This window comes from Stegodyphus dumicola, chromosome 2, assembly GCF_044657685.1.
Source record: "Stegodyphus dumicola isolate Sdum_Otavi_A_Nest chromosome 2, ASM4465768v1".
NCBI classification, from domain to species: domain Eukaryota; kingdom Metazoa; phylum Arthropoda; class Arachnida; order Araneae; family Eresidae; genus Stegodyphus; species Stegodyphus dumicola.
The window spans coordinates 148683368-148744315 of NC_140769.1; the positions used below are offsets into that span (position 1 = coordinate 148683368).

Consider the following 60948-nt stretch of genomic DNA (forward strand, 5'->3'; position numbering starts at 1 on the left):
AAAATTCTGTTGAAGTCATTGATAAACTTAAAAATATTTCTCCACTTCGTTCCATTATGGTTTCATTTGATGTCAAATCACTGTTTACTAATGTTCCGGTCGAAGGAGCACTAAATTGTCTTGAAACTAGGCTTCGGGAATTTCACTTCACACATACTGAAATTAATGAGTTGGTTTCGCTTACTAAAGTTTCTCTAAGTCAAAGCCACTTTGTTTTCCAAAATGCATATTTTCGTCAAGTTGAAGGATTGGCTATGGGTAATACTCTCAGCCCGGTACTTGCTGACATTTATATGCACTCTTTTGAGATGAAATTATTTGATAAACTATCTTTTCGTCTTTCGATTCGGTATGTTGACGACACTTTCGCACTTTTTGATGGTTATAAAAAGGATTTATCCGAGATTCTATCTATTATGAATTCAATTGAACAAGCTATCCAATTCACTCTTGAAATTGAATCCAACAATTCCCTCCCCTTCCTTGATATTCTTATAATCCGCAATGAAACAGATTTTAGCACCACTTTGTATCGTAAACCCTTTGCAGTTTGTTTAACACCCCATACCAAGTCATGCCACCCTGTTAAGCAAAAAATAGCTTCTTTTTACTATTATGTATTCCGCGCGCTTAAAGTTTGTTCCTCGGAATCTTTGCTTACCAATGAACTTAATTATTTGACAGCAGTTGCGATTGACCGTGGATTTTCTCTCGTGATCATTGATAAAGCCGTTTAAAATAAAAATTTCAGATTCCCATCAAAGAAGACATTCCACTGTTAGAAATAATATTAATGACCTTGTCGTGCTTCCATTTTATCCTTCTATTAGCTATAAAATAGCACGGATTCTACAGAAATTCAATTTTCAAGTCGGTTTCTCCCCTATTAATAAAATTCACCCTTCGATTCTAAAAGATTGCGTTTCTGTCTTGAATTCTTGGGGAATTTATAGTATATCGTGTCAGTGTGGTTTAAGATATATTGGCCAAACAAAAAGAGTGTTCAAGTTTCGTATCAAGGAACACGAAATTAATAAGTCTTCAATAGCGTATCATAGTTGGACATTTAACCATAATTTTGACTTGGGGTCTGCAAAAATTATACAAAAGGCTTCTTCCATAGGTGATTTGGATTTTCTTGAGGCTTTTCATATTCACAAAGATTTAGCAGGTTTAGTTAATGATTTGAAGTCCAATCCAGTCCTTCCTAATGCCTTTAAAATTCTACTATCTTAATTCAATTATTTTTGCCGATAGATGGCGTTACCTCCTCGCGTTTGGTACTACCAGAGGGTATAAAAATCAGTTCAGTGGTTGCTTTCCATTATTGGAAGTTCAGATTTTGAGCGTGAAGGTGCATTTTTCCTTGTCCTTTATGCTTGATCAGATAGCCTGGCTCAGTAAAAGTTGGCGGCCAGTGCAACTCTGATTAAAAATCCAGTTATAACCACGTGCAGTGCTGATAAGGACCACGTGTTTCTGAGACTCCTTCCCCTTTATTTTCTTCTTTCCAGGTATTTCTTTCTCCTGATGAGGAGAGACCTTTAGCTGCCCTCGAAATCGATTGAGTGTTACAATATACTTACGCTAAATACAAGATTGTTTTTACGATTTTGATTGTCACATTAGCGTGTTTCTCTTCTAGTCTAATAACTACTTAATTTGATAGTAATTAACTATTTAATTTTAAAGTTATTAATGAGTTTAATAGTCATTTTATTTATTTATTTACTCTTTGCTTACGGTCTTCCATAGGGCTCTGGCACTTCTAATCTTACAACTTAAGCCCTGATTTAAAATGTTTTTCTAGAGAATGAAGTGCTGCTACTAAGTCGTGTTGGATATGTCGGAAGGTAATTTTCTATTCTACATTAACTCAACTAATCTTTATGTCCTGTTATAGATATATTGGCAGAAACAATAAAAACCTGACATTCAAAAAGAAAAATAATGTTGAATGTAGTATATTAGATGCTTAACTGCGGTTTGGCAACTCATTAATAATCTTACACATATTAAATACAAATTATTTTGATAATTACCTGTATTTTCAATAGTATAAAATTAGGCAAGAAAGCAGTTTTAGTTTAGCACCGATTTTAAATACAACTCTCTTAATTTCGAAGGTGATCCTGCACACACAGGTCCTTTGTAATAGAAGGCTCACCAACGGCCGAGTCGCTGAACACTGGTAGTTCGGTTCAGCGTTCGAATCCCGCGAATAGGCTGGCTGCATGGGCGTTTCCGTGGTTTTCCCCATGTGTAACATGTATACGAGCCAGTTTCCCTTAGAAAGTCCTTCATGAAGGCATCCCTTACCTTAGACAGATAGTCCTATTGTGCTTTGCGATAATCAAATAAACGTAAACCCAACCTGTTACAAATGTATTTTTATGTTACTAAAATAGTAAAACTTAAAACTAAATTGGATGGCACAAACAGCCCTTAGAGAGCTATGGCCGGCAGTGGATTGATATCTGCTTTCTAGACGGTGTAGCGATTTGAGAACAGTCAGATTTTTATTTTGGGTAGCGTAAATAAAATATTTATTTAACTGAAGGATATTTGCTAAATTACACAAGTTGAATTTTAAGGTAAGTTCAACTGCTTATCATAACAAAGTAGTTTGCTTAGCAAAATAGTCCGTTTACATAGGAAACGATAATCACTTGAGTTCAAACAAAGTCCAAACAAAGGTAGCGGAGAAAAAGTCCGGCTACGCTTCTTTGAGAGTTTCTTTTTCTGCTCTTGACAGAGCTTAGTAGCGACTCGGGACGAGCCGTAAAATACAAGAGAAAGGCTCTCTCTTCTCTACGCAACGATTGCGTATTCTTCAGACTAATCTCTCTAATTATTTTCATCACTGTTTTTATGTCCAGGTTTTCTGGGCGTGTCTTGTGCGTCTGCTGCAGTGATTCGCTAAACGTCTTTTTCGGAGCATCTCTCCATTGGGATTCCGAGGATGGACGGCAAGAGTGACGGTCGCTCGTGTGACGAGCTCCCGCCAACTCAACTTAATTCGGGGAATTTTAATCTCGATAACGATATTAGTGATATGAATATGTGTGATATTAGGGATCAGGCTCCCCCTGTGCAATCTGCGTCACCAGATGACGAACGAATGCAACTCATCATCCAATTCTACGACCTCAAGAATCAGTTCGAGGCAATCCAGCGCCAGAAGAACTTCATGAAAAGAAGGCCTTCGCCCCTGGACTCAGCTGGATTTGAGCAACTGGACCAAGCGGGTAAGACCCTTTTTCATAAGATCAACGACATTGCCAATATCTTAGATGTCCCAATTTTCCACCTTCCTTCGACCAGAGAAGAATTTCTTAATATTCTGGAGAGCGAGCGCTTAGCCAAGATGGCTGCCGCTCAATTCACAGAAGATCCTAGAAAGCAAGAGGCATCTATTCCCATGCACGAGGTGCGGAGGAAACCGGTCCAGTCGACGTCATCGCGGAAGCGAAAGACGCAGACAATCGACTCTGACGGGTTTATCACCCCCGCGGCTCGAAAGCAAGGGAAGGCGCCTATTGTGGATCTCACAATAGATGATTTGGCACAAAACACTAAAGAAACAAATGCTACTATTCCAAATTCTAAATTGCTAACCAGTTCAAAAAATGCTACTCCTAAAAAGGAGAGGAGTACTAATAAGTACGAAAAAATCAAAAATTCTTTAATCAGCGATCAAACCAATGACGCAGAAATGGCTACTGAAAGTACTACTGAGGGAGTTAATTCCGAGCAGGCACGGAACGTATCCCCCCCCATCGCAGTCTGAGATTCCGGCAGTACATCTCAAAAGCAGCAAGAACTGGAAGACACAAGTGTCTTTCATGAGAGAAATTGCCCCTAATTTACGGAGCATCCTGACTGGACCCTATCTAAAAATTTTTGTTCAAACAGAGCTGGAGTTCAGGGAGGTCACCCGCTGGATGAAGCAAGCCGGCATCCAGTTCAAAACTTTTGATCTCAAGCAGGACCGGCCAGTCAAAATTGTCATCAGAGGCCTCCCTGTTGAAACAGACGTCGGGGACATCAAAGAGGAAGTTGAGGCGATGGGATTTAAAGTGCATCGCATCGTTCGGCTTACTCAGCCTGGCTCCAGACACCCAATGCCACTTGTTTATTTACAAGTCATCCCACACCCCTTCCTCGATCATCTGTTTGCCGTCATTGACATGTGGGGCACAGAGATCAGCATTGAGCGTTACCGCGACCGCAAGCGCCCTACTCAGTGCTTTCGGTGCCAGGGCTTTTTCCATTCTTCGGAACTCTGCACCCTTCCAATCCGTTGTGTCAGATGCTCTGGACCCCATTGGGCACGTGAGTGTACCAAAGGATTAGATGTACCTGCCACTTGCTGCAACTGCGGTCGAGACCATCCTGCTTCTTATAAATCTTGTCCCCGCTACCCAGGTAACAAACGGGCTCGTGGTAAAAATTCCGCGCCTAAGACTAGGGCAGCTGATCAGACAGCACCCCGCAGGGTTCTTCTAAGCCCCCAGCAACTGCTGAGACAAGACGTCCCATGCCTGCTCCCCCAAGCAACGTCAGTTCACCATCTTATGCACAGATGGTGAAGAACACCACCGAGCACGGATTCAAATCCACGAATCCAAGACTGCCGGTTGCAGAAGCCCCAGCAGTGTCAGCCAGAGCAGAGTGTAGCAATGATTCCGACGATGTCTTTTCATCTACACTAAAATGCTTAATTGAAATCTCCCGCGACCCAGCGGTAGACAAGCATATTCTGCTCCTTGCCTTCAAAAAAGCAATGCCTAAACTCAGGCAAGCAGATGCTTTAATGAGGGCATTTTATATTTATGAAAGCTATGTTGAGCTTTCAACCTAATTTGGCTTTTTTAGACCCATGTCTTCTGTTTTTCAGTGATGAACCTCTAATAACGGCCTAAAATTCAATTTTATTAATAACAGTTCAAACACCACCAGAGAACTGACCATTTGCACGTGGAATGCCAATGGATTAACATCTAAAATTCACGAAGTTCGTGATTTTGTAGTAGAGCACGATATTGACGTGTTTTTAGTCCAAGAGACTCACCTTACCCCAGGGAATACTCCCAAAATTGGGAATTATGACATTTATTGTACTGACAGGGTGTCACAGGGCAGAAATCCCTGTGGTGGCACTTGTATCTATGTGAAGCGTTCGTTAAAGCACCACATGATACCGTCCCCTGATTTAAATTTTTTGGAAGCGACAATCATCAAAATTTTCCTTCAAAATTCCTCCCCGCTGACAATAGTCTCAGCTTATCTACCTCCACTGTCTAGAGCACGTGGAAGGCCAGCATTTCCTGTCAGTGATTTTGATAAACTTTTGAATATTTCAAATCACCTAATAATTGCTGGTGATCTAAATTCACGCCATACCGCATGGTTTTGTTCTAATAGGAACAGGTATGGTATTAGTCTAAATTCATGGTGCCAGAGTAACCATGTACAGATCATAGCTCCTACCCTCCCGACTTTTTACCCTGTTAGAGGGTCCCCTGCAGTTCTTGATCTGGCTGCCTTTTATAATATATTTTTTCGGCATGAGATAAAAGTGATTCAGGAATTGAACTCTGATTACTACCCCGTTTTGATAACCCTAGATATTCAAAATCGATACTCAAAGTTAGAGGAGCAAGTCTCAACAAATTGGGACGACTTTAGATTTATTTTGGAAAAAACTTCACTCCCTCCCATCAAAATTTCCAGCAATTCGGACTTTGACAGGCATATCAAAAGACTGGAGTCTTTACTGAAAGAAGCGAGAGCTGCGGCTTCAAAACCACGCAAACACCCAGGTGCTAGGCTCCCACCTGAGACTAAATTCAAAATTAAGCAGCGAAATTACTTGCGAAGAATTTGGCAAAGGTCACGAGATCCCAATATCCGTGCCCAATTTCGCAAGATACAGAACGAGATAAGGACCGAAACCCGCTTATTAAAACAAGCGGAGTGGAAAACATACATTGAGTCCCTAACGACTGAAGACAAATCGATTTGGCGCGCAGCCGCCCAATTACGCAAACATAAAACATACATTCCGCCCCTTCAAACGGCCGATGGCGCACAGATGGCCTACACTGAATCAGAAAAGGCGAATGTCATAGCTGACAGCCTTGCAACTCAATTCACACCAAACCACGACTCCTACTGTAACCGCCCGGTTACACAGGGGCGCATACAAGCACGGGTTAAAGATTTTTTAACACAACCTATCACAAATGAACTCAGGACAACGGACCCTACTGAAGTCATGGTTTTCATAGATAAATTGAAACCTGACAAGGCACCTGGCATAGATTCTATTTCGAATCGCATGATCAAAAACTTCCTCCCTATGTTTATCGTATGGATCACGGTACTCATAAATTTAATGCTCAGGAGAAGCTATTTCCCCGACTGCTGGAAAATTGCAGCAGTCGTACCCATTCCAAAACCGGGACAAAATTTAAACCTGCCCGTCAATTACAGACCCATAAGTCTGTTATCTTCTCTCTCTAAGATCTATGAATTTGTCTTACTTAATCGCCTGAATGAATTCTGTCGGGATCAAAATTTACTAATCCCGGAACAATTCGGCTTCCGACCTAAACACTCCACGGTACACCAGTTACTCCGTGTAGTGGAATTCATTCATGAAGACTTTCGTAAGCGAGAGAAAACTGGAATTGTCTATCTGGACGTTGCCAAAGCCTTTGACAGGACTTGGCATGACGGGATTATTTACAAGTTCATGCGGCTTGGTTTTTCGGCCCATCTCATTAAAATTATTAACTCGTACTTGACCGGACGCAGTTTCCGCGTGCGAGTTAACCACGAATTCTCCTCTCCCTGCCCAATCTATGCTGGGGTGGCTCAAGGTAGCCTCCTCGCCCCTGCAATCTTTAACCTTTATGTAAATGATATTCCTAAGGCCCCAAATATCGATCTTGCGTTATACGCAGACGATACAGCCATCATTTCACAACACTCCAACACCCTCCAGGTAATCTCACAATTGCAGAGTTACCTTTCGACCTTAGAACTCTGGCTCGGTCTGTATAAAATCAAAATTAATGTCGCAAAATGTGCTGCCACTATGTTCATCCGAAGAAACATCCCAAGTTTACCTAATTTAATGCTCTTCGGTGAACCCATTCCCTGGGTCTCTTCTTACGAATATCTAGGTGTTTTACTAGACTCAAAATTAACTTGGCAGCCTCACATCCGCAAAATCATAGCGGGTGCGACAGCTGTCAAAACCGCCCTACGCCCCCTTTTAGCTAGTCATAGCGACCTGTCAACTGATAACAAAATCTTGCTCTACAAATCAATGATTAGGCCGGTTCTTACGTATGCGTATCCCGTATGGGGCCCATGTGCACTGACTAACAGAAAACATGTACAAATTTTTCAATCTAAAATGCTTCGGCAAATTCTAAAAGCTCCGTGGTTTGTACGGAACGAAGAGATTCATAACGACCTCAAAATTATGCCCATTAATCGCTATATACAGCGACTTTCGGAAAAAATTTTCAAAAATATTCAACGTGTTGCAAATCCTGTGCTTCATATGCTACCCGTATACGATCCTGCTGTTGCTTCTTCCCGGAAAAGACCCAGAGCGGTTCTTAACAGGGAATATTCAGCTCTGCCATTTAAACGGACTAGATATGAGCACACTGATAGTCACGTGAATAACTACCTCTCGTTCCTTAACCCCCCCCCGCCTCTAAAGTTTTTTAATGCACACGGCATTGACTCGAGGAACCTGCTTTAACGTTTCTTTAATAAGAAACATCACAGTCAAATAGGACTGATTTAAAATACTTTAACCTATCAAATGAAATAAAACTGAAAAAGATTGTTAAATTATAGCTTCTCTCTTCCTTTAAAAAAGGAACCTTCTTAGGCGCTTAACAGTGTCCTTTTTGGCCTTTAAAAACCGCATTGAATAGCGGTCAAAAATGAAACTTCTCCCTCCCAGCTGATCACTGGCAGAACTACTTTTTCGACCTGTAAACAGGTTCCCCCCTCCCTCCCACCTCGAAGAACGCGCATCGGAATTCCCCTGCGTATTCTTCATCTGACGTATGCAAAGAAAATGATTATCAAGGTTCAAGGAAACATCACCTTTTATTTTTCTAGTCAAAATTTTTATGGCTGCCCCTATCTAAATTATTCTGGCCCTTTTTCGGCGCAAAATTAAGACCTTCTGAGTTTTTGCGTTTTTTTGACTTAGTGTGAAGGCACTTACTCCAAGTCATTCGGCTTATCAAAATTTTACCCTATTTGACAATCCCCTCTTTCGGATGATTTAATTTCCTTTGAAAATGTGGAGGTAAAGGCGTAATTGCCTATGAACTCCGTAAATTGCACTTCCTTGATCCTTGATCTCTCCATTGGTTAACAGGCGCTGGTTTGTTCTCAGATACTGTCTTGACAGCCTGAGAAACTGAAATTTTCCGTGGGAAAATTCAGAACGTCTTTTTGGGAGGTCTATCTAAATTATTTCGAGAAACAGGCAGTTGGCGACAGTCTGTCGCATACACACAATGGACATTCCACAACCCGTGAGAACTTGTATAAAAGTTTTCTCCTTTCGTAAAAACAATATGCTTTCCGCACTTTGTTGGGGGTCACGTTCGACCTCAAGAATTCGTAAGTGTCATCAGGGTGGTCATCTGGCGCCCATTTTAAGTCTGCTTTTCCCAGACTTCGTGGGAGTCCGTGGGAAATAGCTGACGACGTTACAGCTATAGCTTCCTTCCCCCTTCGGAAGAACTTTTCTCGAGTTGAAACGAAGAGGAAAGTTTTCCTCATCATTTCACTAATTTAAAAATGACACGAAATAAACTGCTATCTCGATAACACTTTCAAACACACCTTTACAGGAACACAGCTACAATGATTAATAACAGTACTAGTAATGTCACTATTAAAAAGTTCACATATAAGTCAATAAGGCATTAACTTTAGAGGCGAGAATTAATAGGATATTTAAAATCAGAATCACACACACACATATATATACATATACACATCACAAATATTCTTAACAAAGGGACAAAATAATTGATGATATATTCTTATATTAAACTTTTACTGTATACAAAATACTTATTCAGATAAGAAACTGGCATGATCATCTCTTTACACTCTATGTTTCGCCCGATTCGAAACGACTCAGGCCATCGGCATTTTTATTCAATTTGCCTGGGCGGTAAACTACCTCAAAGTTATAAGGTTGCAACATTCGTTGTAGCACTTGGCCTAAGTGCTTTAAATGCTCACTCCAGTCATTTGAAAATATGGCGATGTCATCTAGATAGGGAATTGCGTATGTTTCGCATCCCTGAAGTATTTGTGCCATTAATTTGCTGAAGAAATACGGAGCGTTTTTAAGCCCGAAGGGCATTCTTAGTGGACGGTAAGTGCCAAAGGAGCTCACAAACGCGGCAAGACGCTGGGCCTTGGGGCTGAGCGGAATCTGCCAATAACCCTTTGCTAAATCTAATATAGTAATATATTTAGGCGAAGCTACCGTCTCGACCCTTTCTTCAATATTCGGTAACGGGAAAAATTCGGTCCTAATTACTTGATTAAGACGTCTGTAATCAATACAAGGCCGGGGGTCTTTGTTCGGAGCCTCCACCAAAATCATAGGAGAGGTGTAATCCGATTCGCCGATTTCGATTATTTTCATATCCAGCATTCTCCGGATTTCTGACTTTAAAATATCATTTCTCCTAGCTGATGTGCGGTATGGCTTCGATCTCACGGGCTGATTATTGATTAATTCAATGTCGTGAACTACTAAATCGGTTATCCCAGGTTCGTTAGAGAACACTGACATGTATATATTTAGCAAAGTCTGCAACTGAGCTATCTGTTCAGAACTCAACCTTTCTTCTAGTTTACTCTCCCGAGTTATATCTTCAAAGTCGTACACATTTGGAACAGCAGTGAAGTATGGAATATCAACTTCCGGTTCTAAACCTTTATCATCAACCTCTTATGCTTCAGCATATTAACAAGATATATCTGAAACCGCTCTTTTTTTTCCGTTAATTTCACTACGTAATTAGTCTCTGAGAGTTGACTCTCAATAATACCAGGGCCGAACCATTGAACTGATAATCGATTTGCTTTCGAGGGGGCAACGACTAACACACAGTCCCCTTCTTTAAATTGTCTCTTAACTGCTTTCTTATCATACCAGAGTTTACGTTTTCCCTGCAACTCTCCTAACCTTTCAAAAGCTAGATCTTGGCACCTTTTCAGTCTATTTATTAACGAGAGAACATAATCCGTAACAGTGACATTCTCCTCTTGGGGCTCAACCCAGTGTTCATACAATAGTGTTTCTGTGTCTTAGGTTCTTACCATGGACTAATTCGGCGGGACTAAATCCCATACTTTCGTGTGTAACCGTACGCAATGCTAGCAGAACAGATGGGAGATGTTTCTCCCACTCCGATCCGGCCTCTAAACACAGCACTCGCAAGAGTCTCTTGATTGTGCGGTGAAGTCTCTCTACGGGGTTCGACTGCGAGTGATAAACAGAGTTGTGAGTCACTTTGATACCAAATTTTGTGAAAAACTCGGTTGTTAGGTTGCTCGTGAAGGAAGTTCCCTGATCACATTGGACCTCTTTGGGATACCCCATTCTGCTAAAAATTTTCATCAATGCATCCGTTACCGTCACGGAACTGATATCTGCAACGGGGACTGCATCAGGATATTTGGAGGACATACAGATGGCAGTTATGATATATTTATTTCCGTTCGGGGTGACTGGTAGGGGTCCGCAAGCATCGATATTGATTTTAGAAAAAATCTCAGTTATAATGTGCACTAATTTCATAGGTGCCTTTTTGTTTTCTCCGGGTTTTCCCACCTTTTGACACGGGTCACACGTGCGAACATGCTCTTCTATCTCTTTAAAGCAACCTGGCCAATAAAAATACCTTAAAAGTTTATCTTTCGTTTTCGTAACCCCTAAATGTGCTGCAGCCGTTCCTTCATGGCACAAAACCTTTACCTTTTCCCGCAGCTTTTCAGGAATGATTAGCTGTTTTCTTTTATTGCCATGGTGATCTTCGGAAATTCGAAAAAACAAACCGTCTTCTCGGACAAACTCCCGTTTTCCAGCGGCCCTTTGTTCTTGTACTTGCCTTCGGAGATCGCTTAAGGTATTGCACTCATCTTGAGCCTTGATAAAATCTTCCTTTGTCACTCCTAATAGAGTATTCATCGGCTCGTCATTCGACCGGGGGGTAAGTGGTTTTCTCCTTCTGCGCATCCCGCGCTGACCCTTCTAACGGAGGAAATTTCACCTTCCTCCTCGTCATTCATTCGCCCCGCGGGGCGCTCAACTTCTTTGTTCTCTGGACCTTGGCTAGGGGAATTTTCTTTCTTTCTGCAAGCTTTCGTTTGAGTCATAACAGCATTGATTTTATGGGGCTGCATTTTATTCTGTTCTATCAATCTGGCTGTTCGATTTCCCAGCAGATAATATTCTTGATTCAGGTCGGAGCTAATCACTGCGGCTTTAGTAATGACTTTCCCAAAGTCCTTTCCCTCTAATTCAATTCGAGCCAAGGGTCAACACAAGGAATGTAAATCTAGCGGCTGCTTAACCCACACTGTCTCTCCTAGAAGCATCTGATGTGTTACTTGGTCCCATCCGATCAGATCGATAGTGGAGCCAGTATCTCGGAGTACAGGCATTTCTCGATAATTTACTCTTGCTATACTCATATAGGGAGCTAGCCATGTATCTGGAGATCCTGAAGTGCCTAGTTTGTTTACAGCTTCAGCGGCCTCTTGTCTTTTTAACCGAGGACATTTAGGTCGGAGATGACTATCTGAATTACATTCATAACATCTAGGTATTCTCCGTTTTTCGAAAACACTTGACTTCCATTTCTCCGCAGTTTTTTCTTTCGAAACATTATCATGGCGACGTACTCGATCTGAAAATTCTCCTTTTTTCCTTTCTTTAATATTTGAATCCTCTTCGGTATTTTTAGTAAAACCTGTTGGTTTTTTTATGGACTTTCGTACTGCTTCATATTCGTCTAATTTCTTCACTAGTTCGGCAGAAGATATTATACTCGGCCACTCATCCACGAAGTGTTCTCGAATTTCGCTGTTTACTCGACGTTTAATTTGATCCGTCAACATGAAGTTTTTTAGCGCATCGAAATCTCGTACGTCTACTCCGTTTAACCATTCATCTAGATAGTTTTTTAACTCAAAAGCAAAGTCTTTATATAAACTACCCGCACGACGCTGGTGTTGAACAAATTTGACGCGGAACGTCTCTGGGTTCAACTTAAACCGCTGCAAAAGAATTTTCTTTACGTAGGAGTAATTATCTAGCTCCTGTTCCGGCTCTCGTAGAATAATAGAAACAATGTCCATTGGCAATAGAGCCATCAAATGTGACACCCAGTCTCCTTCCTCTACCTTCGCTTTGCGAACCTGACGCTCAAACATCGCTAAGTAAAGCGAAATATCCGATGATTCGGGATTATATCTCTGCATTAAATTTTGCAAATCTCTCATAGATCTCGGAATATTATTTTGAGAATTTTCTCTGCCATTATTGGCGTTTGTCAACCTTCGACGTTCTAATTCAAATTCTCTCTCCCTTTCCCTTTCAAGTTTACGCTCTTCGGCTTCTTCGAGTCTATGTTGTTCGATTCGCGCTTCGATAATCGACTCTAGTGTTGCCTCGACGAATTTTTCGTCATACTGAGGGCTCTGTACAATGAGGTTTTTAAGATCTTGTATTTTTGCATTTGGGGGAACTTCTAGACCTAATTCTACAGACAGATTTATGAGGTCTTGCTTTCTTCCCTTGCCAAGATATGACATTTTGCCAGTGACAAAATTTTAAAATGATACAATAAAATAAAACTAAAGGTACCAGTTTGTCTACTCTGAAAGTTTCACACTATCCAGAAATACTACAGTAAAACAACATAGCAATGCAATTTATGATATGTATGACATAAAATACGTACCATTAGCAACATAGGAAAAAAAATTAAAGTAAATTAAGCATTTCTTAAATAATCTGTTGCAGCTTAACACATAACCATACTTAATGCAGTATATAAAAAAAAATTTGCTAAATACTTATTGGCAAAAGAATATTAGTCACAAAGAGCAATACTTATTGACTCAATTTACAACTGATGCGTGCTTTCTAAAGGTTGAAAATACTATTATAAAATTCTCTACTCATCAAAAACAAAACATTTACGAGTAACCATTTAAACATATAATTTAGATACACAAAAGACAAACTCCATTAAAATGCCTCTTTAAAAAGATAATGCCATATCAACTTACCCATTGCAGACAAATAAAATAACAGCTCTTCTTTCCTTTCTTTTCTATTTGCACACGCGATTCAATGACCGAAGAAGGAAACCAATTGAACTATAGTCGACTGGGCGATTCTTCTTTCACTAAACACCAAAAGCACTTTCACTGCACAGAGGGTGGTAAACACCAAACGCGAATTCACAACACTTCACTCTTGTCCGGACTTCTTATGTCTTGTCTTTACACCCGAGGGAGAATTTTACTTCACACTCTTTCCCAGGCACTTCCGGAACTAGTCTTTGTAGTAGTTGATTCTTCACGAACGCTTCTCATCGATCATCCCTTTTCAGCTGCTGGTTAAACTCTCCAAACTTTACTGCGAAAGAATTCTTTTCCACTGCTAGAATCGGCTGATTCTGAATGAAGATAAGAACCGGGACGGTTCTCCAAAACGATCACGTCTTTGTTTGTCTATTGGTTTTTACGATCCCACCGCTGCCACCAATTAACACATACTTTCTAGCTGTAGCGATTTGAGAACAGTCAGATTTTTATTTTGTGTAGCGTAAACAAAATATTTATTTAACTGAAGGATATGTGCTAAATTACACAAGTTGAATTTTAAGGTAAGTTTAACTGCTTATCGTAACAAAGTAGTTTGCTTAGCAAAATAGTCCGTTTACATAGGAAACGATAATCACTTGAGTCCAAACAAAGGTAGCGGAGAAAAAGTCCGGCTACGCTTCTTTGAGAGTTTCTTTTTCTGCTCTTGACAGAGCTAAGTGGCGACTCGGGACGAGCCGTAAAATACAAGAGAAAGGCTCTCTCTTCTCTACGCAACGACTGCGTATTCTTCAGACTAATCTCTCTAATTATTTTCACTCACTGTTTTTATGTCCAGGTTTTCTGGGCGTGTCTTGTGCGTCTGCTGCAGTGATTCGCTAAACGTCTTTTTCGGAGCATCTCTCCATTGGTTAACAGGCGCTGGTTTGTTCTCAGATACTGTCTTGACAGCCTGAGAAACTGAAATTTTCCGTGGGAAAATTCAGAACGTCTTTTTGGGAGGTCTATCTAAATTATTTCGAGAAACAGGCAGTTGGCGACAGTCTGTCGCATACACACAATGGACACTCCACAACCCGTGAGAACTTGTATGAAAGTTTTCTCCTTTCGTAAAAACAATGTGCTTTCCGCACTTTGTTGGGGGTCACGTTCGACCTCAAGAATTCGTAAGTGTCATCAGGGTGGTCATCTGGCGCCCATTTTAAGTCTGCTTTTCCCAGACTTCGTGGGAGTCCGTGGGAAAATAGCTGACGACGTTATAACGGTGAGCTCTGCGGTGTTTATGCATAAGTGGGCAGCTTGTTGCAGCCTCCAATGATAAAACGATAAAATTAGTACCAAGTCCCCAATGGAACTTGGTACTAATTTTATCGACCCACTCAAGGGATGAAAGGCTGAGTCAATCTTGCCCAGACTGGGAATCAAACGCCGGACTTCTGGTGCTGCTGCGTGACGCACTAGCTACTATGCTACCGAGCCTCCCTAAAATAGTAAATTTATGAAAAATATAAAAAAATTTCAAAATATTAGGGTACTTTTCTGCTTCGCAGGCGCAAATCTTGACAAGCAGACTTTATTGACGACAACACACAGTATACACTAAACAAATGTTAGTTCTAAGATATTTTTATTTTAATGGCATAAACATTTTAATATCGTTTATTTATTGTCATTTTACAAAATTTTAAAGAGATTAATTTGTATTTGAAAAAGAGATTAATTTAAGAATTTACTATACTTTCATGGTACAACATCCTGATTCGCGGTTTCATATCACGTGACCCCAAGTGATCTCATCTCATGTAAACTACGCTAATTCTCTCAGTAATTATCTACATTAATTTCAAGTTAAATCTTAATTTGGAATACAAGTTTAAATGCGAGAATTATTTCATTTCTTATGAATAGCTTAATCGGAAATTATATAAAACCGCAGTGCTTTACTTCGCTAGTGCATTCTCATTAGAATTGATGAATTTAACCCTTGACTTTGCCTTTATATTTTCGGGTGAGCGGTGTGATTGCATCCTAATTGATTTAATTACCGCGAATGGCCTTAGGACATAAATTGAACTATCTGGTAAAAATTCTATGTAATTGTATGCCAGTATTGAAAGAAACATTCAATCTGATAGAAATATCTGCGACTTGTTTTGAAAATGAGACATAAAAGATCACCAGCGAGGATATTCCGTTTGGCATCGGTTGTACCATTTTGGGCGACTTTATTGCTTGCACCGGGAAAATCGAAAAGTACTAATATTGGTTTGACAAAGGTCTAATTGAATTTAATAAGTTGGAAATACTGTCTTTCCATGAGTTAAAAAATAATTTCAAATAAAATTTCTTTTTTCAGCTTTTCATGTTATTTGTTTAATGTTATTGTAATCTGATTGATCATATTTAGTCACATATTCCATCCCTCTTTGCACTATAGTATATAATTCAAAGGACTTATCAGTTTCAGCAATATTCTTTCTACCAGTATACATTTTTACCATAAGTCTTTTTCTAAATCATATCCTGAAAAATTAAGGAGTAAAGTACACAATGAAGGAAAATATGCAAGTAAATAATGGCATTTAGTGTTTTTTATGTGTCATATAGTATTTGTACTAGATTGTAAAAGTTATAAAATTCTATTAGCTTATATTCTTTTTTAAATTGAGATGCTTCTTTTCACCCATATAGTTAAAGCCTTCCAGAACTGGTACTTTGATCTAATTCTATTCCTAATAAATAATCCAGCTGTATACATTTTACTCAATTTCTGCCATGTGTAAAGTAAACAGTACAGTCAAAAATCTTTAATCCGGACCTCAAAGCTGCAAACTTTCGGCGCATGTGTAAACGCAATTGCGCAAAGGTATATACGTTTACGCAAGCGCGTTTAATGTATCCGGACCTCAAAGCTGCAAACTTTCGGCGCATGTGTAAACGCAATTGCGCAAAGGTATATACGTTTACGCATGCGCGTTTAATGTATAACGGACGGTATAAGCTAAGCTAAAATTATCTAATTATCTATTTCAGTTAATGTTGCAGATTGCGTTGTTCCTTAATCTTCTAATTGGATCCGGCTTATTATTTTTTGCAGACTGTTAGAGCAATTTTATAAAACTAAGCTTGAACTTTCGATTATGTCACAAAGAATTTCCGGTTCTGGACCTGCCAAAGGATCTACAAAGCGAAAGCATGTTTCGATGTCCATCAAACAAAAAGTGGAATTGCTGCAAAAAAATGGATAAAGGCATATCCTGTTTCTCTAACCATTCCGAATCTGTTTATCAATTTCACGCTGCTCTCGGGGGGGGGGGAACGTCGCGGCGGCACAATGAACTGGAAGTTGATCTGTCAGCACTATCCTTATCTTCAAGGCAGATGGTTTTATTTTATTCGGCTTATAATTCCTTACTAAATGTAGTATTTCATCTCGATGTACTCCGTCTTTGATAGGATTTAAATCAAATTCCTCGTCATTATAAATATCACGAATATACATCAAATAGTTTTCTGGTTGCAATTTTCTAATTTCGACTATGCGTAATGTATGCTTTAGGCATGTGCGCGTTGAAAGAAATGTTTAATAAAGTAAACAAATAAAAATTAAACTTTTTTTTTGTAAATTTTGATACCCTTTAGATCATAATTGCTCTTTATTTCATAAATTACGGTTTCATATTTTTAATTTTATAATTTCTGCATGCCATCTTACCAGATTTAAACTGATGATCTATAATCCGGAAAAACCGATAATCTGGAATCGCCCAAGTCCCGACGAGTCCGGATTAAAAACTTTTGACTGTATTAGCTTTTTTTAAATATATCTTTTAAAACTATTCCATCATGTAGATTTCTTTCATATTTTGCCTTAATTGAGTCATCCTGCTAATTAAAAATTTATTACAGTTAATATGTTAAGTTTTTGTGTGCATAATTAATTTTGAATATGTGCAAGCAAATGCAAACATTAACAGTTACGTAGAATTATGTTTTGGGTATCTAATTCAGAAATTTTTGGGCTGTTTTTAGATTTATTAATGATTTATACCATATTAATATTGGTAAAAAAATTCTGTGGCTTTTATACGAGAACATATATTTTAAAATAGCTGCATGATATGATATGGTAGAGGCAAAAAGCTTCATGTGGATCATAAATTAATATTACGTGGGAATTTTTCATTTATTTAATGAAGAAAATATTCAAGCCACAATTACATTTTTTTCACTGGATTACTTGCATACAAAGTTTGCAGCAAATATTTCCTGCAACAGAAATGACAATTTTTATTTTGCCAAGACAGGAAATTTTATTAGTGAAAGCAGTAACCCTATTTTAAGGTGTTAAATAGGAAGGCAAATTTTTGAAGGAAGATTTCATTTAGTCTTGCTATCATTCTACGTGGCTTTTAACTTTTTATGGTATTTATAATTTTATTGTTATTCAGCTTTCTGTTTGCTTAGACTGCACATGAAATATTTTATATTGCAAACTGAGATGCCATTGCTATCATAATTAAAGACTTGTGTTCTGATTTTGGAGGAATTTACTGATAATACTTTTGATTGTGTATTGGTTTCTGGTTTATTGAAATATGTAAAATAGCCTGTTAATGCATATACATATGTTAATGACATGTATATGTTTATGAAGTATTCTGTTATATGTATATGGTGTTGTGATAAGTTTTCTCCTTACTCTTTATTTAAGAAAAGTTATCTGTAAGAAAGCGAATATTCTTTACTATATGTAGGAGTAAAATTGGAAAGGCTAATGCAATATAATTAATACAAAATTAAGTTTTTTCTCATGTACATAAATACAAACAGAGTCATTAAAGACTTTTTTAATCTTGCAGTTCTAAACAAATCTTTAGGTATTTTTTACTTGAAATTATAGGCATTGTGTACAGTATATAATTGAAGTTTACTGTGTGATAGTATGAACATAAATTTTTAATTACTGAAAAGTAAATTTTTAAATATGAAATACTCAATGCATTTTATATGCATCTTTTAATACTTCAACTATATTTAAAAACTGAAAACATCTGAAGTGTGAAATTATTACAAATTTTTCTTTTTCTTGTTTAGGAGCTGTTCTCAAAACGTTGGGTGACAAAGAATTCACTTTTACAAAAATCGAGCAGGATATTAAAGACAGTGAAATATAGAACAAATATGGCGAAGCTGAATGAAATCTATGTTGAATTTTATTATTAAACAAATTATGCTCTTCAGATTTAATGTTAGTTTTTATTGTTTAACAGTAACTGCAGTTTCCGAATACCTGTAAAATAAACCTAATTCTTAAATTAATTTCATATGTATTTCTTTTTCAAGTATTACAGTTCATAATACTTCAAACAACTTGAAATTTGATACTTGTTAATTTATGTGGGATATGTTCATATTAATTTTATAATTTAAATAACTCATTGTCATCATATGAGCGTAATCTAAAATGCACAGCATTTAACAACAAATTAATAAAAAATTAGCCAACTTCTAATTGCTTTCTTTTGTCCAATTGCCTCCTTTTAAATCATTTAATACCATAAAGCTATTTGATGAAAAAAATAATTGGTATGTTCACATCAACATATACATTTATAATGATGTTATAGAAAAAGTCGCATGACAAATATTTAAAAACTACAATATTCCTAAACAAATTAACTTTTTAAAATTTCATGTGGTATATAAGATAAAATAAAGAACATATTTAGGTAATTTTGAATTTGCATAATTTTATGAAATTAACAGTTACATTGTAAAAGGGAACTTTTTTTAAATGCCTTGATAAAGCATTTCCTTTGTAGAGGTGAACTTTTAGTACTGATCTAATATATTTATAAGATTTTAAACTGAGAAAGACAACAATAATAGATTACAATACATTGCAAGATTGACTGATAAATGTAAAATTTTTACATATCATAATTATGTGTGTAACTAAAACAGATTTTTAAAACAGAAGTTGCTCGATTAACTTACATGCAAATAATAATATATATAATATTTTCTTTAACATGTTTTTGATGAACTTAATTTTAACAAATGAATATATATATATATTTGTGTATTATATGAAGACATGAATGTAATATTTGTGACATTAAACATTCATCTTCAAGGAAAATAAGCAAAAAGTCAACTTTGTAACTATTGGAAAAAGTAAGTTTTCTACAATATCCCTCCTGGTTTATATTTAACAATTTTAAAATTTAGCACACTCATTAAAATAATCTAAATGTATGATGTTTTCTTTTGCGCTACACTCGTTTACTGAATTTGGTAATTAACTATATTGTACTTTAGATAGAAATTAACGTAGATATTCCAAGTATTTTACGGTACAAAAACTTACATATTTAATAGTAATTGATCTAAATCTTCCCTATGTTTTCTTTGCATATGTGAATGACTTTGGTAAAAATTTAGTCCGATGTCTTCTCTTTACTGTGTATAAGTGCACATTTTTGGTAAAAAAATTGCATAAATCTAATTACCTTTTTACTGCATTTTTCGTAAAATGTGCTTAAGAAATAATATCTCATTTTTTATGCAAAAAATATTTTTATCTCATATTTTTATGCAAAACAAAAAATATGAGATTATGCAAAAAATATGAACATTTTTCCAATCCATGGAAAAATGTTCTGCATATTATGATTAAAAGATAAAATGTCATTTTTATATCAAATTTTTACATATCCACCTTTTAGGTATGCACAGCAATATGGAATATATATAAGTGGAAAATTTAAATGCAAAAAAATTAATTTATATTGAAAAATTACGTAACACTTAAAGGCTGAAAATCACTTTTAATATTTCAAAGTGACTACAAAATATGCAATAAATTTTGTAAACCTGAATTCTAAGTTTTAAATAAATTAATGCTATCATTCATTTACATTTTTGTTTACTAAATTAATTTCATAAATTTAAACTTAGTAAACAACTGTAGCAAACAGTTGTTTACTAAATTCATTTTTGCTAAATAACACTTTAAATACATTATTGGGCACATTTTCTTATGCCATAAATGCCAAAACATAGAATTGATGTTTACGAAATTTATTGCATATTTTGTAGTCGCTTTGAAATGAAATATTAAAAGTGATTTTCAGCCCTTAAGTGTTATGTAATTTTTGAATAGAAATTAATTCTTTTTGCATTTCCTAGTGCATTTAAATTTTCCAGATATATATATTCCATATTGCTGTACATAACTAAAAGGCAGATATGTAAAAATTTGATATAAAATGACATTTTACCTTTTAATCATAGCATAGATTGCAAAGATTTATATAAAAAATATGAGATTAAAATAAGTACATTTTATGAAAAATTCAGTAAAAAGGTAACTGGAGATTTACGCAAATTTTTTACCAAAAATGTGCATTAATACACAGTAAAGAGGAGAAGACATTGGATTAAGATTTTAACACATTCGCATATGCAAAGAAAACATAGGGAAGATTTAGGTCAATTACTATCAAATATATACGTTTTTGTACCGTAAAATATGGTAAATATCTACGTTAATTTCTATCAAATATATACGTTTTTGTACCGTAAAATACGGGGAATATCTACCTTAATTTCTATCTAATATATACGTTTATATACAGTAAAAAATCGGGAAGATTTACGTAAATTTTTACCAAATACATACGCATACGTGAAGCAAAGAATTGAAGAGATTTACACATATGCGATAAATATACGTAAATTTTTACTAAAAATGCACGTAAATCCCTGAAATTTATGTATATTATACGTAAACGTTATGAATGAACAGCAGTCTCTCTCGTAAATATACCTAAATTTTACGTAAAAGTTACGTATAGTATAACTTAAAAGTACAGTAAGACCCCACTTAGCGCTGTTTCGGTTTAGCGCTCTTTTATTTCAACCCAGGGATTCCCCGAAATTGTGCGCAGCGCTAAGTTTCCAAATAACATATCCGAAACAATGTAGTTGTGTTTCTTGTTTGGTGTGATGCTGTACGGACGCAATTTTATCATTTGAAACATTTGTTGACATTATTGTAAGTATAAATTTATATAATATTATGATCTTAAGTTTTTATCATGGGTGATAATAAAAAACAAGAAAAGAAAGCAACGAGAAAAAGGCATTTCACTGGAAACTTAAATGCAAGTGATTAGAAGATTAGATTCTGGTGAACGTCAATCTCAAATTAGTGCTGAATTGAATTTGGCAACTTCAACAATGAGGACAATTCTTAAGAATAAAGAAAAAATACTGTCATCGGTAACTGCAACTACGTCGAGCTCTGCATTAGAATTACCGGTTCTAGAAATAACATTGTAGAGGAAATGGAAAAACGACTGTCTATATGGATTGACGACGAAATTGAACGCAATATGCCATTAAACCAATCTATCTTAATGGAAAAAGCTAGAAGAATTTTTAATTACATTCAGACTGAGACAAATGACATAAGTGAAACTTTCGTTGCTAGTCGAGGAGGGTTTAATAAATTTAAACATCGAAATAATCTACGCAACATGAAGATTACAGGAAAAGCAGCAAATGGTGATACGAAAGCGGCGGCTGAATTCCCAGCGACATTAAAAACAATAATTGAACAAGGAAACTATCCTCCAGAATTGGTTTTTAATGTTGATGAAACAGGCCTGTTTTGGAAAAGAATGCCAAAACGAACATTTATATCCCGTGAAGAGAAACGAGCACCTGGATTTAAAGCTGCGAAAGATTGCTTAACCCTTCTACTGGGTGTTAACGCAAGCCGAGATTTCAAATTAAAACCACTACTAGTTTACCACTCCAAAAACCCAAGAGAGATGAAGGGCATATCTAAATCAACTTTACTTGTAATTTGGGAGTCTAATAAAAAATCATGAATAACTATGAAAATTTTCCAGGATTGGGTTCACTGAACATTTCTGCCAGTCTGTTAAACGTTGTTGTGAAATTAAAAAACTTGAACAAAGAGCACTACTATTAATTGATAATGCTCCAAGCCACCTAACAAATTTATCAGACTTAACAACATGCATTCCAGTTGAAGTGGTTTTCTTGCCGCCTAACACAACTGCCTTAATCCAACCAATGGACCAAGGCGTTATATCCAGTTTTAAGGTTTATTGCTTGCGGTGAACCTTTAAACAGATGTTTGAAAAAACAAACGGAGAAGAGAAGCAATCAATAAGAAAATTTTGGAAAAATTACAATATCATGAATGCTGTAGAAAACGTAAACCTTTCTTGGAATGAGATAACAGAAAGATCTTTGAAAGGAGTATGGAAGAACATTTGGCCAGATTTAAGTAAGAGCAAAGACATTGGACACTCTGTCGATATGGATGAAATAGTGGAATTAGCGAAACAAACCGGTTTAGATGAGGTAAATGTGGAAGACGTCGAAGAAATAGTTCAAGAAACAGTCTTTCTAATGATGAGCTCAAGGAATTAAATGAGCAAGAAGAAAAAAAAATATTGATAGTAATGATATCGAAGAAGAGCAAAAAGAACTTTCGATCGCGTTCCTAAAAAGGAGTTTGACCACTATAACTGAAATTATAGACCAATTTGTTAAAAATGATCCAAATTTTGACAGGAGTTCAAAAACAAGACGGGGTGTTATAGATACTTTATCCACTTATCAACAACTTCTAACAGAATGCAAAAGGAAAACGCAAACTACATTAGATGCCTTCTTGACAAAAAGGCAGAAAATTGGAAACACAGAATTGACTGAATGATCTGACTGAGAATTTTATTTGTTTTTATAAGTATATTCGTTTATATTGTTTTTATTTTTGTAAGAAATAAATATTTGGTTTTATTTTTATTAAAAAATTATTAAATTTAATACCTAACCAATTTTTCTATCCATCTTCCCCTAACTCTATTATTAACATGTTAAGATAGCCTCGTTTAGCGCTGTTTCGCATTATGCTCTACTTTGATGGAACGTATCCTCTGCGTTAAGCGGGGTCTTACTGTATACGTAAATATCTAGTATTTGCTACTGGACACTTTTTATGATATTTTTACGTTCAACTTGAACGTTTTTTATACGAAGGGCCATTCGTAAATTGCACGTATTTTTCTCGTGCAATTTACGAATGCATGCTGCCTGTGTCTGACATAGATCATAGGAACTAAAATAGACAATGGGTATTAAGTCTAAAAGTGAATTCACAATCATAACCATGAGGCAACAGTGTCAACTTGGACATATGCACACGGAATGATAATGGTTGAAGCTCATTCTAACATAATCTAACAGTTAAGAAATATTGGATAAACTCTGCTAAGGATGTTTCTTAAGTCAATAATCCATTACAGAAGTGAAAACTTAACTGATGTTTAAACATTCATTCTGTATATACTGAAGGATGTTTTTCCCGATATGAATTAAATATGCTTTTAAACATATAATGTTCCCCAAATTATTATTTTTAGCTAGTTCTCCTGGGTAAATTACAAATGCTCACTTCCCAAGTGCAAATAAAGAATTGGAGTATCCCTAACATTGTTATTTTTTATTACAATAATCATGTTCTGTGCAGTGTCAAACGGAATTTAAGAAACTAAAGCACAATTGAAATAACTGTAATTTTAAAGTAATATGCAATAAAAATGAACAGAAGCATATATGATAAACATGTCAAATATGACTTTAATAGTTTTATGCCTATGACTTACAATCATGAATTTAAAACATTTATTTAATGCAAATTTAATTTATAAAAATTAAGTATAAAAGACACAAAAATGTCCATAAATAAAATACATAAAGAATGCATATAGATAAAACTTTCCATAAACAATATAATGTATGGATACAATTTAAAACTTTGGAGCCTAATTAAATTTTAGGTTTTCCCTAAGATTTCTGTTCTGATGAATACTGAAAAACTACCTTTTTAATTAATTAAAATTTTCAAAAATTAATAAAAGTTATAACAAGTTTATAGATTAAAAACATAATAATGTTAAAAAATTTTTGAAGCAAATGCATGTAACTATGAAAAAAATTAAAAAACAATGCTTGAAAATTTTACATGGTAATTTATTTATAAATTTACAAAGATTTATTACTTTTAAAAAAAACAAAAAAAATTCAAATAAATACCTTAGTAGTTCACAATAATGCAATATTTCTACCTTTGAACTCCAATTTTTCATTCATCTAGTAACTTATATTTAAAGATACCAAATTCTGAATTCGAAAATTCATTCTCTTCACATAAATTCCAAAATTTATACTCATAAAAATATATGTATTATCAAGCAAGAATAAAAACTTTCTTAAAAGTATTTTGACACTGATATAAAAAATCATTTCAAATCTTTGAGCAAGAAACTCTAAATTTGATTTCAATACTTACAAAAATTATATTCCTATACAAAAATAGAGATATTCATGACTCATAAAAATATTTTTTACATCTATAAAATATGCTGTATAAATTTTATTTCAAATCTCTTTAATCAAGATTAGCACCTAAGACACATCATATTATCTTACTAAGATTCATATAGAAACATAGAAATGTTGCCTCACTATGGTTGAGATGAAGTTTTAAGTATTGAAATTAATTGAGATATTATATCATTACTCATATTATCTATAGGTATCACAATATTTGGCTGTTTAAGAGTAGAATAATAATTTCTTAAGCTGCAACATGACATCTGGCCACATCTTGGAATGTAATGGTCATGAAAATCATAACAGTGATTCTTCATTGAACAGCAATGAACAGCATTACAGCCTTCCTGAAACTGAAATCTGTTTGTGGGATTGCCATAAATATCAGAACTTTCCTTCTGTGCATATCTATAAGATGAGTTTTTTTCTTGATTGCATTTACAATTCATATTTGAAAAATTATTACAACAACATGAGTTCAGTACTCTTGGATGCATGCTATGTGCATATGCAGCACCATTACTTGCAAAAACTTGATGATTTGAACAATCAGTATGTGGTGGTAATCCATCAGCAGCAAAGGAAGTACTTTTTTCAGCTAATAATTCTTCAAAAGATGATGTAAGCTGTTGAATTTTATTCATTAATATTTTAATACTATTAGAATCAAATCCTGCAATTTCATTAACAGGATCAGTTTGAATTGCTTGTGCTATAAAAGTAGGATCAGCAACTTTGTTTTTGTTTTTTCTATGCCTAGCTTTTCTTGGAATTGCACCAAGGGCATTTTCATTCTCAGCTAGCACCAAGTCACTACTGGAACTATTATTTTTACATGAAATACCTTTCCCTGCTTCCTCCTCATTAACATGTTGCTGAACCTTTTTTTGAAGAATTTCATTCCCTTTGTGACATACATTTAGATTTTTTAAAGTATCTCGCTCTACATTTTTATTCCCAATTAATATTAAATCACTTCTTGAATAAGTATTACTGCATGAAACACTATTTCCCATTCCTGTTTCTCTAATGCATTGCTGAATGTTTGCTTGCAACATAGATTCTTCTGTTAAACTGCTTACATTAATCTTACCTTGACAATTATCTTTAATATCTCCATTTCCAAATATTACCATATTATTCAAAGAATTTTCTTCAATATAACTGTTTCCTACTTCTTTATTTTTCATTTCTTGCACCATGCTTTTTATTGGAGTTTCATATGTTGATGGCCTTATAATGTTAGATAACGGAATAGGGCTGGATGTAGAAGTGCCATTAAGTAGTGGACTGTTATTTTTCACATGATCTTCTCCATAACTGGTATTTAAAGATGCCTGAGCATTAGTTTCAAGAGAACAGCTACTTCCTACAACAGGATTGATAAACATTGGATTTTGTGTGGAATCTGTATTACTACTCTGCTTTTTTTCAGAAAGTGAAGTTGAATACATTAATTTGTTTGCTAAATGCTTAACTGCATCAGAGCATTGTCCTTGAATATTTTTAAATTCTTCTAATTTGTCTGCAGCAGAGCATTGTTCTTGATTAGTTTTAAGCTTTTCAGAAATATTTTCAATTCCATTACTATTATCTTTTATAGCACATAAAGACCCATTAGCTTCATTCAAATTAATGCCAGTAGACATATTTCTACTATAATTACAAAAAACAGCAGTATCGCATGGTGAAAATAATAAATTTTGCTCAATAGATGACTCTGGTAATTTTTGCCAAACAAAAAAACCTCCTCGACAGGATAATACTGGTAGACACCCGAACTGCTCAATAAAAGATTCGGGAAACATTACAGGAAGCCTATCTTGATAGACAGTAGGTTTATGCAAGAATTTTCCAGGAAATTTCATGAGTATATTTGCCATTAAAGTACAACTAGGTTTAGTATCAATGCAAAATAACAAAGATTCAAGCTTCAAAGCTGAAAAAAATTCCTGAAAAATAAAAATTCCATTTTAATTAAAAAGAAAAATATATTTCTAATATATGCATTATAAACTGTCACAAATATACATCCATCTGTAATTAATTATTCACAAGCCAATTATTTTAGAAGGTAGTACTGAATATTTTCTTGACGCTCTTGACACTGTGGATCTTGGAATAAAAATTTTCATCAAATATCATCTATTAATTTTAAAACAACAAGCTGTTTTATATTTAAAATCAGAATTTTCTTTCTGAGCATAGCTGTAATATCAATCTTTATAGTGAGCGATAGGTTGTAAGATCTATAATTATATAACTTATAAGATCAATAAGTTTTCATTTCTTGATTACATTTACTATTCATATTTGAAAAATTATTAAAACATGAATTTATTTCTCATAGTCATTGAGAAGGATACTATATACCAGTATCATAAAGTTGAACATTTCTGTAACTTAAGTATATACTACTGTTATTTGCTTGTTATTATACTGTTATTTACTGTTCTTAAGTATATACTACTGTTATATTAATATTAAAAATTAAGGGTGCATTTTCATTTAAATAACCCCAAAAAGAGTAAACTTTGTCTCTAGCAAGATGTTTCAGTACCAGGGTGCTTGTAGGAGGTGCAGGATACACAAAGAGGACTAAGGATTACACAACAATGTATGGTTGGAAATGATACATGCTTGCGATACTGCAGACAGAAAATACCAGAAATGAAAGAACAGCATATAATTGAGTACGTGTTTTAATATTAAATTCGCATTCACAAATATAACAGAGATCAAAGAAGGAGACTGAAATGTTTATATTGAGCCTATAATAATACAGACCTTGTATCTCTGACACATGGAATTTTTGATATTCTGGAAAATTACAGTCATGTCCCAGATTCCCTAACAGCTACTGCAATGCATGCAACTAATTTGTCTGCATCATCAGCTGATGGACATCAGCTTATGGTCTTCGTATGGTTCTAGAAATAACCAAGCAAGACAGATTAGCAGGCCAATGCACTAGACCATCATGATCAATTCAGTGTTGGCCAAATGAAAGTTCTAAGGCTCCTTAAATGTAATTGGTAGTAACTGTAATCCTTAATGTAACTGGTAGATTACAATATAATAGATATGACTGGCTGTTAGAAGAACCAAAGTTACTATTGGGAAGGAGAAGCCTAGAATCCAATTATAATATGGCAGATAATAATTCTTACCATTTAAATTTCTCTCTCTAGATTTCATTCCCCTCTTATCAAATGCCCTTTAAGTAAGAGAATTTTTGCCTTTGCCAGAGCATGCTCTTGCGATGTACTTGACAAAGTGTCCAGCTCATAATCATGAGATCTGGAGTTAAAAACCATTTTATTCTTTGCAGCTTAAAAACTTAAGACTTTATATGGCACTGCTAATCCTCGAAAAGAGACACTTGCATGCAAAATATACATACAGCACGCAAAATATTTTGTAAAGCTATTTTTCAGACCAAGACAATGGCAAATAAACAAAATTGATCCCATTATTTAACTTAATAACCCATTAAATTTTTAATTACAATAAATTTAATTTCAATAGTTTCAGAAATTAAAGATTCGATACATTTATATTTAAATAGCAATAAAAAAAGAGGAAAAAAAATTATCAAAAGTGCAACTAAATTTAGTGGTGCCATCTTAAAAAATAAGTAACTAATCAGAAGTGGTAAAGTGCATACTACATCATTACCAAAGATTTTTTATGAGACTGAGATGTGCAGTCACATTTTACATAATATTTTACTCTCTGTATCTTATATAAGTGGTCACAGATTCAAATTACATGTGGGCTGAACACATGATCTGAAAGCAGTTGTTAGGACAGAACATTTACAAAATTTAAAAACATTCTGAACAGCAAAAATATTTAATAATAATGATAATTCAATTTTAAATTTTACTCACTATATATTTATCAAATATAAACAATAATAATGCAAAGGGGAAAAACCCTAATTTATATTTATTTTTGATTGGAAAAGTTGGTATCTGCAAGAAATTTCTTTTGGTTATACCTTTGTAATGCAAAGATATTGAAAGGCAGAGGCTGAAGCAAGGTTGGCACTTGTGCATCCATCCAGGCATATTAAATATCGCTGGGCTTTGCTAATTGCTAAGATCTTACCCTGGATGGAATTCTAAGGAAGAACAGTCTATAGGTAGTCTGAACGTCTTCCCCCCCCCTCTTTCCCTAAAACTAGTCTCTCAAAAGCATTTTGACTTGGCAAGTATTTTGAGTGCCTCCTTGCAGCACAGATACTATATGCTTACAAACATTCATGTCTTCTCTGAGAATCCAAACCAGGCCCTTTGTTACTGCATTTAATGTTACCAATCACTACTCCATCTGGGTAGCAAAACATACTGAGAGCTAAATATCAAATTTTACACTTTTTTACAATTTTATAGAGACACATTTATTTCAGGTAATTTCAATATGTTGAGTAGCCATTAACTAATTATTAACTTAAGCCAGAAAACTGGAAAAACACCTGAATACTGAAGCTCCATCAGCTGGCAAACTTAATTTACAGATTGTATTGTGCGAAATTCTCCAAGCTTATCCCAGTCATACGGCCTGGCATGCCAGCATTGTTGAGAAATACTTGTTGACACTGACAAAAGATTGCATTACAACACCTTCCCTTCTGGACATGTGACTATGTAAAAATTGATGATTCAATCTTCTTTGTTTTAGAATTCAAACTCCAGTGCTCAGTATAATAGAATGCTAGAAATATTTGATGGAACTATAGAGTTCCCCCTCATTCAGGATTCAAACAAAGGAGCCGAGCTTATAAGTACCACTGCAACACAGTATGCATTCTCTTGCTCATGCCTGATTAACCCATCTCTTTGCTTAGCTGTATTCTCCATCTATTTAAGAGGTAAGTGCACATGTAAAATTGTGGGGTGCACCTAGCACCCCTAGTGCTGTATCAATCAAAAAAATATATATATATGTTTCTAAAGAACAGTTCCTGTTCAAGAAATAAAAATGGATATTTATCTTCATGATGGGTGCAGCTGCATTGTTATACATTGTAATGCCATCACCATTCTACTCATGACTGCTAAATTAACTGGGGTCATCTCTCAACCCATCCCATGCCATGCAACTAATTCTTTAATTCTCATTTTGTTTCAATTTAGCCATATTGTGCATTGGCTGGCAAGAATCTAATTAATTAGCACTCTGTACGAAGACTGCTCAAGGTAAGCAAGCCTCTTTTAATAACTTATTAAAATGGAACAGATGACACTGAATAAAAAATTAGCACATCAATGTGCTTCTGTAATATAAATTATTAAAAATGTAGATGAATATTTAAAAGAAAGACAGGAAGAGTAGAAAATTGTTTGGAATTGTTACACAATAAAAAAATAGAACTACACAATATAAATAAAAAAAAAGAAACTGACTGAAGATAAATTAGAGCAAGATATTAAACTTCTAGGGAGTAAAATGATAAAATAATAATAATGAAGTCTAAAATCAACCATTATTTAAAGAAATTCAAAACTGAACATGTGAAAATGAACTTAAATTATCCATCTATGGAAGTTGAAACCAAAAGACAGATTGAAGATAATGTGAAATTACGTAATTGTCAATTCACAAATTTTATGGAGAATTTTTGGAATTCAGAGTTACAATTCCCGATAATGCTACGTTTTCGATAATTGCAAAATTCATTTGTTTGAAAAACCTATTATGTGGACATGCAAAGTCGACCATCAAAGGTCTCTTAATTTTAGAAGCCAATTATGATTTGGCCATAAGCATTCTTTAAAATAGATTCGGTCAAAATGACTTAATTATCAATATATACAAATCTCTAACCTCGTAAATTTAAATCCCTTCAAAGTTCAAATAAAGTGATAACACTGCAAAAACTTTATGATACAATTAACATTCAAATCAGAAGTCTTTAATACTTGATGTAAAAACAGAAACACATTCCAACATGTTTATTCCATTCAAATTTGATGGAAATTGTTCCAAAACAATATAATCTTAGAATTTCATCATATAAATGATGAAAATTCTTCAACCTATGATTTAAGCAAATTTCTAAACTTCTTTGATTAGAAATAGAAATGCCAGAGAATATAAATTTTTTATCTTTTCCAAGCATACTTAAGCTGGAAATTAAGAGTATTACAAGACATCCACCTGCAATGAAATAAAAGCAAGCTTTCACCACAAATGAATTTATGGCAGCCACAGCATCAAATCAAAATTGCATTTTTTTCACAGTCATGACTTAGAATCATGTACAATGCTTTTAATGAAAGAAATATTTTTAAAAATAGGCATGTTGTTTTCTGCATCTTGCATTTAAAAGACAGAATTTTGGAATGCTGACAACAGGAAACCAAAGTGTATAAAATTTGCAAAGACAAACAATTGGAAGCCATATGTTTTATTTAAGTCCATTTTGACAATTGAAAATGTAGCAACTGATAAAAGGGATTTTCATCATTACTGAAAAATGATTTACGAACTAAACAGCAGAATGCTGAAATTGATTCAGCTGTTTTACATTGTGTAAATAACAAATTTTACAAGCCTGCACTATAAAAGTTAAAACAGGAAAGGAAAAGTTTATTAAGACTTCTCTTGGATAATGGAAGGATGAAAAGTTTTTGCACTTGCAAAGTTAGCAAAGAAATTAAACCTCGAAGTCATAGGAAAAGAAAAATTGACTGTCTACACTTTTGGCAACGCCTTATCCATTCAAAAGAATTTTGATGTGGTTAAATTACGTCTAGTACAGTCAAAAGTCGTTAATTCAGACACCCATAATTCGGAATGATCTATAATCCGGACATCAAAACTAAAAACTTTCTGCGCATGCGCCGCGTTGACACATGCGCGTAAGACCTTTTACGACTGCACATATCAGCTTTTACGACTGCGCAAGTGCAGAATACGTTTTCCCGTGCGCGTTTTATGTATAATGGAGGTATAAGCTAAAATTATCTAATTATCTATTTCAGTTAATGTTGATGATTGCGTTGTTCCTTAATTTTCGAATTGGATCCGGCTTATTATTTTTTGCAGACTGTAAGAGCAATTTTATAAAAGTAAGCTTAAACTTTCGATTATATCAAATAGAATTTCCGATATATATTTGTTAATATGTAAAGGATCTAAAGCGAAAGTATGTTTTGAAATCCGAAATCTGTTTATCAATTTCACGCTGCTCGGCGGGGGGAACGCCGCGCCGCGGCGGGCGCGTAATGAATTGGAAGTTGATTTGTCAGCACTATCCTTATCTTCAGCGCAGATGTTTTTATTTGGCTTATAATTCCTTACCAAATGTAGTATTTCATCTCGATATGCTCCGTCTTTGATATGATTTAAAACAAGTTCCTGGTCATTATAATTCGCTTCCGATAGCGAAAAAAAGTAACAGAGGTTATTGATAACGAAAAAATTTCGATTGACAAATTAGTCGGTGTTCTTGACACAGCAATTATAGGACTTGAACAGCGGAACTTTGTAACTGAACAAGAAATTATGTCTGTTTAATAGAATTAAAGAGAAAGTATTATCACATGAAACGAAGCAAAACTTAAACAACTTACATTAAAAGAAATGTTTAATAAAGTAAACAAGTAAATATTAAGCTTTTTCTTTTTGCAAATTTTGATACCCTTTAGATCATAATTGTTCTTTATTTCATAAATTACGGTTTCATATTTTTAATTTTAGAATTTCTGCATGCCATCTTACGAGATTTAAACTGATGATCTATAATCCGGAAAAATCGATAATCCGGAATCGCCGAAGTCCCGACGAGTCCGGATTAACGACTTTTGACTGTACATAGAAGTTCTCCCAGTTTTAGAATGGAAGTTGAACTGTTAGTAATTGATCAAATATCATGTATAAACATTTCTCCTCTGAGCTCAAAAGAAATTAAACAAAATAGATAGTTCAAAAATTTGATATTTGCAGATTCTCCAGATAGCAGAGAATCCACTGCCATTTTAATTGGAACAGATTATTATTATAATATAGTAATGGGATACATTAAATACTTAAACAGAAACCTTGTTCTAGTGGAAATTTATTTTTACTGTCTACAAGAACGAAAATGTGACGATAACATCTCTTTAACTTTCAATGCAGTAAATGTGGGTAATGATTTTATTTCCATAGAAATAACAAAATTTTCAGACATGGAACATTCAGGATTTGTTGATAAGAAGGAAAACTTCAATTTAACTGAAAATTAAGTCATTGAACATTCTGAATCAAATATAATGGTTGAAAATTCTTGTTATAAAATCAGATTGCATTGGAAACACGACACATCAAATCTAAGTGATAATAGGGAAATCAAGGAAAAAAATTCAATCAACTTTAAATATGATTTGAAAAAAAAATCCTAATCTATTTTTCGAATACTGAAATGTATAAGAAGATCAATAAAAGAAAAATATTATCAAACCAGTTACAGAAATTTCACATGAAGAAAATGTTTAATTTTGTCTGCCACATAGGGAAGTTACATGCAAGGAATACTGTCTGCCTACGGCAAGAACAGATCCCACCACAGTGTCTGGCTGGTGGCGGTCGCTATAGTAACAGAGCTAGTATGTTTCAAATAGGGATGAACCAAGAGTTGCTTTATTGTTATTTCGTTTTTGGCGACTGTTGTCTGAGGGGAAAACAGTTTATCACTCATCTTCTCGGTTTCATTCCAGCTGCACGCATTTTTTCTTAAGAAATGCATTACCAAAAGAAAAATTCTTATCAAAAGACCTCACATTGTATTTTGGAGGAACAATTATTTACACTAAATGAGGAAAACTCAAGGCAAGTGAACACCATATCATTTACATCGATGAAACATGGATTGACAGCAATTTAATTTTAAGAAATGTTGGCAGCATGATATGGTTTTGGGCGCACAGATAAATGTCAGTTAAAAAAATAGACTGATTGTTGTCCATGCTGGCTCCTTCTGCAGGATTTAGTCCACAACTTGTATATCAGATCAAAGCGGGGATTACCATGGGCATATGAACTACGAAAATTTTGAAAAATGGATGTTGGAAAAGCTTCTTCCAAATTTACGACCCCAAAGTGTGGTATGCATGGATAATGCTCAACATCACACAAAAATTGAGGAACCGACACCCACGAAATATGCTACAAAGCAAACAATGGTAAATTGGCTGATGAAGAAGACAATATGCTGCGATCCCAAAATGCGAAGAGCGGAACTTGTAACTTAATAGAATGTAATCGTTCTAAAATGAGTAATTTATAAAACTGCCAACATCATAAAAGAAAACGGGCATCATGTTGTGTGTCTCCTTCCTTACCACTGTGATCTAAATCAATTGAATATGTTTGGTCATCAGTTAAAAGACTGATAAGGGAAAGGAATGTGACTGGGGACTTAAGCTTGGAAAATCTGAAAAATTTAACACAAAAAGCTTTGGATGAAGTCACTTCTCAAGAATGGCAGGTGCACTGCAACCACGTGGAAAAACTTGAAAATTCTTATTGGGACAAGGACGAACTTCTAGAAGAGATAGTGGATGAATTAATAATTCAAACTGCAGCGCTTCCGATTCTGATTCAGAAGAAATGGAACCTTGCGGCAGCGTTTCAGACGACTTTTCAGATGTATACCTCTATAAAATTCAGATTTATACCTCTATAAAAGTCCTCCATGAAGGTATCCTGATAGCTCTCTCAAGTTATGAGAATATTTCTACGTTCAGTATTTTCTTTGCCATTATATAAATAAAAGACTACCAAAAGTGGGCAACAATGAGCCTTCGGCTGAGGCGAAGCCCCCTTGTGGATAATAAAGAACACTGCATGGTTGCTTCATTTTTCATTATTGTGTTCTTGGGGACCCATAAGCCATGGTATAATTTCCTTAAAAAATAATTTTTAATCTTTAATGAAAATTAAATAAGTTTCGTTTCATTATGAAATTATTAATACAAAATTATGTTAATGCAACAGAGCTCACTGCAGTTATAAAAGCCAAATTTTGTATAATTATATAAATTTCGTATATTTTTAAATATAAAATAGGTAACTGAAAAATTTAAGGGACCTTAACTTTGTTCCGATTTTAACATTTTACTATGTTACTAGCTATTACACTGTCCATAAAAAGCAGCATAATACATAAATGTGTGCTGGGAATTATGAGGCCTACCAGTGGCTGATCAATAAAGTCACTGAACACTGGTAATTCGGTCCGAAGTTTGAATCCCGTGAACGGGCTGGCTGCATGGGCGTTTTCATAGTTTTCCCCATGTGTAACGTATATGAGCCAGTTTCCCTTAGGAAGCCCTCCACAAAGGCATCCTTCCTATTAGGCATTTAACCCTGGAGGCTTTCCGTAATCATATAAACCAACCCAAACCAGTGGTAATTAAGGTAAAAGCAGTTTTGATTTTAATTCACCTTCGCTTCCTTTCGCCATTAAATTGACCAGCTTTTGGTTTAGTCTGAAGGTATGTGAAAAGAAATGTTCACAAAAAGTATTTATTGAGAGCATGGGTATGTAAATAAACACTTTTACTTTCAGATGATTCCATATACATTTAATGATGAAATTTTTAGTCATTATTAAAGCACGTGCAATGCAATAAATTAACAGAAAATTTTGAAATAAAAACATAGCAGAACGTCATTTAAAGACTGAAGAAATTGCTTTGGATATTCACAGTAGATTAGCTAGAGGGGAGAACTATAAAAATTTAATTTATTTTATATTTATGAAGTGTGTCTATACTATATTACAGAGAATGAGGCAATCAAGTAGATTTTTAAGATGTCATCTATGATTTTGCAAGCAAACAAATAAAAAGGAGCAAAATAATAGCATGATTTTTTTAAATGTAAAAATAAAAATTTTTCTTCAAAAATAGGCACAGATTTTTAAATTTATTTCCCTACAAGTTATTTTGATATATTTTTACTCATCGTACATCAAGAGGGATGGCAAATTCAGTGACTTGCACCGCACACAGCAAAATCAAAGACCGTTTCTTGACTGCAAAAGCTTGATCTACGCCATCGAATTTTCATTTTCGGAAATTGGATGTCGGGGTCGACGCAAAGGGTCAATGATCATTTTACTTGAAACTAAAACAAAATGTGAATATCGCCAAATCATCTTTAAACGCGCCAAGGTGGCAAACTGGACACCCCTACGAAAAATGCATGGAGGTAGGAAAGGGAGGAGGGGCCAACCCGCGCTAAAAGTGAAGCACTGCTTTGAGGCTTGGGTCACCAGATGGGGTGTTCTTTGTTTACATTCAGAGGCTCGCTTGACAAGATTCTGATAGTATTTCGACACACGACAGTTCCATAGAAATCGAAAAAGGGACACTTTCGCATGAAAGAAACATTCATAGTGGGATGGATAACAGCAATTTGTATAGTTTAGTGGCATTTACGTAAAAATCACATCTTGGTTATTTTTCGATAACTAACAACAGCGATTTTGATTATGAATTTGTTTTATAAAATTATAAGCTGTTGCACTACAAAAATATAGATTTTAAGAAAAATGTTATGCTTAAAGAATGAAAAATACCTTACGGTACATTTAAAATTGTATACGTCTTTCGATACCCTTGATAGAGTATTCGCTACTTTTATTTTATTTTCCAAACGTCAAAAAGTTTTAAATAAAACAAATTTTTTTCACATCCATATATTATTGTAACATGTACCTTTCAAAATTTTTTAGAGGAGAGGATTTACTGCTGCTCATTTTAAACCCATCGTTTTAATTTTATATATCTGAAAAATAATCACTTTGGGCTTACACGTTTTATAAATATAAAATTATGTACATTAAAATATTTGTAAATAGGCACATAGGTCAGATTAAATAGAGTAACGCATGCAAGGGCTATCTGCCTAAAGGGAGAGATGCCATCGTGGAAGAATTTTGAAGAAAAACTGACCTTTGATTGGGTATTAAAAATAATATAATTTTCATTCAAATTATATTCATATATATTTTTTATGTAGAACTTTCGGGTGTATGCTAAATTAGTGTAAATTACTTTACACGAAAAATATAGTGAATGCACAGAAATTAAAGATTTGCACATGCCGGAAATGAAAAATAGGAAATATGTATGGGTATTTATGCATGTGCTTGCAAAAAGCATGTATCTGCCTTTGACAAAATACTTAAATATTCATTAAATTATTTATAAATGCATTTGAAATGAAGAATTTATTCACTTATAAACAACTGTGAAAGTTCTGTGAAGAAATCTAATTATTAAATGTATCTAATTTATAATGATTATAAATGTTATCTAAATATATAATAACCTTAATATTGAATTGTAAACATAAATTGAAATCCTGTTGACAATAAAACTATTTAAGCAAGAATTGTTCGTATTGGAAAGCAATCTGTTAAAAGGTATTGTAAAGCAAATGTTATGAGATGCGCACTTAAGAACGTAATAAGGAGTTTTGGAATATGTATTGTTGAAATGAAGGATAAAAAAAAAAATCTGATAAGTATAATTAAAAGAATTATTCCCCTTACATTTTATAATAACTCAGTTACAAGTTTTAAATAATACTTTTAAAAAAAAAAAAAAAAAAAAAAACTTATTTTATTCCCTTTTAGAAATGTTCAGAGAAAGTGAAGTACTATTTTTCGCTAATTCCTAATAATTCTCTAATTTAAAATGAACCGAATAGAGCATTAATTATAAACTGACTTACATTTTTCAATTTAAAAGATGCCTCAGAAGCCAAAAAATCATGTCATATTTAAGAAAGTATTTTAGGAAGAAGCTCTATAAATAGAAAAGAAATAATGCATAATTTTAATATTAATAATACAATAAACTTTGATCTGAATTTTTGTACCTTAACCGTATGAAATCGAAATTACCTTAATTTTTTTTCCTAATGTAATTAACGAAAACTTGTAAAAATATTTCATTCAAATTAAACCATTCTGAGAAAACTGTTGTGTGAAAAGTATAGCATTTAATTCCGTTCAGAATGAATTGTTGTTTAAAAATATGTTGTTTTCATATACTTAGGACTCTGAAGTGTTGTAGAAAAAGAAAATAAATACATTCATATGTATATTTACGACGTAATTACAAAATATTTACATCCGAACGCCTCAAATCCAATTGAACTGAATGGTAAATGACCCAATGTTTTGGTCACCACGCAGGGATCGCCGGTGCTTCAGAGCAGGGTACGGGAGAAACCTGTTTAGGGCGACTCCATCTTACTTCCTACCTCCATGGAAAAATGGGTCAGGGCACGTGTCTCCGGCAACAAACAACTGCAGACAAACTGGCGAGAGCTATTCTTACCATAGAAAGACAGTAAATTATGCATTATTTATGATGTGTCATCACATGCCCCACGCTGCATTTCTTTAAATGACTGTCTACATGTCGGGCCAAATTTATTCCCAGAAAAATCTGAAACTTGTTAAGATTCAGGCAGAATCCAATAGCTTTCACTGCAGATATAAAGCAAGCCTTTTTACAAATGCATGTACAAAGGATTGAACCTTTTGAATGACAACATATATGTAGATGATGTGATTGGAAGTCAATAGACAATCAATGAAGCATTAACTACGACTCTAGAATCAATGCAGATTTTTCAGAAAGCAAACATGCAGCTTCACAAGTGGCACATTAACTCAAAACAACTACAGGAATTGTGCATTGAAAACAAGCATCAATACAGATGAAAATCCTGAAATTTTTAATAAAAGAAAATTTCCCATTTAATCCGGCAGAAGGTGCACACCCAATACTGACCTTGGAGATAGTGCGGGGTGACTGGGTCATCCCAATCAGTTTCATCAGGAAAATGTGCTATGCATTTTATAGAAACCATTTAATTATAAACAATAATTGCAATACATTTAATTATAAACAATAATTGCAATATTTTGTTAAGAAACATTCCTTTTATATTTCAGAAAACTTATTTAAGTATTTACGAAAAAATTCCATTCAAAATAATTACATACCCATTCAGGGATAATAAGCTAACATACACTTCCAGCAAACATAGGAAGAATGAATTTTACATGAAAAACTATCACACATTTTGCAAGAAATTGTAGTTTTGGACCTTGGACGCATAGCAGATTGGCCTTTGTCAAGTTTTGGTTTCTTTGATGGGTGTTCTTCTGATCAACAAGAAATGGCATTATTGATGCTTTCATGAAGCACTTAAGGAAGCATTGGCATATTTTTTCTTATCTCTGTTTAGGGCTGTATAAGAGATATAGCCAAACTTTTACGGAATTTTCTCCTATTTCCATATTGTAAGAGAGGGAGGGTTCTTTGTTGACGATAAGGCAACTCGGGAATTTATTACAGCGACGTTCAACACACAACAAAAAACCGCCATCAGCCATCTGTTGGTTTTTCGAGCTGTCAAATATAATGATGACATTTCATCAACTTTGTCTACACCACCTTTTGTTGCATTATAAAAGTGAATTATTTCTGGTTTCTTTGTATCATCACTTTCATCAATGACATCACTGCACTGCATTGTAGGTAACAAAACTACACTACACATTTTGATTTTTTTTAGGCACATATGATACTAGTGTTGCATTCTTTTGGAATCCAAATATAGAATAAACTTTCCTAGTTTTTGTTTCGATCAACTCTGTGGGAATTTCAGCCTTGTTTCTCTTCAGGGTTCCTTCAATGGTTAGCTTCTTTGATAAAAGTTTGTTTGCTAGAAGATAACCCGTATACCACTTATCCATTGTTGTGTTTCTGCTGATCCAAACAAAGGGGTGCACAGGCACTTTGTGCTTCCAATGGTGAATTTCAATTCTAAAGAACCTTCTGGCTGTTGCCCTGCGTATATTTCCATGCTATAGCTGTAAAAAGTTCTAGAATCTACTAAGGCAAACATTGGATTCCATACTTCGTTGGTTTGTTGGGTATATATTGATGAAAGGAACATCGCCCTCGAAATTTCTCAATTTTTTGTTGATAGTAACATATTTGCCAATAATGTACACTGCTCAAAAAAAAGGGGGGAACAGTTATATATCTCTCGTTCTATGGGTCAATTCACGAAATTCAAATTGCGAGGATACATAGTAGATAGAAAATGGGGGTTCTGCGGCAGGTGGGTCAGGGGGCGCGGCCAATGACATCACAGAGGGTGGGGCCAAAGGCAACGTCATCACACTAGGTGGCGTGGTCACGAGTGGAGTTGAGGTGTTGGTAGACTGCTGGTTGAGTTGTAGACCTCCTGCTTTTCATTTAAAGTTAGTTTTTTTTTTAATTGGCAACGGGATCATGGCGTCCTCTAGGGATGAAAAATGAAAATAATCTGTTTAGGAATTGCTCATGGTGTCTTCTACGGACGAAAAAAGAAAATAATTTATTTTAGAAATTTCTTTTTAAAAAAAAATATTCTATTATTCAAAATATAGAACTGAACTCTCAAACAAAATATCTCACCAGCTCAGTAGTTTGAAGATTTTAACCACTAAGCTGATGTGATACATTCAGATTCAGGTAAAAAAGCCTATTTAAGAAAATGGAATTTGAATCGACTCATCAATTTATTTTGATACTTTTATCCTTTCTAGTTTTTCATGAAACTTTAACTTATTTCTCAGGTTTTCTGTTTCATAATAACATATTCATTTACTGTCATATTTTTTTAATACTTAACGTTTCTAATTTATTTGTAATATTTTATTTAATTTCCACATACTATTTTTTTTCATACCTTTCATAAATTTCAGAATACCCTGATTTTTAACTTATACGTTATATTTCACAAACGTTCCCGCACGTGCTGTTTATTTGTTACATTACTTAATTTTAGATGCAATTTCACACTTTTTTTAACGTTATAATGTTCAATATATTCTGAATTTTAACTTCATTTACTTTTTTTAAACCATTCTAGTATTCTATACACACTTTAACTTAAAGGTTTGAAATTCTATTTAAAAAGAAACGTTTATTTTTCGTGATCTTAGTTCTTTCACTAAATTTTCTAGAGAATTTCTAATTTCTTTCACGTGTTTAACAATATCTTCCTTACATTAGCGAATATTTTTTTTAAAAAACTTAAGCCTATAACTGTTAATTGCTTTTCTTACGTTCATGATTTCCCTTCTGTGTTTATATTTCTTAATTCTAGCTTAACTTATTTATAATAATGTTTTTATTTCTGTCTCATCACTCGTAATTCCAACATTTTATCCTTTTTTATTCATTTTAATGATATGGATTGTTTTCATTTACTCTATATTCAAATATTTCCTTACAATTTTTATAATACTTGTTTTATTCCTCGATCATAATAGATCATCTACAGGTTTTACTCAGAAATTTCCATTCACAACTTTACAGTTTAATACCATTTATATCTAAATGTATTTCTTTCTCATATAGTTTTATAGTCTTCAAAGTTTCTAACATCATGTTTAGTTTTAAATCCCGATTACCTTTAAGTGTGTTGATAATTTTCATTTCTAATTTTACAACCACGTTCAGTGTTTCATCCACACATACCAAAACACACTATTATTTTTTCATGTTTTAGAGACACTGACTATACTAATTTTACTATTTTTCCTGCACTAATTGCATCTATGTCAGCACTCATGATAAACTAGCAATTGTTTTGCATCACACGCATAAAGAAATTCTTAAAACCAACTTTTTCAATATCGTACTCAAATTACTGTTTTCCAGATGGGAATTACCAGTATTCTTTGGTTTTACTCTGTTACATCTTTTTAAATTTTAACATCTTACTTTTAATTCTAACATACATCTTTTGAACAGTTTTTTCTTTTAATGATAGCCTTACCTTATTTGTTCAAATTAATTCTTTCATTCACCTTCTTTACTACCTTTCAGTACCTTCATAATTCACTATGCAAACGCAATGTCTTTCACTGACATTCTGTTTAATAATACTACAAGTTTCGTTAATTGACAAAAAGCGAATTATTTCTCAGTTCAAAATAGAACTACTATATTTTTGCACAAACATTACCTTTATCCATTCAAGACAGCCCTTAACCTGTAACTGACGTAGTGATAGGAAAGGAGACTCTTATCATATGCTCTTTCAACATTTGAAATTTCTAGAACTTCTTTGACAAGTATATCAATACCATCAGAAAATATACTTAACATTTTTACCCAGTTTAAAGGCAACATACTGTTATAAGAATGGTTTTAGTTAAATTTATAAGACAAATAAACACATTTTGTGCTAAATAGGCATAAACATTTAGATTCAGAATATTTCTTTAAAATCCGATGTAAGACTTGAATTTCATTCATGATACGGATTGTCTCTTGATTTTCTTTTTGTTTACCTTACACTAATAGAAAATTTTTATTTTACAAGTTCAGCTTTTAACGAAATAAAAACTACGATACACCAGCTGTTTTTAAGAAAAGGAACTTTGATATATTTCTGGAAATGTAAATGCTTTTAGAGTTTTCTTTCAATAACGTTGATTTTCATTACTTTACTAACTTCAATAATTCTCTTATTAGCTAATATGAATGAAAGAAGATTGTCAAAAATGTGACACAGTATAATTCTTACGAACATACGTACCTTTACCAGCATACAGATATTACCGATTGAAATGAAGAAAGATAAAGATATTTTACTCCAATCTACATTAAATTAAAAAAATATTTAAACTTTCATACATTCCAAAGAATAAATGAGAACTCAATAGATATTGTCATGTTTGTATATATGAGATAAAAGTTTTATGAATGGTATTTAAAGTAATGCTTAGAACTTCATAAAAGCGAACATTCACTATGTTAATACACATATCATCAGTTATTTACATTAATCAATGTAATATTAATCATTACATGTACTATATGCATATATATTTAAAGTTTAATTGTCTTACAATTGAATAATTAACTATTGAGAGAAAGAGGTTCATATCTTACACTATTTAATTCACATGGAACAAATTTTCCCATCAACCACATTGAACCACGTTTATTAAATTCGCCAAAGCTCTTTTATTTCTGCATTTTCACACTCACGACACATTTTAAATGTAACTATTGATTACCATTTCAAACACCGATATCATAACTCAGTGTAACACTACATCATAACTCATTTTTTTCCATACTAACTACAATTTTATATGTTCAAGAAGTACATCTAAGACATGATCATTTTCTATGTTCTAGCAAATCGATTCAATTGCGAACATACTATTAAGACTTGCGATTTTAGAAGACTTGCATGTATTAACGATGTCAACGTTTCTTCGTTTTTGTAAGATTCGCATCAAACCATGTCGCATTCGAATGTGGTGTAAGAGATCACTTTTTCTTTTAAACACTTGTAAACAATGGATGCAATTTATACGAAGAGAAGTATCATGCTGTTTCAAAACATCATCATCAGCATATTTCTGTTTCTTTTGACACCAGCAAAATTAAAAAAAGAAAGATTTTCTTTTGAGATTTTCTTCAAATTCTGTTTTACTTGAAAAAATGTCCGAACATTCAATACGATGTAAAGATTCATATTGTTTTAAATTCTTATGCTCACTAAATATTTTTTATCATGATTTACTCTTAAAAGTAACTTTATAAGTTTTCATATCCTTTTTACATGTAAAAAACTTGTGATTACTCACTACAAAATTCTAAGACGAGAAGCTTCGCGACTTTTCAAACTATAAACTTAAATTTTTTAGGACATACACTACATCTGATGTTTCTTTCATGAGATTTCAAATATCTCTTCAGATTACTCGTATTCAAGAAACCTTACAAATATATCACATAAGTTCAGCGAATAATCGCTTCATAAACTCTTAAATTTTCAACATGAGTGAATCACGTGAAGCATATACTGCACTGTAAACATACAATACTTAAAAAAATTGTTATAAAAAATAAAAATACATTCATTTCACCAAGAAGCTTTTCTATTTAAATACATTTATTTATTTCCAAAGAACAGGTTTCTGTATTACATATAAAATATACTTAGAATTTTCTTACATTAATTAACATCAAATTAACAGCAATATCCATTTACTGACATTTGATATACATGTTTGCTTTAAAATTAAAACTAAAATTTCAATATATTTCTATTAAAAAACATAAGTAAAAAAAAATAGTCATAACATCAAACAAACACAGAAATTTAAATAGAATAGCTGTACTTATATTAATGCATTTTTATAATCTTCATAACATTTCAATTCAAAAAAACCTATCACAAAATAAATGAAAAATTATTTTCTGCCTTAAAGAATCTCTTATATTTTTAAAATTAATACATAAAAATATATTTTCACCAATATATTTAATTCTATTATCAACACTTATTATAATGCAATCATGTCTTGTTTGTGAAGGATGATTTACAATGCAACCTTCGCATTTAAATAGTTTTTTAATCACTGAATTTAATTCAGTTTTGATAGAGTTTATGAGTTCTTTAAAAAGTTCATCATCATCACTTGCCATATCCGAACAACTGTTTTTACATTTGATTTGCAACGGTAAAATAATTTCAAAAATACTTTTATATAAAGTATTAGATACATCAGGAATAATTTCTTTCAATTTTTTTAAAATATCACAGTTTACTTTTAGATATGTAGGTTTTAGTTTAAAAGAATTTTCATCTTGTTTAAAAACTTGTTGAAAAATACACTCACCTTCTTTGTTGAAAACTACCAACTTATTATTGCAAATGATGCTGGCACTCGTATAGACAAGATTAAATTCATATATTTTTGAGGAAAATTCTTGCCATGTTGCAAGAGTTATAACAACACCGCGTGTAGTAGGGTATAATATTTTATTTTGTTCCACACATTCACGTAGATGAATGGTCATTCTGTTTTCAAACTGATTTATGGACACAAAATATCCCCAACCAAGAGTCCACTGTGCAATCAACTTCGAACTTTCTTTTTTCTGTTCTTGATTATTCGGCATGAAGATATTTTCAGGAACAGATTTCATATAGTGGGCAAACCAGTCATCCTCTGGAAGTTCATCCTCATTATCTTCCAAGCGTTGTTTTTTAATTTTCGAAAATTTTTATGTTTCGGAATGTGATACTAATTCTAGGATCTTTTAACGTCAGGTTGAGAGGGTATTCCATGCATCCAAAATTGATTCGTTGGGGGTTTCATTACAAGGAGAGTTCCATGAGTTAAGTCCACACTTCGAGATGTGAAATTTCGCCTGGTAAATACCATTTGACGTTTTGCACCTAAACTGATAGGTATATCACTTTCAGGTTCGAGACAAGTTTCATTGTCTTTATGCGTTGAAATTTTCGCCACTCCGTCAAGATAATAGTTCAATAAAGCAAAATTATATTTTTTGCCAGTTATCGTTTCAACATAATCTTTTACATTTAGAAGAGTTTGAGTCCATGGTTCTGCACAAATGCTCGTTCCAGAGAATTCGTAACTAAGTCCTTCATCACCAAAACCGAGTACTTTTCTTCGTGGAACATACTGAGTCCCATTAATTTCAAAACTAATTAATATTTTTAAAATCATAATTTGATAGTTCATCTAGCAAAATATCAGCTTCATTTCGTGAATAAAATTCTTCGTATAATTCCACATTTAACTCTGTATCACATATATTCCTCATATTCACTTTTGAATCTAACGACAATTCTGAATGATATAGAAATACATAATTCATTGCATTCTTAAATAGCAAAAATTATCTAAAACATACATTAACGAAATGATTTCATCAACACTTATCGTGATACATTCTTGTCATGTCTTGTTTGTGAAGCCAGTCTTTCCGGCGTCATATGTGTAAAAATAATCGTGATAGGATAGTGGAAAAGAGTTATAGTGTCCTAATGTTGTTATTCTGAACCTCGATATTACATATATGCATAAGGAGAATCTTAAAAGCATCATCCAATTTTCATGATAGAGTAATGGAAAATTTCTAAAACTCTGATAATCATACGCGAAAGAATGTATTATCTTAAGGTTGTTGTTGCTATTCCAAGTTTGATAGTACATCAAGGGTCTTCCTTCACTTCTGTATGTACTGTCAAACCCCTGACAGACATGAAGCACATTATTGCTATGTCTAAAGATAACTACAAAGTCAGATAAAGGTTTAAAAAAAAAGCTACCTCTTTTTTAAAAAGACCTCAGAACATAAAGGCATGTTCTTGTGCTAGCAAAATCAACTACAGCTTATGGTTATCCAATTAAACAGTAACAGTCAAATTCAAACTAAATATGTGGACTAGCAGTGAAAGACCAGGCAATTTAATTTCAACCTAAGCTGGCTCAGTAACACGCCTTAACAAACTCATAACTCGTCGTAACCTAGTTGTCGCATAACAAATTCAAATATCGGCAGCGATAACGCAAAGATGAATAATTACAAATTAGCGGAGCTGGTAGGAACTAATGCAGGGTGCAAGCAGTGGCCAGAAAAAAATTATGTTTTATGGAAAAAGAAAATTATAGTAAAGGCTGAATTATAAACAACTGCTTAAGTTACATAATAACTCTACATATTTTGAAGAATAATTTTCTTTCTCTTTATGTACTTGGTTTCTTTTTTCAATACATTTCCTCTTCATTTTAGAATTTTTAGATTTAATTAAATATTTCTGTTATTCTAAGAAAATAAATGCATGTAGATTTTATAGGAAAAGTTGCTAATTTTATTTCTTTAGTAATGTGAACATTCAGAATAAATATGAAATGATATACGGTAAGGGCCGGTTACAAAGCTGATGTAGCAGAATTTTTAGAATTTAGTGACACACCGAGCAAGAACACCAAGAAATGGCAAAATTTTAGAATTTATAATCCACAGAGATTGCATCAGGTGGGAAAATGCGTAGCACCAGCCTCGCGTATGATGCAAAAGCTGTAGCTAGGGTTTACAGCGACAGGACTGAAGATTTTGTGCCCCATCCTGTATACCAAGAATGAGAAACATTTTATTCTAAAATTTTGTAACATCAATTTGGCATCCCATGGATGCTGTGCCCGGGAATAGATGTCCCCCCTTGCCCCACCCTAGCTACGCCACCTCTAATATCAGAAGTAAAACATTTATATATTATGTTTTCGCTGTTTTTCAGAAAATTCTCCAAAAAGCAAAAGTTTATCTTAAACTTTCTGTAAAATACATCCATTACGTGTTAATACAGTCAAATACTGAAAATCCGCCGACCTGAAATTCACCAACTCCTGAAATCCATGTTGCCTCTCAAAATATAAACATTCAGTTTATAGGTTCCGGAAACCGCAACATTGAGTATGAAATATCAAAGACCAAATAATGACATCATAATTACCAAATACTACGAGTCATAACGGAAATACCAAATTATTGAAATCGTGATAAGTTTTTTCTCCTCTAATTTGCACCGAGGTAAGAAAGCAGATGATTCACTCAACTCTTCTTTCAAGTTCACAATTCACATTGTTGTATTTTCTGAGCTTTGTTATTTCACGAGATTATTTAGTGCTGCCTTTTTTTTAATTCGGATATTTTGTGAATAAATTAAGAATATTTTAAATTTCAGCCCTTTTTAATACAATTACAGATTAGAAACGCACTCATAATTTTACTGCTTGAAACGTTGAAAAACATAAACACGTTACATTGACGGTAATGCAAAAAGTTCAAATTCTGCATACTTCTCAGTTTATAGCAGAATTGTATGGAATTGCGATACGATTGTGTATGATATATGGAAAAATATAAAAAAGCTGTTAAAATTTTACAGCAACAGTGATTCTAATTATTTTACAGCAACAGTGATTCTAACACTAGAATCCGAAACTGGAAATCTCTGCATGAGGTGAAATCGGCAAACCTCGATGCTGTGTATATATAATACAATGAACAATATAATCAGTTTATGTATGTAATAATAATTTAATGCATATAATAAGTTATTGCAATAATGTATATAATAATTTAATTAAATGTATCTAATACGCCTTATTTATTTTGCATTTTTAGTCTGTATATTATGATTTATCTTTTCTGTCCCGAAATCCATAAAATACTAAAATCCGCACAACCTCTGGTCCCAAGCTTTGCGGATTTCTGGAATTCTACTGTACCATGAAGACATTTGTCTGGAATCTTCTAGATTTCTGGGTCTGTAAATCTTGCCTTAAAATCCTTCTTAACTTTGTAAGTTGCAGTGTCTAAAGTCTTAAAGAAAAATTACTCCTACCAATTCTGCAACAGCAAAAAGGCTCGATTATTTTTAAAAAAAATTAGAGGAAAAAGTATGAATTAATTTCATAAAGAAAACTCATGCATATTGAGACAACTACATGGGAAAAACTCTTACCATGAAAAAATTACAACAAAGGCAGTTTTAATTAATTACATAGCTATTTTGCTTTTGCTAAGAGTTGCTTCATAAATTGTGCTAAAGCGTAAAGCAGTTACTACCTTGTTTATTTTTTAGATTCAAAATACTGTACAATAGGTCGTCAAAATCAAAAGTAATGTCACTTTATATGATAGACAAAAATAAAAATGCTTAATTTTAATGTTATTCCCTGAATATAATTTCAATATATTAGCATTATTTTAATAAAACTGATCAATGTTATAATATTTTTAAAAAATATCGTCGAAAAATTCAAAGATTTCCGAATTAAAAGTTTTCTATAGAAACTGATTTTAAATCCCTAAAGTTTCACTAACAGAAATACTGTGGAACAATCTTGGAGAATTGGAAACTCTTCTTTCTACACTATATATAGCTACAAAAAAGCTACAATCTGAAGAATTAACAGGAGGCGAGAATGGAAGAATGTGATGTTTGTTCTTTCTGAAATGGAGGGTTTATTACAAAAGGAATCATTTTTTCAGTGAAAAAATGAGAGACTAGTTGTTTAGACAATGAGATCTTATTGGATTCAATATATGTAGATCCGAAACACATAATTTTGTTGAATGACGAACAAATTAAAAAGGCAAAGAAAGCCATCTATGAACTTTCATTAAAAATTAAATTATTCTCAGAACAATTGGAGTATTCAAATCAGGACAGTCAGACTGCAGACATTGCAACTGAGTCTCTATTATCCTTTTCCACTGCTGAATTAGATTTTGAGAAATATTTGGATAATATTGAAAAGACTAAGGCAAAGTGAATGAAAATAAAGAACCAAGAGCCTTTATGTATGAAAATGAAAAAATTCAAACAAGATTTCTACACGGTCTTTTGATGAAATACAGAAATATGATTGCTGTCACAAGTAAGAGCTCGTCCTCCTACTCAAGTCAGTGTGGACAGACTCTTCTCAGCTCTAAAGTTTATCAAATCGGATCTATGGTCCTCTAACAAAGATCTTGCCGAAGTTATTCTGTTTCTTAGAAATTACTAATGCCAGTTTTTCCAGTTCATAATAAATTCCAATTAATAAAAATAATTTGTTATGCCATCAATGTCTTTTCTGTAGCATCTATTACTTCTTTTATATTAAAAAAATAAGCTGTATCCCATGTGTATATGTTTACATATACAGTACAAAATCCGAAATCTGGACTCGTCACGATTTTGGCGATTCCGGTTTGGGATTTCCGGATGTCAGATCATCAGTTTAAATCTAGTAAGATGGCATGTACAAATTATAAAATTAAAAATATGAAATCATGATTTATGAAATAATGAAGTCTTTATGATCTAAAGAAGGGATTCTCAACCAGTAGTATGCAAAGAAGCAACGTATTTTAACTATTAAATTCAAAAATTAAAATCCCAACATCCTGATTGAGTTTTTCCTCTAACACTCATAAATTTATCGGATCTGAGTTTTGTACAAAAGCGGTGGTGATAGTAATACTTTGTAGTGCTGTTGCTAAAGGTTTTCAATTTTTGTTTAGATGGTACGCGTTAATCAAAAGGTTGAGAACTGCTGATGTAAAGGGTACCCAAATTTACAAAAAAAAAAAAAAAAAAAAGAAGAAGAAGAAGAAGCTTAATATTTATTTCTTTACCTCATTAAACATTTCTTTCAATGCAAGATGTATAGTTGTTTAATTTCTTCATTTTTTGTGCTAATACATTCTCTTTAATTCTGTAGACAGACAAAATCTCTTGTTCAATTACATTGTTGAAGTCCTGTAACTGCTGTGTCGAGAATTCCGACAAACTTGGTACTCGAAATTCTTGTTACTTCAAATTCTTGTTAAACATGTTAATCGAAACTCTTTTGTTTTCAGTAACTTCTCTGTCACTTTCTTCACTATCACTATTTTCTGGATCTAGAACCATACTACAGATTTTTGCCATTTATTAACTGATTGATGATTGAGAAACATTGTTATCACAATGAAAACTTCTTTTATACTGTCTGCATTTATTACCGCTTCTCGACATTTCTTTACAAAATCCGTTAATTGGAAAATTTCAATTTTGTTTTGCGATATTCGAAAACCTTTAAAATCCGTGGCTATCATAATCAAATTTAGCTGTTGTTCACTATACATATTTGGCTATGCATCATGAACTTGGTGACTAATGACGAGTTGTTACGTTAAATTTTATCTTGCTTCTATGACGCACTAAGACAATTAAGCTTCAATTGCATTAGTTTAGTTACTTATTATACTTATGCCTATTTCTTGCACATGCTTAAGGCTTATCAAAAGTTCTGAATAAAAAAATTCCCACACATACTTAAGTCTTATTAAGGGCCTGCGCTAGATATCTTACCGCCTGATGCAGTCTCTGTGGGCCCTAAATTCCGAGACCCGGTGCCGCCTTACGAGCCCTGGCACTGGTTCTGGGTTTACGTGAATAACAAATCAGATATTCTTAATTCAAATAGCCCTAAATGTAATCTTTAGGTCTATGAGTATCATTAATAAAATCTATTTCTAGTATATGGAAAGAAATTTTTGTTAAATTTTTCCTCGTCAAGATTTTTTAGCACATTTAACTTAAATCTGTAATCATCGCCAAGCATAATGTCAACATAAAAGGTTACCATACTCCTTTGTTATTCAAATACTAACAAAAAAAATTGCTTGGGAATCGCTACATGAGTCGTTACTCAAGATGCCAGTTGTTGATAAACATGCAGTGATGAAAGCAAAGTATAATAATGATTCGCCAGGTTGGCATCAAATCAACAATGTATCTATGTGGAGTGTGTTGGTTTGAGATGTGTGCAAAGCAGATATGCAATGAGAAAAACATTATTGGTGATTTTGAGGTCCGGATTTTAGATCATTCCAGATAATGGATGTTCGTATTTCGGACTTTGTACTGTATATGAGAGAGTCACAGTCTTTAGGATTTGACAGTCAGTCATTTTGGGGTACTTTTCCGTTTTGCCGGGGCTAACGATTAAATTTGCCAATAATAGTACAACTGATGCCAAATAGAATATCTTCACTGGTAACCTTTTACACTTCATTTTCAAAACAAGTTGCAGCCATTTCTTATTAGATTGATTTCATTTTCAAAACAAGTTGCAGCCATTTCTTATTAGATTGATTGTTTCTTTCAATACTGGCATAACATTACATAGAATTTTTTAAAAAAGATATAGTTAAATTTTATACCCTAAGACCATCTGCGGAAATTAAGTCAATTAGGAAGCAATCACACTGCTCACTCGAAGGCGAAAATATAGGAAAGGCAAAATTAAGGGTTAAATTCATCAATTCTAATGAGAATGCACTAGCGAAGGAAAGTGCTGTGGGTTTTACATAATTTTTTAGTAAGCTATTTGTACGAATTGAAATAATTCTTACATTTAAACTTGTATTCCAAATTAAGATTTAACTTGAAATTAACGAAGATAATTACTGAGAGAATTATGTTTTTGTAGCGTAGTTTACATGGGAGAGATCACTTTGAGTTACGTGGTATGAATCGGTGAATCAGGATGTTGCACCATGGAAGCATAGTAAATTCTTAAATTAATGTCTTTTTACAAATTTAGTCTTTATTTATTGGCTTTTTATGAAATTTTAAATCATATTAATATGTTTATGTCTTCAAAATAAAAAAATTCTTAGAACTAAAATTTTTATGTGTATACTGTATGCTGTTGCCAACAAAGTCTGCTTGGCGAGATATGCGCCGGCGAAACGGAAAAGTACCCATTTTTGTTACCAACTCCACAACCCTAATAGTGGGAAGGATTTTATGACGCATTCATTAGAACTAATTAAGATACAATAACACGGAGAACAAATTTTGATTTATAAGTCAAACAACAAAAATCAGCATTATATTTTCAAATTTCGCAGGACTAGTTTCGATGGTTTTAACCTTAACAAGGATGAACCTTTGCACTTTTGCAGCTGAGGATGATGGTTCGGTAAAACCATCTGTGAAAACCTGTGAAATTTGAAAATAGAATGCCGTATTTTTTGGTTGACTTCTAAATTAAAATTCATTAGAACTGTTAAAGAATGTTTAAGAAAGATTGTAGAGAAAGCATTGTTCACTTTCAAAGTAATGTTTACACTACTCTTTGAGGTTGAGTCAGTCTTTAATTATGACCACTAAGCTATGTTTATAATGAAAATGACGAGCCACAGCACTCAACTACAATGCTCTTCCTAAATAGTGGACAAACTAATCTGAAGCATTTCCTGACTCTTGCAAGTATCATCAGTAACAAAACAACAATTGAAAACATTATCAACACCATGACATTATTATGAAGAGAAAACATCATCAAGAATTGCTGTTGAAACAGTTGTAGTGTATGTGAAAGCAGTAAATAATATACTATACTGTAATGGGTTGCCTATTTCGTCAACACTGGGCATTGCCTTATGAATATTTTCATAAACGTGCTGATTATCAGAAAGTATAAAAAAATCAAATAGTAGGCATAAAATTAAAAATGGCATTCAGCATAGCATGCATTTCATCTCTGGAATGCATGTGATGTCGCATGAACACAAGTAAATGTTGGTAGGCAATACCATTCTGGCATTTACTGTACTATCTCACCTGCTCTGAATACACTGAATAACACCCATTGTCCAAGTCAGAAATGGTAAGCATGCAAAATGTCTATCTACATGCAAAATGGAAGATTTACTTACATTCAAAAAGTTAGAAAATGCAATAGTTCTATGTGCAACTATCTTACTCTACTGCAGCAAATCACAAAATACAGTACAATGATGACAGGGAAAGCTATGATTAAATGAAAAACTTGGTTGTGCAAGCAATAGTAAAAACAATTCTTCAGAAACAAAGCCAAAGCAAACTGCCAATAAGAAAATATGCGAATCCCGCACCCAAAAAAATGCCAGGTGATAAGACATTAAAAAAAAAATAACCAAAAAGAAAGGTTTTTCATACTATTTCTGAAAGAAATACTAAAATATATATTTAAAACTATTTATTATGTGTTTAACATCAAATTAATATTTTATCTTGATACTCTAGTCATCAAAATTAACGGATAAAGATAGAAATAAAATTAAACAATACTTAATGAAAAATTATTTATAGAAATTTTGTATAGATTTATACAAAAGCATTAATTAACATAAATTACAATGTTTAGCAGTTGATTATTTGCAAAATATTGAAATTAAAACCAAATTTATGGAAATATAGAAAACAATAGAAAAATTAAGTCACTTTTGTGAAAAATGTTTTTTTTTAATATGGTGCATAGTCTCCTTGGACAGATATTCACACCTCACATCATGATTTCATAGACTAAAAAGTGTTGATCAAATATTGCGGAATTTCATGCTACCCTTCTAAAAGTGCACTTTTCAACTCTTGGAGGATCCACGGAGGAATCTGGCACATTGAAATTCGGCACCCCGAGACATTCCACAACTGCTCAGTTTGGTTCAAGTCGGTTTAATAAGGTGGTCAGTCCGTTCAAGGGATACTTTCTGTTTGCAAGTATTCTGACAGCACCTATGCTCAATGAGATTGAGCATTGTCATCCATTACCAAAAACTGTGCCAACAACTAAACAGTCTAATTTGGGGTAATAACCCCATCTATGTATCCTCCCAGCGGTTACAGTGCACCCTTTAAAGATTTGCAGCTTGGTGCTGTCAGTTCTCATGATTCCTCCCCAAATCATTAAACTACGGTCACGGAAATGAGATTTTTCATGGACAAGAGAAAGCAAGTTATGTGTTCCTTCCTCTCTCCAGATCCAAACATGTCTAAAATCACCTAGATCTGGACTCGTAAGTAAACAATACTCAAGCCCAATTGTCTTAGCTCCACTGAATATGACGATGACACCAGTTTAAATGGGGCCGTCAGGAAGTTGAAGTGAGTCGGACACAAATCACTGGTTTTCTTACACATAATCCAACCTTGTTAAGCCTTCATACATTAGTAGAATGGCTAATTCGAGTTCCTGTGGCAGCCTAAAGGTCTAAAACCAAATCTCTTGTAGTCGCTTCACAGGTTCTTCAAGGCGACAACAGAAAATGGCCTTCTGATGCAGCTGTTGCTCTCAGACACCCACCAACAAGCTGTCTGTCAATTGATCCAGTTCTTAAAAAGCAGCTTCAAACTCTTGATATGATATTTTGAGTGATATTGAAAATTTCGGTGACCTCCATTTGTGTTTGGCTTCCCTGAATTATATCAATTATTTGCAACTTTTGATCTTTGATCCACTTTTGATCTGAAATGATGCCTTTGAGTCATAACTACTGAATACCGATAACTCTCAGAAATCACATTCACTTTAAAAAACACTACAGAATTCCAGCATACGTCCACTGTGTGCCACATCGTCAATCACTGAATTTGGATACTTCAGGCACTAACGTATGTGCAATTTTGTGTTTAACTGTATTTAATAAACATAAATAATTCCGGCATTGGTTGCAACGTTAACTTAGTGAGCACATTTTTTCTAATTATCCTTTAATTTTGATGACCAGTGGAATATTTATATTTTCTGTTAATTACTATTTGCTATTAATGTCGTCTTGAAACATTTCACTACACAACTAATTACAGTAGCATATTTTTTCAGATCAAACTTTGAAATTTTCTTGAACTAATTCTAAAAAATAAAAATTTGCGAGTTTCAAGTGATATTATATATTAAACCACAATTTCCTGTATGCTCTTAAATGGTGCAAATGTCACCTAATCAGTAGCACAGCTGGGGGGATGAAAGGGTTCCCAGGCACAGCATGCAGAGGAAGCCAAATTGATGCTCTGCATAGCATTCTGGCAAATAGGAGGGGACATGAAATCTTCAGTTTCCCTGGCACTGAAAATACTACTAACTATGCCTCTGCACGCAATTGTGAAATTACAGATATCACATAATTATATCTCCTATATGATAACATCCATTTACAGAACAAATATTTACATAACTTAATATAACAAACAGTTACTTACCATAACATTGGCAGAAATTTCTCCTTCAAGCTCAGCATCAGACTGTTTCAAATTTATTGACCTAATCATCAAAACAATACTAGAAGTCTGTACCAGGCCATTCAGTTTTGGTGAAAAAGGACATACCTGTACAAGATCAATATTCTTTCTATTTAACATGTCAAGTTCCAAGCATTTGAACTCTCCAGCTTCTATAATATCTAACATTATATTCATAGTATTTCTCCAAGCTCCAAATTTTGACAAAATTTTAACACTTTTAAAAAATTCTTGGATTTTTATACTTTTATAATCTTTCAGAGACATCACGAAGGCAAAAAATTCTATGCCTGGGCCGGAACTTATGGAAGTGAAATTCACACCTTTAACACTCCAATCCTGAAACATTTGTATTGTTTCTGGACATTCTAAAAAAAAATTACTGATACATTTGTTCATATAATACAGCGTATTTGTTGCATATCTATACACATAAGCACATCTATTACTTGCTATATCAAAATTTGCATCACCTTTTAACTCAGTGAAATGAGATATAGCATGAGGAAGATTAAATTTCTCAGCTTCTTTTTGGATTACTTTTAAAAAAAATTCAAAGTACTCCATTAAGATTTTTAAAAATTAATTTCAATAATGTATATTCAAATCTTTCTCTTTTTTTTTAATGAAATAGCTTGTCTCAATTCTGCTTGCATGCACCTATTAAAAAATAAAACAAAGATATATAAGTTATCAGATACACAACAATTGCAAATGAAATAATATTTACAAATGCAGCGGAATTTAAACTTTATTTTACCATAAATAATAAAATAAAATTTTCGATAACAAAATAAGTTATTACCTAAGATGCTGTTAATGTTATTATTCGGATATCGTTACTGAATTCCTAAAATCCCACCGACTTGTATGTTGCGAGGTCTCAGTTTTTCAGGATGAATTGCATTTTAAGATTTTATGAAAGCATAATGAATGCATATGGTTAAGGACTTTTATTACTGCCACAGGCAATAAAAATGAATTACTAAATTCAAGCCCACTTCATTTACTAAAATTTATTATGCAATTTAAGCTCGAAGTTACCCTGCCTCGTATAATAATATTGCTTTGAATATTCTCCACAATTATAATATGCAATTGATACTTTGAGAGAAACTCCTCCAAACTGAAGTTAATAAAAAAACCATGATTAACAATAAATACACTAAGATCTCTTAATCTGGCTCTTTGGCTACTGAGCAAGAAATTACTGATACAACAGTTCTGTTAAACATTTTGCTGTGAGAAAAAGTAGGAAAATAAAATTCTATTTCTAGATAGTTTTCTGAGATAATTTATAACCATATCGGTTGATCTTTACATTATGGTAACTTGGTGTTTTTTTGGCGAAAATTTGGCGACCAACTCTCCTACAGCAACCCTCTATTTTTTTTCCCGCCGCCATTTTGTCTTCACGAAGTAAAGACATGTTTCTTTTCTTTTTATCTACTGAACACTTCTTCCAACAATCTACTAGCCGAATTACACTTATGCTAGAAATTTTATCTAACAAAACTGCTTAATCATGACAAATATTCACTGCAAAATTGGGAAAAAGTGCACAATACCATACTCCTTACACGTTTTTCAAAATAACACATACACATAAACCATGTACACGCCGACTTATTTTTACTTAAAAAAACATCCCAGAATTGCACAAAAATGGCATTGTGCACACTCTTCACTATATCCATGTACACTGCTTTTTTCTCATAAATTAGAAAAATTTCACGAAAATACATGACAATTTTATCAATCTTTAAACCCAGTAAAAAGAACATATATGAAATTACCTGATCGCGAAAAAGTATTTACCCTTTCCAAATATGAACATTTCCACATATAAAATAAATAAAATATCCAAAAACTTTTACCTCTAAATCATCTATTACATTATACACGTCACCAACGAATTCATACCACAAGCATTACAAATACTTAGTATCAAATATTTAAATTATTTCCATGCACGTTTACTTCAACTTAAACGTATACCAAATTCCTACAAACATAAAATTCACAAAATAACTATCATTTAATTAAAATATCACTAAACCATGTACACGCCGACTTATTTTTACTTAAAAAAACATCCCAGAATTGCACAAAAATGGCATTGCGCACACTCTTCACTATATCCATGTACACTGCTTTTTTCTCATAAATTAGAAAAATTTCACGAAAATACATGACAATTTTCTCAATCTTTAAACCCGGTAAAAAGAACATATATGAAATTACCTGATCGCGAAAAAGTAATGAACATTTCCACATATAAAATAAATAAAATATCCAAAAACTTTTACCTCTATATCATCTATTACATTATACACGTCACCAACGAATTCATACCGCAACCATTACAAATACTTATTGTCAGATATTTAAATTATTTCCATGCACGTTTACTTCAACTAAAACGTATACCAAATTCCTACAAACATAAAATTCACAAAATAACTATCATTTAATTAAAATATAATTAAATTCAAAAACACTACTTAAAATATAAATGAGCACATACATTAAATTAATACATACATAAATACCCATTTCGAATTCACTTTAGTTATGGCCGTGAGATCCAAAAATTCATGAACACTGTTTCACACAACACAGAATAAAGCCAAGGATCCAAAAATTCACGAACACTGTTTCACACAACACAGAATAAAGCCAAATACAAAATTTCCAGATTTTTTCCCGATTTCCCCCCTTTTCCGATTAAAGAACCGTAATTCGTCCATTAATATCACATGACATATCCCATGATCTCTCATTTCCCTCACACAAAATAATGCGTAATCGGAACTGAGTACTGCTCACATTATTACCAAAGTGCCAGGTAGTAACCTTTATCGCCTCCAAAATGTCGCCAAACTACCAGTTACCATATTGTAAAGATCAACCATTATATCACTCACTGTGATGAATCTTCGGATTATGTTAACTTGGCAAATTTTTGGCAAAACTTTGGCGACTAACCCTGCTACAGCAACCTGCTGGGTTTTTTTTTTTTTTTTTTTTCTTATGGACGCCATTTTGTTTTCATGAAGTAATGGCATGGTTTTTTTTTTTTTTTTACTCAACATTTTTTCCAACAATCTGCTAGCCGAATTACGCTTATGCTAGAACTTTTATGGAACAAAAGTGCTTAATCATGATGAAGATTAGGTACGAAATTGGGAGAAAATGTAGAATCGCCCACTGCTTGCCGCGTTTTTAAGAATTGCATATACACAGTATCTATGAACACGTCGACCTATTTTCACTTAAAAAAAAATCCCAGAATTGCATAAAAATGGCATAGCGCACACACTTGAAACTTTATCCATGTACACATCGACCTATTTTCACTGAAAAAGTCAAAGAAAATTGACAAAAATACAAATTCTTCTTACTCTTGTAAAAAGCGCCAAACAAATAAGTGGGTGATTCTTCACTTTCGCAGCGAAATTTTTTCAAAGTGCTTATTAGCTAAAATCCTGATTGGAATTTTCCGGAAAATGTCACATTACATGTCTCATGATCTCTCATTTCTCCGAGACAAAAAAATCTGTGATTCGGACTGTGTACTTCTCAGATTATTGCTGAAGTCCTAGCTAGTAACCTTTATCGCCTTACCAAAATGTCGCCAAACTACCTGTTACCATATTCTAAAGATTAGCCTATCATCCATCTGAAAATTTACCATTTTTAAACAGGCATTGGCCAAGAAACAGGAACTCCTTCTCGTTTCAATACAAACCACTCATACAGCACATTACCTAAATATCCTTTTTGAGGCTGCTAAGTTTTTCTTTCATTGGCAGCTTTGCTTGTCTCTGCACAGGTGGCAAATTTCATAAATTTTTCTTTCCGAGATGTAATATCACAAATTGCAGATAATCCAATGTTAAAGTCTCTCATTGAATTTTGCTTACTTTTGTCTTTTTCAAAACATTTAAGTATTTCTAATAATTTAATAATTGAATATACACAATATCATCCATTACACGTCGGCCTATTTTCACTTAAAAAAACATCCCAGAATTGCACAAAAATGGCATTGCGCACACTCTTGACTTTATCCATGTACACTGCTAAAGGCCTAGCTAGTAACCTTTATCTCCTTTCCAAAATGTCGCCAAACTACCTGTTACCATATTCCAAAGATTAGCTAATTTGTTCTTTGTTTTTTTCTATTGGGACCAAAAAACCAAGGGGCACTCAATTGTAAGCTTCTAGCGTTGTTTAATACAGGAAGAGTTTGCTCAAAGCAGCATTTACATAGATCTACTAAAAAACCTACTATTTAAACATTCTTTAATCTTTCTAAAAAATGGAAATGGAAATTTTCATGTTCAGAAAAAGACTAATTCTTTGCTCATCCAACCATTAAGAACCCAGATTGTATACGCAAGTGCACCTGTTGAATGACTGCCAGTATTGTTTAAAAACAGAAGTTTTAATATCAAAAACAAATGTTTCCTAGACGAAAATTTTATAAATTATTTCAAAGAGTTAAAATATATTTCGCAGAATATATATTCGCGTTAAAATACAAATGTCTCATATTCGAGTGGAAAATTGCATCTGCTGAACGAAACCGTCATTTTTTCAAGAACGTCACACACATGAAAATTACTGAGTGTAAAAATAATGAATATCAAGAAACTTATTCATTCTGTTTTAATTCGCGATTACAACTTACCTCTACTTCGATAATTCACTGAAACTCATCTATGTAAATATGTTAGCTTTGTATACAAAGCAATACCTTTATCAAAACTTGATAACAAGTAACCAAAAGTACAATCTCAAATTCCAACCAGATCGTTTTTTATGTTTGACGCCTGGTGAAGTCCAATGAAAAAAGCGGGTGGGGAACGAAGATCCTGGAAATTTTTGTCGCCATTTTTGTCCACGTAACTTAGCGAATTTGATGGCCAGAGGGTAAAATGCTACTTATCCAACAATCCGTTCATTCACCTTTTTATCACACATTTCTTTTCATCTAGTACATTAACGGATATGAAATTTTGTTTTCTTAAGCTTTGTATTTTCGAGAAATTAGTTTACATATGACATAAAAAATTAAGATCAAATATACTGACATCTTGTAATAAAGCTTCGACTTGAGATTAGACAGACAGACCAAGACAAAGTAGACAGATGTCCAAAGAATCCTTAGAGATTCGAGACAAAGAATCTCTAAGGAAAAGAATGAAAGCTTCCATAGACGCAATGTAAACCTGTTTCGCCTCTGCGCCGCTATATCGAGGAGACACGGCTATGATTTATTACATTTCTGACATATTTATACTAATTCTCTATTATTTTGATCTATGAAAACAAAAAACAATTTTATTTTCTTTAATTAAAAGAACCTCTTTTCAGTGTTACTAGAAATTTAACCTTATTATAAAATTCCTTTTACATTAGTAACAAATTCTGAAATGATTTCATTTCATCTAATTTTATTTTGATGTACGAAAACCAATAATTTTGCAGATATTACGTTAAATTGTAGTTACCGGTCATAGTATCTAGTTACACAATTTAGCATTTCTTTGTACAGTTTTGTTAACAATATGATTAAAAAAGGATAAGGCACCAATAAAAAGTACACATTGTTCGTAAAGTGCATCTTTA

At 33.3% G+C, this 60948-nt stretch overlaps 1 protein-coding gene across 4 annotated transcripts; it reads right to left on the reverse strand.

Moving 5' to 3' along the window:
* Positions 1 to 24071: 24071 nt before the first annotated feature.
* LOC118179808 (uncharacterized) lies at positions 24072 to 60515 on the reverse strand. 4 transcript variants are annotated; one of them, XM_035348967.2, is made up of 3 exons: positions 60411 to 60515; positions 55273 to 55971; positions 24072 to 26804 (listed from the first exon to the last, which is right to left on the reverse strand). In XM_035348967.2, exons 2-3 carry the CDS (start codon positions 55876 to 55878, stop codon positions 24984 to 24986), a joined length of 2427 nt encoding a protein of 808 aa, XP_035204858.2. In that variant the 5' UTR covers positions 55879 to 55971; positions 60411 to 60515; the 3' UTR covers positions 24072 to 24983. The 4 variants fall into 4 exon arrangements, with proteins under 4 accessions (XP_035204858.2, XP_035204857.2, XP_035204859.2 ...); XM_035348966.2 differs by lacking the exon at positions 60411 to 60515 and adding an exon at positions 60008 to 60403; XM_035348968.2 differs by lacking the exon at positions 60411 to 60515 and adding an exon at positions 60008 to 60400 and having other exon boundaries at positions 55273 to 55398.
* Positions 60516 to 60948: the final 433 nt, after the last annotated feature.

What these genes read in the sequence shown, in the direction of transcription:
- LOC118179808 (XM_035348967.2), bottom strand. Translation starts at nt 55,878, where the DNA reads ATGGAGTACTTTGAATTTTTTTTAAAAGTAATCCAAAAAGAAGCTGAG. An exon ending in AAATTTCTGCCAATGTTATG is followed by an intron (nt 26,805 to 55,272) that starts GTAAGTAACTGT and finishes TTTATTTTTCAG; the next exon opens with GAATTTTTTTCAGCTTTGAA.